Below are 72,089 nucleotides of genomic sequence, written 5' to 3' on the forward strand. Positions count from 1 at the left end.
CTAAGTACAAATCTGAATTATCTTTTCAAAGCGATAGTACTAACAAATTTCTCTTCAAAACAAAAGGAAGATAATGACGACACTTTGCTATTTTGAATTGGAAACTGCTTTTGACACTTGAAAAACTACTAATTCAAATCAAATACAAGAGTAACTTTATAATCGACCATCAAGAACAATAGAATTCTTTTCTTTGACTGAAAATGACTCTTGTGACACTTTCAAATCAGAAGACGACGGTTTGATTATGCTACTTCTTTGTAAAAGAGAATTGAAAATGGCACACAATACATAAAAACATTCACAGTTCTTTGCACAATGAAGGGGGAATGATGGAAAGTAAGGGGGTTTCCACAGTGGTATACTGATCACAGACAATGAAACTCCTGAATAGAGCTGAAGAGAGTGAACACATAAACCAAAAACTGAGAGCAGAAGAGGTATTGTCTAACTGGCGCACCTGTAACACAGGGAAAGTGCGATGTAGCGCACCTACTACACACGGGAAGTGTGATGCATCCAGATTCCCAAGAGTAGAAGGTGTGATGGTCCAGGGACGAGACTTCAACTGTGTTTCGGGTCACAGTTTGTAGCTCTGTTCAGGGATTTAGGCCGAGCAAGTGATGTACAGTAAAGAGAAATCACAGGGGCTGATCTAATGAGGTTATTAGAGCCACCTCTAGGGCAATTAGAAGGTTTGCAAATCGATTGTTTAGTTTATAAAAAAACCCCAGAGATGGACTGAAGCAGCATTGATCTACTTTTCACTTGCATAGCAAATGCAGTTCGAAGGCTAGCTGGCTTGACTTCAGGCTCTGTCTGTAAGTTTATAAAACAAACAAATATAGACAAGCAAACAATCTATTTGCTCCCCAGCGGAGTGGCCATTTTTTTATCGGGAAATCTAGTGTTCACTTGGAGCTGCTAGTCCCACTAAGATTGTTAGCTATCTTAGAAACAAACAAACTAAAACTAATTTTGTTTTCCTTTATGAGAAGTAGATAAGAGTGGAATGAAGGACACCAACCTTAGTCTTGCACTTGGTTCCTTGCTCGGTTCCTCTCCCTTCTGACAGATCCTTGCCGCTTCTCCTTCATCTACCCAGCTTCAAAGAGCACCTGTGGAATCAAAGCAGCATAATACTATCGAAGAACAGAGATCTGCAATCATAAAAAATATAAGACCAGATGTATATTGACCACACAAATGCATATATCATCAAACATACAAGAATGTGGAGGAAAACTTGAATAGATTTATTAATATCAAGAATAGCAAAGAGGATTACAACCAATTGTTCTGACCCAGCGTCATCCTCCAGCATGAAAGCCCTTCTTTCACCTCATGAAAAGCTTAGATCACCCAACACTATGATATTCCAACAAGAAACCAACAACACTTCCTTACAAGATACAAAATTCCAGCCTCTAGATCTCTAGGATGAGGTATCCATATATAGATGATTGCAGGGAGGTGAGTCAGCTTCTTGGATTTTGATTAGTGTCTTCTCTCTAATATTTCTTGATTCCACTTGGAGATTGATGATCTCTTACTCATCCCTGGGCGAATTCAGAGAGACAAGTGTCATAGGAGAAGTTTCTGGAAGATTCTATGATCATCCACCTCGCAAACTGTCTCTGCCATTTGTCCACTCTCGCTCATCGTACCCTACAAAAGGGCTTTTTAGTATGCATCGCACCTTTTACACTAGGCAGGTGGGATGCATCGCACCCTTAGCACGGAGCAACCTATATTGTCTAGTTTTGACCAGTTCTGAGCAGTTTTCTGTGGAGAACTTCTGGGAGATGATGTAATCAGTTGACCTTGTTCCTTTAGGGTATGAAACAACACTTTTAGCGGCTTAGGAGCCCTTGGTTTATGGACATGTTTGATTGGGGTTGCAGTGCCCAAAAATGTCTATAACACCAGGTGGTTTTTTATTTCTTTTGGCCTGGTTTAGAATGGTGATGGTGATGGGAGATGAAATGGTGGGGGCCTAGTCGTCTTTTATCCTCAAACACACATAGGACATCTAGGGTTACTTCTTCACCGGGTGGGGGTATCGGTTCTATGGATTCTTTATTTGAGTCCAGCAGATAAGGATTTTCCTTTACAAAGTTATGAAATTAATTGTTTTGCAAAATTGAGGAAGGTGAGGGCACCTCCTTTTGTGATAGTTCTCCTCACATATAATGCATATATGGTATTGATGCCTAGATTTCCTTCTTTTGTCTTCCTAAGTGGTGGGGTGGACTTGGTAACATTTCCATAATTCTGGGAAGCAATTTACTGGATGGGTAGGGTCACCACATATAACACATGGTAAAGTAGAGGGGTGGAAATATTGCTTATTTTTCCTTCGTGTGTTGTAGGCAGGTGCAAAGCTAGATGATGCCTCTTCCTGTATGTAGAAGATGTTTTGAAATTTATCATCCTATGGAGGTGGGGTTGGAGCTATTAGATCATTGTTGTTGGCTTGGATGAAAAATTTGAGTGTCTCTTTGAGTTCAGGGATATTTGGACAATGTTGAGTGTAGTGTCCATATTTATCGCATATAGCGCACTCATGGTTGGTGCGTACTTCCTTTTTACACAAGGGTACGATTTTCACTCCTTTTGGTGGAGCCAGGATTACTGATGTTTTAGAGGCATATGATTGCTTTTAACTCGTATATTTAGAGGCATATATGTGTTTGATGCCTGAATTCCTCACATAACGCGCAGGGTTGCATGGGCATAGAGGAGTTGGAAGTTTATCCTTTTTTACCATTTTGTTTCACTTTTTTGGCGGTTCCAGTTGTGGTAGGCATAAGACATTTTTGAGTAGGGGTGGTTCTCTAAAGTGGAGGTATAGGGAAGCTCCCTTCCTGCATGTGTCTTGGCTCAGCCGACATAGTCATGGGGATCAAGTACCAAACTATTATTGTGAGAGTCATATTTGGTAATGTGAGGGTTTCCATGGCTTGGTGTGAGACGAACCCGGGTGGGGGGCATAAGAAGGAGGTTTGCGTAATTGTGGGAGGTAAAGTCTTGACTTCTTCAATTGTAGGGGGTGGGGTGTTTGGAATTGATTCTAGGGTTTGGGCGGTGTTTGATGAAGTCATCATGCACATCGGTGCTCTAGTATTTGGGACAAGCTCTTGTCTTATTGGAGGGTCTCCTGGGAATGTTCCTAAGAGGTTTGATGGCTTAAACTGGCCTGGGCTGAGCTCAGTGTAAGTAGTGACCACCTCTTTGGATACTAAGGGAAACACGCCATCTATTGTGGGTGAAGTTTCCTTCTCATAGTATGTGATTTGATCAATGGTAATGACCTTCCTGTCGTGGGGGAACATCATGGTTCTAAACACCAATGAGGCGACTACGATCATTTCGTACATATAGCTTCATCCTAGTAGGATGTTGTAATCCAATTGGGTGTCAAGTACTTCAATGTCTATTAACACAATTTTTCCAGCCAACTTAATTAGCTCACTAGGGTATAAACCGACAAGAGCATAAGGGTGTCCGTCGTATGCTCTAAGTGTTATTTCAAAAGGCTTAAGTTTAGGGGATCCTAATTTTTGGAAAATGGATTTGGACATGATGCATGTGTATGCCCCTTCGTTGACAATGCAATGATGGATGATGATATTCTGGACTAAGACAGGGATTTGGAAAGTGACGGCTGAGGAAAGCTGTCGAGTAGCTTTTTCCAATTCAAATACCATGAGGTGAGAATTGGATGGGTTGATTGTGCCTAAAGTGGAAAGTAGGGATTTCCGCTGGGTTGGGCATGTTTGCAGGACTTCGAGCGCTGACATAGTTGATGGTGATTGAGATAAGTCATTGACTATGTTGTAACTATGGGAAGCTTTTTAATTGGGCCTTGCGCACCATAAAGGTCCTTTGACCATTTTAGGCATGGAATCTATGGAAGGTCGCGTGATGGTCAACAGTCCAGTAGGTATGGTCGTAGTCAAGGTGAACAGATTGGGCTCTGAGAGAATCTCATAAGTTCGATTCCTCATTTGTAAGAGGGTGTCCTCTCTTGTCATGAAGATATCATGGTTATGAGTATTGTTGGGGTTCCCTACAAATGGGTGAGTTTGGGAAGTTTGTTGTTGTTTTTTAACGATTCATTGATGGGGGAAGGGTTCTTGCATGACTGCAGTTAATTGGACGCCTTGCCCCCTAATGTCTTGTATCCTTTTCAAATCAGGAAGTTGAGGAAAGTGATGGGTATAATGGTTGTACTCCCCATAGCTAGCGCATCCATGATTAGTCCGAAGACTAGTGTTCTTGCCCTGTTTCTACGAGTTATTGTTGGTTGTACCCTGGTTTTGGTTTCAGTTGGGGTTTTCTCTTCTCGGTGCCCTTGGGGGTTACTGTTGATTGTTGCCTCCCCACTCAGGTTCTCCCTTTGGATTATTTTTAGGTTTTTTCCTAGTACCGTTAGAAGGATTAACCGAATTCATTTGTTCTTCTTATTGATGCGGTGAAGAGAGAGATGGTTGCACTAGATTCACCAGTGCATTGTTTTTCTTTGGCGGGATATTCTGTTGTAGTGTTGGGAAAGGAGAATATTGGTTCTCTTGTCCCTAGTTAACGTACTAGTTTGGGGGAGTAGATGTCTTATCCATACTCCATGAGGATTATTGATTTCCCTAAGGGGGATGATACGAGCCTCCTTGCAGGGGCTGGTGTTGGTTAACCCTATTGACTATATTCTACATAGGTCCAAGTTAACCATTATAATACCCTGTATTTTTCAATGGTGGTGTAGCATCATATGATGGGATGTTAACTAAATACGCAGGGTATTCACAATTATTGTTTCGATGTCTTTGGGATAGGGCCTCAATTAGTCTTTCAACAGTGTTAGATGCACCTGCGATTTCTCAATAAGACTGCATGCGCGGGGTGTCTTGGAGCACATGATAAATGTACCCAGACTGGTTATAGATCAGCTCTAGTTGTTGGGCTTTACTAATGGCTTCTTCCTCGATTTGTGGGAATGCTTTAGCCACATCTTTAGAGATTTTAGATGTGAGGGATCTCAAGAAAATGTCCAAGAGGAATTTATCTTCAAAGTCAATTTTGCATAGGCTGCGACGTTTCCGCCATTCATGGATATGATTCGAGATGTGCATAGCTTGTGTTTGTTTGAAGTTGGTTAGGAGTTCCAAGCCTAAATCATGGCGGACCAAGAGTTGGAAGAAAGTAAGGAAAGAAGTAGCTAATGAGCTAAAGGTTCCATGAGACGTAGAGGGCTGGTCTATATACCACTTCACAGTGGGACCTGTTAGGGTGCGTTGAAATAGCCGTAATTTAATAGTATCTTTTGTGATACTATTAGATGAACACCACAGGTGAAATTTCATGACATGGTTCCCTGGGTCTTCACCCTAATTTCCCTTAAACTTTGGAATATCGGAAGGGAGCTTTGTGGGAATAGTTGGCCAATTTTGGCCATGTTCGATCCGGTCATTGGTGGGATTGCTTAAATATGGGAGATTTAATTAAGATAAGAATGGGATTTGTGTACTACCTATCATCAAAAAATGATTTTGGATAGTTATATGCAATGGAGTCCTCTATGGGGATGTCATAGGAGGATTACGCTAATGGGTATCTCAGGGACTGTTCAAAGGAGAGGTGTGTGTGCTCCCAAAGGGGGTAGCATGTGGGGATTCTTCAAGAGTGGTGAAGGGTGTAATTTTCCAAGGAGGAATTCCAAGAAAAGTTGCACCAATAAAGGAAGATCCAAAACGGTGGCTAAGTGACATCCTATCCACCTAAATGGTGGGAGTCCTGGCAGACCTCTCGACAATGGGGGAGGTTTAAAAAACACCTAGATCAACAAGGAGCTGTGGGGTCATCCATGGTATCGATTCAGATTATGTGCTACTTTGTGTTTGGTGAGGGAAGGAATAAATATCAATTCAATTGAATCACATACATAAAGAAAAGTGAAAATATAAAAGGTTTATTTTCCTTTAATTTAAACTATGTGACCAAGCAAACAAGAAAAATGGTTTTTGTTTGTTTCGTATGATAAAGAGTCCTATGAAGACCTAATCATCTTGTCCACTCTCAAAGTAACTGGACCTTGTGGAGATAAACTCTGATGGATCCTAGGGTAATGTCCCAAAATAACTAGTGATTCCGAGGAATCAACCAAGGTAATGGTAATGAGGCTCAAGTGATGCCTGCACCATAACCTATAGGGAAAGGATGCCCTAGATATGGTAACTAAGTACTTTCGTCCCACGTGAGAATTTGAGTCTTTATCTTCTTGGTAATTAGTTACCAGTACCGAGCACTAGATGGCTCACATAGCCCTAAAGATTACCGTACGTACTAGACCTAAGCCGAACCCCCTCTGAATCGAGTCTCTGCCATGCTCGGGTTTTCTTTTCCATGGGATGATTGAGGGATTTTTAAGCTCCCTATAAAGTCAACAACTACGTTTCAATGGTGAAACATGACCATGGCAGCTTATGGTCCTAACCTAAACTATAAATTTTTTGGTGGCCCCTATGGGGAAATTTAATTTGTTCAAGTTATGGTTATTTTTAAAGAGGCTTAATTTAGTTATGGAGTGACTTTGTAAGCCAAAATAGACTAAGTAACCAAAGATCCAAAATATGGATGATCCTTGAGTAAAAAGCATATAAAGGCTTAGTGTGTGATGCAAGTGAGCATACAAAGTGTGATAATATTTGGATATGCGATGATCCTTTTCAGTATCCTTCTAATTACACTAAGTGTTGGTTGTTCCTTGCATGGAAAAAAGAAATATGTTTGTGGATTATGGGCCACTTACGTTTTTCCTATTAAATTATGTGGAGTTTCATAAGGGAGATGGAAATTCAAATGTTTTCGAGAAGCTTTTCATATGCAATCCCAAGTTCATCTAAGAGACGCAAGGGAAGCAAAGATTACTTACTTTCTCTAGTAACATTTTCTCCTAGTCCCAAAAAATGCTTTGGTTAGTAGTAAGATTCGTGGATAATGGGCCACTTACTTGCTTCACTAATTAAGCTAATGTGATTTGCAGAAAATTAAGAAAAATAGTTTGAAAACATATGTGGATTTTGGCCACTTACTTTCCTCCCTAATTAAGCTATGTGGGTATTTGTTGCAAATACAAAAAAACTATAATTTCTTGATGAATTAGGGTTCATTCAAGAAATCAGGGTTACTGAACAGAAAACAAAGAATGCAAAGTGCAAAGGTGAAGGAAATTCACTAAAGGTTTCCAATCACCTAATAAAACTAAAAAATACAAGGCTTTTCTTTGCTTTTTGTCTGTCGAGTGTGTTTTGCAAAAAATGATGTGCACTTCGTGGTTTTTGCAGAAACAGACGTGTACTCCACGTCTTTCAAAGAAAAAAGTGTGTGGTGAGAAATATTTGAAAATTTTTCACTTCCACGAGCTCAAAATAGGTCCTGGGGGACTGTAAAAAATCCAGGGAGGTGAGGAGCACCTTTGAAGGATGTTTGTGCAGAGAGGAGGTCCTGTAAACAATCTCTAGATTAATGAAAAAAGATCAGTATGGTCACCATTCTTGTTGTAGTGTTTCTAGATCACGTGTACCAAAAAACACTCCCTTAGCAGTGGATTGTTACCTGCAAAGGATCACATTCAAAATTGGTGTTGTTAGTAGACAGACTTAAATAAACACAACATTGTAAATAGCTGAAACAATGCATACATAAACATAAACTTAAACAAAGAGGTGCATGAACAAAGCAATGCTCAATTGGAGCAAACAAATCAAGAATATATGGGAAAATCTCCCTTTATTGATTGTTGGTGGTAGAGGTTGAATACAATTAGAATCTCAAACACTTGAAGGGAATTCTTCGAGCTAGGGAGCTCAAAAATCCTCGGTAAGGGGGTTTATTTTCCTCAATCTCTTTGCATGTTTCTCGCTCTCTCGAAGAAGTGTGAAGACTCTCCAAAGGGTGGATTCCTCTTCACTCATTAAGATGTTGGGTTGCTTTGAAGCAATTTGGCCAACATGCTAGTTCTCTTCACTTCCTTGGTTTCGACAATGTAATGGTGGTTTGCTCAAACAACAATTTAGCCTGCATAACAATGTCTCTTATTTTGGCTCTCCCATGGCTTGTTTATATAGAGTTTTATTAATCCCTCTTCCCTCTCTTGGTATATGTATGATAAAGACACATGAGTAGGAAAATATGACTCCATTGAGGGTTGCACTTCTCCAAAAAGACTCGAATTTGATTGTACTAGGCCGATCTTTTCTGCAACCATGCAGATTTTTGAGGATATGCCGCACGCGTTTATCGAATAAACATTGGAACTTAGGAGAAATTTTGATTTTTTAATCTTCATAATGTATTCTGCTGGAAAAAAATGTCCACCTGTGCATTTTGTTGGACACATTTAATGTCTCCTAGATTATATTAGCATGTGTATGGTTTTTCATTGTTAACACCCCCTCCCCCCTTTTTCTTCCTCTATTTCTCCTTCTCCCTCCTCTCTTTCTCCTATCCTTTGATTGCTACATGTTATCCTCCCATAATATGTCTTTCTTGTTAATTTGTTAATTAATCTCAATTTTAATTTAATGTAATTTAGTTCTTTTCAATTGCGTGCTCCTTTCCTAATTAATTTTTATTTAGTTTTAAATTTTATAAATTTAAATTATATTTACATTTAATGATTCCTTCCTTAATTCAGCGCTTTTAATTCCTATATTAATCTAATTTGACCTATCTTTTTATGATTTTCTCAATATTTCATAACCCGCTGATTAATATCATTTTGGCCAAATTTAACCTTTTTAATATTTTAATATCCTTTAATCAAAATTGGTTTAATCATTATAAAGAATTTTGACCACCCTCTAAAATAATTTATAAATTTATAAATTAATTTTTAAAAGTATAAATTAAAAATTCTATTTAATGATTCCTAACTTAAATCAATTCTTAGAAGCCTATATATTCACCTCTTCCTTAATCTAATTTCACCAATATTATCGTTTTATGATTATTATATTCTTCATTAATATCATTTTACCATATTTATCATTTTTTATAATCTTTAATAATAAAGAAACTTAAAAAATAATTTGATATCCTCTAAATAGATTTAGTCATTATAATTTAAGTTTGACCAACCTCTTAAATAATTTTATAATAATTATATATTTTTATCTATGAATGTTTTAGAATACACTATATATCTCTATCATTATATGCTCTTCAAAACAGATGTAGAGAGGCGGAGTTATGGGATTGGAAAACGATTAGAGTGCTTTTTGGACTCCTAGTTTGTCCAGTGATGTTATATGGGTGTGAATTGTGGGCTAGCAACACCCCATCTCAAAATGGAAACAAATTGAGAAAATCAAAAAACACTTGATCATGAGCAAGTTCAAAATAAAAAAATCCAGTACCTTATTAGATAATGTTGAGTGAAACAGCAGAAAATCCCATCGAAGAAATTGCTATGGTGTGGCTCATAAGATATCTAAAAAGAATTGAGCAAATGGGAGTAGGTATATGGCCTAATGTTATCTTTATTGAAGGCATGAGTGAAAAAAAAGAAAACATGGATGAAACAAAACTACACATGGATGAAAAAATGGAATATCTACCTCAATGCATGTCCCACAACTAGCAAGGAGCTAAAGAATTTTGTTATGGAGAAGTTTCGTAAAGAGTATGGGGAAAAGAGTTGGGTAGAAATAAGAATTACTACATTAAGGAATTCAACCCTACGTGTGATCTACAACAAAAAGAGATCATTGGAGCTAGCATTCCGTGGAGGGAAAAGGTTCTTATTGCTCAATTAAGAACCAACTCACATCAACTTCGATGTGAAACAGGATGGTCGAAAAGGCCTAAAGAATCTTGGGAAGAATGGGTGTGTACATTTTTCACGTCTGGGGTGGTGGAATCGGAATTTTCTTTTCAGTGAGGGGAACGTTGGAAGGTTGGAAAAGCCCATCATCAATTTGAATAAGAAAAGGATTGAATTGTAAAAGGCGAAAAACAGGGAACTAATGGTCCCATATACTATTTTTAGTCTCTTGGATGTTAAAATATCATTCCATTTCTATGAATATTTTTACATTCCTCCATGAATTGTCCTTTTTAGGTAAATTAAAGTTTTCTCTTTCTTATTACTCAAGTTCAAATTTATTTGATTAACTTTAATCATTTACTTCTTCCTATCTATTATTAGAAGAAAAAAAAAACAAATCCTCCTCTAACGGTTATAATTTTTCCTACTATAATGATTGTATTTTATCACCATTCTCTATTTATAGGGGTCTAGCATTCTTCACATCATCAGTAAACTTCAAGTCCTTGAAGATGGATGAAGGGTTCACCCGAAATGTTGGGAAAACATATGATCGCAACACATAATTCTCCATAAGTATTCATCAACAACAATTTATTGACCATGGAAACATCTGCTAAGATAGTAATGTATCTATGCGAGATGTGGGTATGTAGCCAACATACGCACACCTCTAAAACTTATAATAGTTAATATTGGATTTACGTAAGCTTAATTGATAGATAAGCTTTATTAGTGGTTAATTAAATGATTTACCCTTAATTAATGATTTATGATAATTATTATTATTATTTTAATATTGGAATGATTAGATTTATTATGAATCCATTCGATTCGACTGACCTTAAGAAAATATTATTATTTTCTTACTTATGATTATTATTTTATTATCTTTATGACCTAACAAGATCTAATCCCCTCAAATTAATTTGAGGATAAGAGGATAGTGGGAGTGGCTCCAAGGGATCAATGAGGTTGGTGGCATGTTTTAGCCTCTACAACAACCCCCAAAACAATTTACCATGTACATTAAAAAAAATTGGGTTCCATTTCTTTTTCCCATTTACCCCAAGCTTTTGTGGCCTCTGCATCCACCCAAGCCCTAGCTAGGGCTAACACTTTCTTCTCAACCTCCACTTATGATCAAATTTGATCTAAGGCATATTTATCATTTTTTTCTTCTTTTAAATTTCTAGCTACCATGTCCCTTTCGTTAGGCATTTCTAATTTTTTTTTCCAAAATATTTGTAATTTCTCCTCTAGCTCATTCCTAAGCTTTGAAAGAATTTATCTTTCAAGATCCAATGCAGTCTATTCCTTTAGAAGTTACATTAAGATCATTTTTGACTTGGAATTATAGGGTAGCATGTATTTCAAATGCAGTCACAGCTACTGATTTTGTTTCAATATGATCCAACTCCTCTAAGACAAGCTCTATTGTCTCTCCAATAGCAAGAGTAACAGCAACATGTGCTTTTGTGATTGGTTTATAAGGTTGAACCAACTTAGTATAATCAAAAGCAACAACAATAATTCTATGTTTTCCTAATGATAGGTCTATTAACAGAGCATGCCAAGCATCTCAATGTATTTTGTCAATATCAATGAATCGAGATTTCTTCCATCATATCTTCCTAATTACTTTTGGTAACTCTTTCCTTTCTTAAACAATCTTCCAACTGACAAGATCTTGACATGATAAAGGACTATAAGGAAACACTTTGATGTTGGATTTCTAGCAAGAATGGCACTAGAAGTAATTAACCAATAGGAATGAATCATGTTTGTGTTTATCCTAAATGTATTCATTCTAATGCCAAATCCCATAAATGGGAACTTGGTGCTATTGCAAAGTTGCTTGATAATGCAGTTGATGATATACAAAATGGAACTACTAATTCAAGACGATGGAGGAGGAATGGATCCTAATTATATGTAACAGTGCATGAACTTGGCTTACTCATGGAAGAATATAAACTCTACTATTGGGTAATATAGAAATGGTTTCAAGAAAAACACAATGAGATTAGGAGCTAATATTATAGTTTTTAGCTATTGCAATGTCACCAGTGTTTCAACTCAAAGTATTGGATGATTGTCATATACGTTCTTGAGGGATACTAAAAATGAATATATTATAGTTCCAATGGTGGACTGTGAATTAACATTTTTAGGACAACATAAAATATTGATTCATTCCACTGTAGAGGATTTTTCTCAAAATTTATCAACACCCTTACAATGGTCCCCTTACTAAATTGAACCTGGTTTACTCAAACAATTTGATGATATTGAATCACATGGTAAAAAGGCTATTATTTATAATTTATGGCTAAATGATGATGGTCAAATTTAGCTTAACTTTGAAGCATACAAATAGGGTATTACATTAAGGGGAGGGCCTAAAGTTGATAATTTTATGCAGCAGTATAAGATTCAAAGTCAGCCAAGGTTTGAGGATATGTTATCATTGCATAAGAATACAATCAAGGAAAAACTTGGCCAAGTGACAAAGGACGTAGAAAGTTTCTTCATGGCAACATATAGAGGATTATATAAGATGTTTTATATGTTATATTAGTAGAAGGGCATAGTCATAGAGCAAGGTGAAATTTCACAATACTATTTTGAGAAATATTTGGAGGACAATACCATTTTCAACTTTCTCGCATAACATTGGGTCTTGGGGGTCTACTTATATCATGTTTACACAAACCCTTATTTTCTTAGTCTATGAATCTTGTTGGTAGCATCATTGATGGCTTGTACTACCACACACAACTTCCAATGGTTAAGGTGGCTCACAAATTGTCATTCATAAGGTATTGATCAACCATTATAAAGCATGATGTGGTAGATTCACTTCCCAAAGCTCGCATTCAATATCTTAGTGTTCTCTTGATGGGTGCAGGATATGACGTATTTTCGAGGAATTCAACTTTGTATGGATTCAAAGGGATTGTTGGTAGGCTTGCACCTATTGGTGTCCATGGATCTCTTTTTCTTATAATGGTAGGAGAAACCTTTAATCCTAATAGGGCATATCATGGTTATGTTATAGTTCCTCAAGGCCTGAACTTTAGAATAGGCGATGTGCTTTATCCAAATGGGATTTTATCAAGGCCAATATATGATTTTGTGACTTAAGTCCACATTAATGAATTTTACATTGATTATTATGAAAATAGAGACGTATCCCAATTTCGCTCAAACCTTTCTATATAGAATATGGATGGAAAGGAAGTTTTGAGGGAGACAATCACTTTGAGTCACCCTTAATAATATGGAGGGTTTCATGAACAAAGTTCATATACGCAACACAATATCTGGAATATAAGAATGTCCATCATGGTACGAATAATATATTTATATAAGAATGTTTGAATACAAGTTAGATATGAGATATGTTGATTACAAATGAGGGTCCGTTTATATACCTAGGCAGGTGGCCCTTCATGAATGATCATGTCCTTAGAAACATGCCTCTTCTATATTAATTATTAATTAATCAATAATTATTATGATTATTTGTATTATTATTATTTATAGTTATATTATTTTTATATAAATTGTGTTCATAACATTGCATTCCTCTTCAAAAAACTTTGTCCTCAAAGCTCATTGCTACAAGGCATGTCATTTGTTCTTTGTCTTGTAATATATTTACATCTTTTGGAATTATTCGAGTTGTCATCTTCGATGATACAAGATGATAGGATCCTCTAAGTGATAAACAAAATTCTCAAATTGAGAATGGATCTAACCATCCTAAATCAATCTTTTGTGGAATATTGTGATTAATAGATAATTGAGATTAATTGTTATCGCAAGACTGGATTATGGTGACATCGATATTATTTGGAATATAAGTCACTTGTTTTTGGTCTAAGTGATATGGAATTATAGATTGATTTAGATGTCTACTTTTATGTTTTGGGTGTCAATATAGAGTTATTGTGATTTCATTTTCTCTTATCCTCTTTGTGGCAAATTTTTTATTTACTTAAAGTATTTGATTCCTTCATTTACTGAAGTCGCTTGGTTAAACATTAGATCTTCATTTGAAAATCCCATTGTTTGAACTGCAACATCTAAATATGGTTTTACTTCAACTGGTTTGTCATTTTCTTGAGTTGTGATATTGATTGGATCGTATTCATTCCTTTTTCTTCAACTTGGATTATTATGTCTGAAGACATTGATGCTTCTTTCGTGATAAGTTCTTCTAATTTGTTTTTCAATGATTTCTTATCATTTTTAAGTTTCTTAATTTGAGTGAGTAATTTCTCATTGTGGTCCTTAAGTAACTTCTTCATTTTTGTCTATGGTAATCTTTTCAACTCCCTTCTACATATTTTGCATTCCCTTTTGGTTCTCTTGAAGAATTACTTTTGAGATATCTTTTACGTCCTATGGTGTTACTGAATATGGCTTCAATGTAACATCCTATAGCGTTATTTTTTTCTTTTTCTAGGAAAATTTCAAAAAAATATTTTTTGTATTTAGGATGAAGGACCCTAGTGATTTCATCCAAGGCAAACCCGAAATTATGTCACCTCGATTTCTCCATAGGGATTGAACAGAGAATTGTGATATAAATGTATAATCCCCAATGTTTAATTGTAATTCAGTTATGTCATATTTTTTTTTGTTCCAGAGATCTAATTTTTTAATTATATTTGACTAAGGAATCATCAATTGATTTGAAATTTTAAGGTTTTAGTATAATTTTTATTTTTGGCAGGAGAGATAGAAATAATAACACATTTTATGGCAAGAGTCTCCTTAATTTTAAATAGCATTGAAGCATAGTTATATGAAGTTTCTGAAAATATTCCTTCCTTCATTTCTGAATTAAACTCCATTTTATATTCCTCAATAATTTCATAATTAAGGATTTTATATTCTTCGTATAAGACTCTCTTCTCCAATATATATAACTTGATCTTTCCTCTATATATATATATATATATATATATATATATATATAGATAGATAGATAGATAGATGTTCTAATAATTTAATAACTTATCCTTTTTTTTTAATATTGCTTTTCACTTAAACTTTCCTTTTCCTTGTCCTTTCCTTTTCCTCAAAAGAAAGATTTTATATTTTATAATATTCATAAAAATAAATACCTCAAAAATACATTTATTATCCTTTAACTTACTCAAATCATTTTAATGTATAACCTGATGTTTATTTGAATAAAATAACACCTTGATTTAATATTCACTATATACCTTTTGGGTTGTAAGAAGTATGGTACCACGTAGCCTTCTTATATTATGTTAGTATATATTTTAATAACATGTAGCTTTCAAATTATTTAAATTAGAACCTATTGATGGCGATGGACCCGCCAACATTCAGAGGATCTCCCCAATATGAAGTCCCAACAAGACCTCACATCATTTGGAGTAGGAGTCGCAACAGTGGGTGGTAATTTTATACCTTGACGACAGAAATGCACAAAGTGAAGTATGGTTACATTGGTGAGAGCAAGTGTGTGAGTCTGCCGAAAGTTAAGTGTGATGCATGAAGGTTCCAACACACGAAGGGAAAAGGAAGTGTGCCCCTTGTAAACCTGTAATAGTACACAGCTTAAAAGGAACACACAAGCATAATGACATCACAAGCTAACATGTGGAATAGTCCACAAGTTAAGGTGACGAGTTAATGCAACAACACACATTCATCAAGGTTCATACAAATGCAAACAAAATAGTTAATAAGCATGAGCGTAAGTTAAATAACATACATTGCAAATACAACAAGAATAGTCCTACTATATTCACAACATATGCATGAAAGCATGTTGGCACTGATTTTTATTATAAGTTAAATTTCCATTCATACATACACCATTGATAGACCACTAGCCCCAATAGTGGAACATTAAAGTCAAGAACACCTGCTGCTCCAAAAAAGTATACTCGCTCTACCCTACGAAGAAGCCAAGACTCTTCACAATACTCCCAAGCTCCTTCTAAGCCTAAGCCTAGCCAAAATCTGGGCTCCCAAAAGCCCTTTTACATGAGTTATGAGGATATATTTACAATAAGGGGAGTGAATCTTCACATTCCCATTTGTGACTCTTGGACTCCCCTCACGACTCTTCAACTTCTTTACAAAATGACTCATTACATTACATCATGACTCTTCACATTTCAATATTGAGACTTGGAATTTCACTTTACAAATAATTACAAATAATATTACGTTTTAAACTCATACCCATATAAGACAAAATAGGGTAGAGACAACTTGACATCCTAATAATAAAAAACACTATGATGCTTGAGTTTGGGGAAACTCTAGCTCAACAACATTAATTTGATGCTTCTCAGTCACATATTGGTGCCAAGTTCGGTATTGTGCGATGACATCCCAAAACTACATGATGATGTCTGGCTAGAAGCAGACTCCAGCCTCCATAGCATCCAGGTGCAATGACCTGGAGCTATTTTTAACATCCCTCTTGAGCAAGAGAAACATTGCTCTAGTCTGAACAGGACCACTGATATAATTTTGGATGTTTTGTTTATTCATCTCCAAATCCTCCTTGGTGGCAATATGTATCAATTGCTCCAAGTACTCTTCAATCTCATACCTAACTTGGTGTATTTGTTTTCCTTTGGTAAGTGAGATAGTTGATGGGATCATGTGTTTTTCACCATGAAACCCAAATTTTTGTATAATCGTACAGATGAGGCCTAAATACTTCCAATGAATGAGACGAGCTTCTTGTTGTTCTGAATCAATATTCAAACTCTTTCTTTCTCCATCTCTACCTGTGGCTTCATTTTCTTTCGCAAGTTAAGCAATGCCCCTTTGTATCACATTATCCATTCATGCATGGCAGAAATGGTAGTTTATACATTCTTATGATTTTTGACAGTCTCTGCTCTAATGCTGCAAACCATGCAAGTGAAAAACTGCCTTATGTATGGTTATGAATTCCTCATAGAGGTCCTACATGGTATCTCCAAGTGTTGATACTTCACCAAGTATTGTTGCTCTCATTTCCTCCACGTAGACCTATGCGGAGTTTGTGTCTTGTGTTTATGCGCGGATCTATTCTATCTCTTACCAGGCAACCTATAAGTTATGTGCCACTTTCTTATTCACGGCCATCAAATACTGAGTGTTTGATCTTGTTGCACCTGAAAAGGCCAACTTGGCTTCGGTAATGGTATTTGGATTCTTGTTGGTGTCCACCACTATCACCCTCTCTCTAGTGAATGCAAGTGATGCATGATCATCTGGAAAATGATTTCTCTATTCTTGTACAATTATCTTATGGAATTCATCATAAGACAAATTGTACAATTCCATTACCAGATCATCATCAAGAGGAACAACAATGTCTTCTTCGCTCGAAACTAACTCCGCTGCTAAAGGTGATGGAGACTGAACGGTGACTTGTGGTGCACTCGGCATTAGGTCAACATCCTCATTATGTGGCTCTAATTCCAACTCCATATCTGCAACTTCAATCAATTCTTCAATCTAATGAGAAAGCTCCTGATCCTGCATCTATTCACCCTCCTCCTCTGTTGCTGGCTAGTTATGTTCTTGATTTTCAACCTGTATTGGTGTTGTTTCTTCTGCTATGGCACCTTAACTTTCTTCTCCTTCCTGCTTCTTCTTCTCTTCTTGTTCTTTCCTCCTCATCTCTCGTTCTTCCTTCAGTTCTTGTTCTACTTACTTCAATCTCAGTTTTGCTTCCTACAACCTCTACTTTTCTCTCTTCCTTAACTCTGATCTTTGTATCCTCTACTTCCTTTTTTCTTCTGCTACTAAAGCTACTTTCATAAGGATTAGATTTGATTTCATATTGAATCTTTTTCTCCCTCTAGACTATCAACAACCTTTCTCTTTCCCTTATCCTATACAAGATTGTTTCTTTTTGCTAGTGCTACTTCCAGAGTTGTCCTCTATATCTTCCTCAAGGATATTTGTTGAAAGAGCATCATTAACTTTCTACCATGTTAGTGTTGACTCCTTTTCTATAGACAGTTGAGTGTCCACATAAACTAGCAAGTCTACTATTGTTTGTTCAACTACTTCCCCAATACTTCTTTTAGTGGTCTCTTTTGAAGAAATTCTCTTTAGTGCCATGGTAACAATGATTGATGGAGAGAAGTGCTTCACAAGTGTGGTGCCTTTGGGACAAAAAGGACACTAATGGAAAGCAAACGTTAGCTTTAGAAAATATAACTTCAAAGCATGATAAAGCAACAATTTGGTCAACTGATGAGAGGGATTGTGTAGTTTTCATGAACAAGCAAGGGAAATTGGTTGTGGGAACTGCACATTATGCAGTCCCAGTAGCCAAGGGCATAACCTGAGGCTTGAGACTCTGCAATTCATATTCCAGCTTGAGCAAAGACTGGGAGAGATTGTGCATTGCACAGTCTCAGTGGCCAAGGTGATAGGTTGAGCCTTGGAACTACATAATGCACAGTTGGGTCAGCCTGTACTGCACACTTTATAGTTCCAGAGGCCAAGCTCTCGGCTTGATCCTTAGGATTATGAAGTGCCCAACTGGGAAAGGAAAAATCTGGCCAAGGGAAGTATAGATCTGCCTAGTGGAAGCGTGAAAAATGAGTAGAAGTGTAATGATGTGATCATGGGTGCAGATTTGACTAAGTATGAACAATCAATGTAGATCAAGTGCAGAGATTGAAAAAATAGAAGGAAAATCAAGTATGTGAGGAGATTTGTTGCATCAGTGACCATCGGTGCAAAAACAAGAAAACCAATGCGGCACTTGTGAAAGGAAAATGACAAATTAGAAAAACACTTATACAAGCTAAAATAAGTTGAAATGATAGAACTATGAAGAGAAATAAATAAAACAACAGTCACACAAGAGAAACAATAATAAGTGACAAAAAAAGTGGCAAAAGATGACAAAAGTGAAACTCACCTAGAAAAGCAACGACGACCGCACTGAAGGTTCCTTGATCTCCCCGGGAATGCTAGAGCTCCAAGATCAAAAGTGAAAATGAGTTATAAAGGTGTCGATTAAATATATTTGAGCGAATTAGGGTTTATGACGTGCATGCCTAAAATAAAGGAAAAACCAACACTTGGTAGAAGTTTCTAAAAATAGTGAGTGTGCCTCCTTCAGGATACTAATAATGTATTCCTATATTTTATGGATGTTTTTTACTTTTTAGCCTTTTTTCTTTTCTAGTGAAATTTTCCATGCATGCTACTGGTAAAGATTACACAATTCTAGGGAATTGGGCAACTTTATGGCTTAGTGCACTGGGTAGTTTCTGATCTCAGTGAGGGATTGCATAGTTTCTAGGGCTCAGTGTTGGGTCACACTCCATGATTGTGTAGTTTCTGATCTCAAGATTAACTGCAGTCTGAACTACACAATTCCAATCATCAAGGTTGCTTGCCCTCAAGGATTGTGCAGTTTCTAGAGGCAATCCCATAACTGTTGTGTGACCAAGTTAGGAGGTTAGCTTGTGAGTTACAAAGGTCAGGTAAGTGTGGAAACAAGAAAACATAAGCACAAATGAAAAAGATAAGTCTCAATTGAAACATGAATATCTAAATTACTGCAAGATGAGCTCCTGTGGATAGGAAGGAAGACTCCAAAATCAAAGCATGGGCAAAATTTTGGAGGGTGGTTGTAGCCGCTACAACACTAGTGACACACTAGTAGAACTCCATCTCTCTGTATGGATCTTGTTTCATGCAAAACAAGTCTAACTCTTCTAGAAGTATTGTTCAGTTTATCGATTGTCACAACTTCTTCACTTAGCTTGAGTTAAAGATATAGTCCCTACCATACTCTTCATCAACAACACACATACCAAGCCAAGTCGGAATGAGTTGTTTTGATTAGGTATGTGGAGTATATAAGTGCACAAGTAAAATAAAATGTCAGAGTCTTAATTTTCATCTCTAGTGTTGCTCCGCTACTAGCATGCCTGGACAATACTCCGACGAAGTCACTTCAAGAACACAAACATTACTCTGTTTCCAGCAATCCTAGATAGTACCCCAACAAAGTTTCTTGCTTCATCTCTCTGCACAAGAAGAATTTCTCTTCTTTCACCTTTAATTTCATTTTACATTTTTTTTTCATTTTTTTTGTTCAAAGAACTATGCATGGGCACTTGTTTATTTCATGGGGGAAAAGAGAGATCCCGACTTATTTAGAGCAGAAGAGGTTGTCCATTCAGAGAAGGATATTTGTATACACCTCTGACATACTTGCTAAGGTTTTCCTCCCCTCCTTACTCTACTCAACTTAGTTGACAAGGATTAACCGAAAAATATAAGACCAATTAGAGTAGACAGTACTAGTTAAAAGTGCAAGCATCACGATTTCACTGTGACTTTATTCGAAAGGAACGTATTTTCCATCAAAGTATCCTCGACTAAAAGAAATGAAATATTCACGCAAAGAGAGGGAATAGACAGGTAACCGAGTGTTGATAATAATACAATTTTCTCTTTGACTTCACCCTACTTGTTTAAGAAGCCAAACATGGTCTCATGCAGAAACTATCCTATAACTAGAAAGGAAAAAAAAAACCCAGAGTGGAAAGAAAATTAAAGTGAAGCAATTTAGAGAAAACAACTAAGAAAAGAAAAATTAATCCTACTCTTGACCTAACCTAATCATAGCATAGGCCAGACTTATGTGAAGTGATACTTCCAATGCAACCATTGCCACATTGGCTAGCCCATGTATGCGAGGGAATGCATGTCGAGAAATATATTCAAACATAAAAACAAACAAAAAAGATAAGACAATACAAACCAAAACATTTGAAGTTTGAAAGAACACGTAGAAAAGAAAGAAAGAAATAGACATGGGAGACATTCTGCGAAGGCATGGTGGTGTTTAGACACACTCCAACTCAAATAAATGCAAGCACAAACTTTGGAACTAAGGAAATGGGTGAATATAAAGAAAGAAGAAATTTTTCATTTCGCAACCACGCTCACCACATACAACTCCTCCAATGACTGAGGGATAGTTCCTCAAGGCTTGAACTTTAGAATAGGCGATGTGCTTTATCCAAATGGGATTTTATCAAGGCCAATATATGATTTTGTGACTTAAGTCCACATTAATGAATTTTACATTGATTATTATGAAAATAGAGACGTATCCCAATTTCGCTCAAACCTTTCTATATAGAATATGGATGGAAAGGAAGTTTTGAGGAAGACAATCACTGTGAATCACCCTTAATAATATGGAGGGTTTCATGAACAAAGTTCATATACGCAACACAATATCTGGAATATAAGAATGTCCATCATGGTACGAATAATATATTTATATAAGAATGTTTGAATACAAGTTAGATATGAGATATGTTGATTACAAATGAGGGTCCGCTTATATACCTAGGCAGGTGGCCCTTCATGAATGACCATGTCCTTAGAAACATGCCTCTTCTATATTAATTATTAATTAATCAATAATTATTTGTATTATTGTTATTTATAGTTATATTATTTTTATATAAATTGTGTTCATAACATTGCATTCCTCTTCAAAAAACTTTGTCCTCAAAGCTCATTGCTACAAGGCATGTCATTTGTTCTTTGTCTTGTAATATATTTACATCTTTTGGAATTATTCAAGTTGTCATCTTCGATGATACAAGATGATAGGATCCTCTAAGTGATAAACAAAATTCTCAAATTGAGAATGGATCTAACCATCCTAAATCAATCTTTTGTGGAATATTGTGATTACTAGATAATTGAGATTAATTGTTATCGCAAGACTGGATTATGGTGACATCGATATTATTTGGAATATAAGTCACTTGTTTTTGGTCTAAGTGATATGGAATTATAGATTGATTTAGATGTCTACTTTTATGTTTTGGGTGTCAATATAGAGTTATTGTGATTTCATTTTCTCTTATCCTCTTTGTGGCAAATTTTTTATTTACTTAAAGTATTTGATTCCTTCATTTACTGAAGTCGCTTGGTTAAACATTAGATCTTCATTTGAAAATTCCATTGTTTGAACTGCAACATCTAAATATGGTTTTACTTCAATTGGTTTGTCATTTTCTTGAGTTGTGATATTGATTGGATCGTATTCATTCCTTTTTCTTCAACTTGGATTATTATGTCTGAAGACATTGATGCTTCTTTCGTGATAAGTTCTTCTAATTTGTTTTTCAATGATTTCTTATCATTTTTAAGTTTCTTAATTTGAGTGAGTAATTTCTCATTGTGGTCCTTAAGTAACTTCTTCATTTTTGTCTATGGTAATCTTTTCAACTCCCTTCTACATATTTTTCATTCCCTTTTGGTTCTCTTGAAGAATTACTTTTGAGATATCTTTTACGTCCTATGGTGTTACTGAATATGGCTTCAATGTAACATCCTATAGCATTATTTTTTTCTTTTTCTAGGAAAATTTCAAAAAAATATTTTTTGTATTTAGGATGAAGGACCCTAGTGATTTCATCCAAGGCAAACCCGAAATTATGTCACCTCGATTTCTCCATAGGGATTGAATAGAGAATTGTGATATAAATGTATAATCCCCAATGTTTAATTGTAATTCAGTTATGTCATATTTTTTTTTGTTCCAGAGATCTAATTTTTTAATTATATTTGACTAAGGAATCATCAATTGATTTGAAATTTTAAGGTTTTAGTATGATTTTTATTTTTGGCAGGAGAGATAGAAATAATAACACATTTTATGGCAAGAGTCTCCTTAATTCTAAATAGCATTGAAGCATAGTTATATGAAGTTTCTGAAAATATTCCTTCCTTCATTTCTGAATTAAACTCCATTTTATATTCCTCAATAATTTCATAATTAAGGATTTTATATTCTTCGTATAAGACTCTCTTCTCCAATATATATAACTTGATCTTTCCTCTTATATATATATATATATATATATATATATATATATATATATATATATATATATATATATATATATATATATATATATATATATATATATAGATAGATAGATGTTCTAATAATTTAATAACTTATCCTTTTTTTTTAATATTGCTTTTCACTTAGACTTTCCTTTTCCTTGTCCTTTCCTTTTCCTCAAAAGAAAGATTTTATATTTTATAATATTCATAAAAATAAATACCTCAAAAATACATTTATTATCCTTTAACTTACTCAAATCACTTTAATGTATAACCTGATGTTTATTTGAATAAAATAACACCTTGATTTAATATTCACTATATACCTTTTGGGTTGTAAGAAGTATGGTACCACGTAGCCTTCTTATATTATGTTAGTATATATTTTAATAACATGTAGCTTTCAAATTATTTAAATTAGAACCTGTTGATGGCGATTTTCCCGCCAACTTTCAGAGGATCTCCCCAATATGAAGTCCCAACAAGACCTCACATCATTTGGAGTAGGAGTCGCAACAGTGGGTGGTAATTTTATACCTTGACGACAGAAATGCACAAAGTGAAGTATGGTTACATTGGTGAGAGCAAGTGTGTGAGTCTGTCGAAAGTTAAGTGTGATGCATGAAGGTTCCAACACACGAAGGGAAAAGGAAGTGTGCCCCTTGTAAACCTGTAATAGTACACAGCTTAAAAGGAACACACAAGCATAATGACATCACAAGCTAACATGTGGAATAGTCCACAAGTTAAGGTGACGAGTTAATGCAACAACACACAATCATCAAGGTTCATACAAATGCAAACAAAATAGTTAATAAGCATGAGCGTAAGTTAAATAACATACATTGCAAATACAACAAGAATAGTCCTACTATATTCACAACATATGCATGAAAGCATGTTGGCACTGATTTTTATTATAAGTTAAATTTCCATTCATACATACACCATTGATAGACCACTAGCCCCAATAGTGGAACATTAAAGTCAAGAACACCTGCTGCTCCAAAAAAGTATACTCGCTCTACCCTACGAAGAAGCCAAGACTCTTCACAATACTCCCAAGCTCCTTCTAAGCCTAAGCCTAGCCAAAATCTGGGCTCCCAAAAGCCCTTTTACATGAGTTATGAGGATATATTTATAATAAGGGGAGTGACTCTTCAAATTCCCATTTGTGACTCTTGGACTCCCCTCACGACTCTTCAACTTCTTTACAAAATGACTCATTACATTACATCATGACTCTTCACATTTCAATATTGAGACTTGGAATTTCACTTTACAAATAATTACAAATAATATTACGTTTTAAACTCATAACCATATAAGACAAAATAGGGTAGAGACAACTTGACATCCTAATAATAAAAAACACTATGATGCTTGAGTTTGGGGAAACTCTAGCTCAACAACATTCATTTGATGCTTCTCAGTCACATATTGGTGCCAAGTTCAGTATTGTGCGATGACATCCCAAAACTACATGATGATGTCTGGCTAGAAGCAAACTCCAGCCTCCATAGCATCCAGGTACAATGACCTGGAGCTATTTTTAACATCCCTCTTGAGCAAGAGAAACATTGTTCTAGTCTGAACAGGACCACTGATATAATTTTGGATGTTTTGTTTATTCATCTCCAAATCCTCCTTGGTGGAAATATGTATCAATTGCTCCAAGTAATCTTCAATCTCATACCTAACTTGGTGTATTTGTTTTCCTTTGGTAAGTGAGATAGTTGATGGGATCATGTGTTTTTCACCATGAAACCCAAATTTTTGTATAATCGTACAGATGAGGCCTAAATACTTCCAATGAATGAGATGAGCTTCTTGTTGTTCTGAATCAATATTCAAACTCTTTCTTTCTCCATCTCTACCTGTGGCTTCATTTTCTTTCGCAAGTTAAGCAATGCCCCTTTGTATCACATTATCCATTCATGCATGGCAGAAATGGTAGTTTATACATTCTTATGATTTTTGACAGTCTCTGCTCTAATGCTGCAAACCATGCAAGTGAAAAATTGCCTTATGTATGGTTATGAATTCCTCATAGAGGTCCTACATGGTATCTCCAAGTGTTGATACTTCACCAAGTATTGTTGCTCTCATTTCCTCCACGTAGACCTATGCGGAGTTTGTGTCTTGTGTTTATGCGCGGATCTATTCTATCTCTTACCAGGCAACCTATAAGTTATGTGCCACTTTCTTATTCACGGCCATCAAATACTGAGTGTTTGATCTTGTTGCACCTGAAAAGGCCAACTTGGCTTCGGTAATGGCATTTGGATTCTTGTTGGTGTCCACCACTATCACCCTCTCTCTAGTGAATGCAAGTGATGCATGATCATCTGGAAAATGATTTCTCTATTCTTGTACAATTATCTTATGGAATTCATCATAAGACAAATTGTACAATTCCATTACCAGATCATCATCAAGAGGAACAACATTGTCTTCTTCACTCGAAACTAACTCTGCTGCTAAAGGTGATGGAGACTGAACGGTGACTTGTGGTGCACTCGGCATTAGGTCAACATCCTCATTATGTGGCTCTAATTCCAACTCCATATCTGCAACTTCAATCAATTCTTCAATCTAATGAGAAAGCTCCTGATCCTGCATCTATTCACCCTCCTCCTCTGTTGCTGGCTAGTTATGTTCTTGATTTTCAACCTGTATTGGTGTTGTTTCTTCTGCTATGGCACCTTACCTTTCTTCTCCTTCATGCTTCTTCTTCTCTTCTTGTTCTTTCCTCCTCATCTCTCGTTCTTCCTTCAGTTCTTGTTCTACTTACTTCAATCTCAGTTTTGCTTCCTGCAACCTCTACTTTTCTCTCTTCCTTCACTCTGATCTTTGTATCCTCTGCTTCCTTTTTTCTTCTGATACTAAAGCTACTTTCATAAGGATTAGATTTGATTTCATATTGCATCTTTTTCTCCCTCTAGACTATCAACAACCTTTCTCTTTCCCTTATCCTATACAAGATTGTTTCTTTTTGCTAGTGCTACTTCCAGAGTTGTCCTCTATATCTTCCTCAAGGATATTTGTTGAAAGAGCATAATTAACTTTCTACCATGTTAGTGTTGACTCCTTTTCTATAGACAGTTGAGTGTCCACATAAACTAGCAAGTCTACTATTGTTTGCTCAACTACTTCCCCAATACTTCTTTTAGTGGTCTCTTTTGAAGAAATTCTCTTTAGTGCCATGGTAACAATGATTGATGGAGAGAAGTGCTTCACAAGTGTGGTGCCTTTGGGACAAAAAGGACACTCATGGAAAGCAAACGTTAGCTTTAGAAAATATAACTTCAAAGCATGATCAAGCAACAATTTGGTCAACTGATGAGAGGGATTGTGTAGTTTTCATGAACAAGCAAGGGAAATTGGTTGTGGGAACTGCACATTGTGCAGTCCCAGTAGCCAAGGGCATAACTTGAGGCTTGAGACTCTGCAATTCATATTCCAGCTTGAGCAAAGACTGGGAGAGATTGTGCATTGCACAGTCTCAGTGGCCAAGGTGATAGGTTGAGCCTTGGAACTACATAATGCACAGTTGGGTCAGCCTGTACTGCACACTTTATAGTTCCATAGGCCAATCTCTCGGCTTGATCCTTAGGATTATGAAGTGCCCAACTGGGAAAGGAAAAATCTGGCCAAGGGATGTATAGATCTGCCTAGTGGAAGCGTGAAAAATGAGTAGAAGTGTAATGATGTGATCTTGGGTGCAGATTTGACTAAGTATGAACAATCAATGTAGATCAAGTGTAGAGATTGAAAAAATAGAAGGAAAATCAAATATGTGAGGAGATTTGTTGCATCATTGACCATCGGTGCAAAAACAAGAAAACCAATGCGGCACTTGTGAAAGGAAAATGACAAATTAGAAAAACACTTATACAGGCTAAAATAAGTTGAAATGATAGAACTATGAAGAGAAATAAATAAAACAACAGTCACACAAGAGAAACAATAATAAGTGACAAAAAAAGTGGCAAAAGATGACAAAAGTGAAACTCACCTAGAAAATCAACGACGACTGCACTGAAGGTTCCTTGATCTCCCCGGGAATGCTAGAGCTCCAAGATCAAAAGTGAAAATGAGTTATAAAGGTGTCGATTAAATATATTTGATCGAATTAGGGTTTATGACGTGCATGCCTAAAATAAAGGAAAAACCAACACTTGGTAGAAGTTTCTAAAAATAGTGAGTGTGCCTCCTTCAGGATACTAATAATGTATTCCTATATTTTATGGATGTTTTTTACTTTTTAGCCTTTTTTCTTTTCTAGTGAAATTTTCCATGCATGCTACTGGTAAAGATTGCACAATTCTGGGGAATTGGGCAACTTTATGGCTTAGTGCACTGGGTAGTTTCTGATCTCAGTGAGGGATTGCATAGTTTCTAGGGCTCAGTGTTGGGTCACACTCCATGATTGTGTAGTTTCTGATCTCAAGATTAACTGCAGTCTGAACTACACAATTCCAATCATCAAGGTTGCTTGCCCTCAAGGATTGTGCAGTTTCTAGAGGCAATCCCATAACTGTTGTGTGACCAAGTTAGGAGGTTAGCTTGTGAGTTACAAAGGTCAGGTAAGTGTGGAAACAAGAAAACATAAGCACAAATGAAAAAGATAAGTCTCAATTGAAACATGAATATCTAAATTACTGCAAGATGAGCTCCTGTGGATAGGAAGGAAGGCTCCAAAATCAAAGCATGGGCAAAATTTTGGAGGGTGGTTGTAGCCACTACAACACTAGTGACACACTAGTAGAACTCCATCTCTCTGTATGGATCTTGTTTCATGCAAAACAAGTCTAACTCTTCTAGAAGTATTGTTCAGTTTATCGATTGTCACAACTTCTTCACTTAGCTTGAGTTAAAGATATAGTCCCTACCATACTCTTCATCAACAACACACATACCAAGCCAAGTTGGAATGAGTTGTTTTGATTAGGTATGTGGAGTATATAAGTGCACAAGTAAAATAAAATGTCAGAGTCTTAATTTTCATCTCTAGTGGTTCTCCGCTACTAGCATGCCTGGACAATACTCCGACGGAGTCACTTCAGGAACACAAACATTACTCTGTTTCCAGCAATCCTAGATAGTACCCCAACAAATTTTCTTGCTTCATCTCTCTGCACAAGAAGAATTTCTCTTCTTTCACCTTTAATTTCATTTTACATTTTTTTTTCATTTTTTTTGTTCAAAGAACTATGCATGGGCACTTGTTTATTTCATGGGGGAAAAGAGAGATCCCGACTTATTTAGAGCAGAAGAGGTTGTCCATTCAGAGAAGGATATTTGTATACACCTCTGACATACTTGCTAAGATTTTCCTCCCCTCCTTACTCTACTCAACTTAGTTGACAAGGATTAACCGAAAAATATAAGACCAATTAGAGTAGGCAGTACTAGTTAAAAGTGCAAGCATCACGATTTCACTCTGACTTTATTCGAAAGGAACGTATTTTCCATCAAAGTATCCTTGACTAAAAGAAATGAAATATTCACGCAAAGAGAGGGAATAGACAGGTAACCGAGTGTTGATAATAATACAATTTTCTCTTTGACTTCACCCTGCTTGTTTAAGAAGCCAAACATGGTCTCATGCAGAAACTATCCTATAACTAGAAAGGAAAAAAAAAACCCAGTGGAAAGAAAATTAAGGTGAAGCAATTTAGAGAAAACAACTAAGAAAAGAAAAATTAATCCTACTCTTGACCTAACCTAATCATAGCATAGGCCAGACTTACGTGAAGTGATACTTCCAATGCAACCATTGCTACATTGGCTAGCCCATGTATGCGAGGGAATGCATGTCGAGAAATATATTCAAACATAAAAACAAACAAAAAAGATAAGACAATACAAACCAAAACATTTGAAGTTTGAAAGAACACGTAGAAAAGAAAGAAAGAAACGGACATGGGAGACATTCTGCGAAGGCATGGTGGTGTTTAGACACACTACAACTCAAATAAATGCAAGCACAAACTTTGGAACTAAGGAAATGGGTGAATATAAAGAAAGAAGAAATTTTTCATTTCGCAACCACGCTCACCACATACAACTCGTCCAATGACTGAGGGATAGGATCGTGTGATACATATGGAAGATGCGAAAATCGTAGAACAAAATTATTTTCAATGTGTGCGATAGAGCGATGAGTAGCCTGGAAAGATTCAACACATTTATGATCGGAAGTGGAATCAATGAGAAGGTCACGACAACCATGATCAGAAAGTTCAAGATCGAAAATAGAGGCATCCTCATGATCTAACGAATCACAAAGAGGGGAAGATGGAAAACGAGAAATTTCACCCTTTATATTTCTAGAAATATAAGATCAGAGGTTGGGAGGATCAGGAAGAAAATATTTGTCATCTCCACATTCAGATGAAAAACTGACATTCCATGTGTTTTGAGAATGATCGGAAGTAGTAACATCAGCATAAATTAAATTTTCACAAGATTCAACGAAAATGACAAAATCATGGAAACTGTTAGGATTATGAGGGAGAGGTGCAGAAGGAAGAAAATCCTCCTTCATCACTAATTCTTGTTCATCTATGGGCTCCCACACATGATCATCATAAATGATATCGCAGTTTGGCTCCTCAACACCAACTCCATCCAAAACTTGATCCTCATGAACATCAAAAGAGAGATTTTAAATAGGTGAACACAACAAATCACAATGCGGAGGATCAGAGAGGCCAAAAGGTGGAGGACAAGGAGATAACACTTCATCGTAACCATCAGACTCACAGTCCAAAGCTGCGCTAAAATTCTGAGTATGTGGGATGGGAGAAGATGGTGGTAGATTAGTAGATGAATTCTCAATTTCTCCTGCCTCAACCTATGGAACTAGAGTTGTTTGATTTGAAGGGGACGAGGGTCACTTGGAACAACAACTTCATTCATTGCATATTTAGAAGCTCTAATACTGAGGTATGTTGGCAGAGGTTTGAAAGATTTAATGTCGTGTGGATTTTCTGAAATGTGAACAAGGTATAGGAATTTGTCTAACAACAAATAACAATCAACATCATCTTCTGTAAATTCAAAGAATAAATGAATAAAACAATAGTGAAAATCCTGGACAGATTCATCAGGAGCCTTTCGCAAATTCAATTTTTTTTGCACAACATTTTATGATCATACATATCAAAGGCACAGAACAACTCTGTGACAAGGTTTTTGAAAGAGTGTAGGAGTCATTAGGAAATGTGATACACCATTAGTGTACACACCCTTCGAACGTGAGAATGCACAACCTACATCCAACATTATCACAGTGGGTATTGTGCTTCATGCAGAAATCAAGAAAATGGACGGTGTGCTCAAATAAGGTTGTTTCATCCTCGCCATTGAATTTAGAATTTGGTAAGTCATCAATAATTCTCACCGACACTTTTAGATTTGTGTCTCTAGAAAAACATGTCGGGGTTATGATTTGGGGAGAGGTCATTAAATGAATGCAGAAATTCAAAACAAACTTCAAGGGATCAACTTGTCATTTGGCCCTCCTTCTAGCACCAGAAATGTTGACTATGTTGGACCCACCAACATTTGGGGGATCTCCCCGATATGAAGTCCCAACTAGACCTCACACCCTTTGGAGTAGGATTTCTAGAAGTGAGTGGTAATTTTATGCCTTGACTGCTAAAACGTGCAGAGTGAAGTACGTTAATTTTGGTGAGAGAAAGTATATGATCTTGTGGAAAGTCAAGTGTGATCCATGAAGGTTCCAACACATGAAGGAAAAGGAAGTGCACCCCTTGGAAGCTTGTAGTAGTACGCAACTTAAAATAAATGAATGAGCATATTGACATCACGAGCTAACATTCGAAATAGTCCACAAGCTAAGGTGACAAATTAATACAACAACACACATTCAACAAGATTCATACAAATGCAAACGAAATAGTTCATAAGCATGAGTGTAAGTTAAATAACATACATTGTAAATGAAAAAAGAATAGTCCTACTATATTCACAACATATGCATAAAAGTGTGTCGGCTCTAAGTTTTATTATAAGTGAGAGTTTCATTCATATATATGCCACAATAGTGGAGCATTAAATTCAAGAACACATGCTACTCCAAAGAAGTATACTCTCTCTATGCTACAAAGAAGCCAAGGCTCTTCATAATACTCACAAGCTCCTTCTAAGCCTAAGCATAGCCAAAATCTTGGCTCCCAAAATCCCTTTTACATGAGCTATGTGGATATATTTATAGCAAAGGGAGTGACTCATCACATTCCCCTTTGTGACTCTTGGACTCCCCTCATGACTCTTCAACTTCTTTACAAAATGACTCATTATATTACAACATGACTCTTCACATTTCAATGTTGAGACTTAGAAATTTCATACCCATATAATACAAAATAGGGTAGAGACAACTTGAAAGCCTAATAAGGCAAACACTATGATGCTTGAGTTTGGGGAAACTCTAGCTCAACAACTTTCACTCGATGCTTCTCGTCAACACATATTGGTGTCAAGCTCGGTATTGCGTGATGACATCCACAAAATGTGTGATGGTGTCTGGTTGGAAGAAGAATCTAGCCTCCATAGAATCTAGGTACAATGACTTGGAGCCAATTTTAACATCCCTCTCGATCAATAGCAACATTGTTCTAATCTGGATAGGACCATCGATGAAATTCTACACATTCAGTTTGTTCATCTCCAAATCCTCCTTGGTGGAAATTTGTCTCAGCTGCTCCAAGTACTCTTCGATCTCCTGCTTGACCTGGTGTCTGTGTTTTCCTTTAATGAGTGAGCCAACTAATGGGATCTTGTGTGTTTTCACCATGAAATCCAAATTGTTGTATAGCCATACATATGAGGCTTGAATACTTCCAATGAATGAAACGAGTTGCTTGTTGTTTTGAATCAATATTCAAACTCTTTCTTTCTCCAGCTCTGCCTATGGCTTCATTTTCTTTGGCAAGTTAAGCGGTGCCCCTTTGTATCGCATTGTCCATTCCTACATGACGACAATGGAAGCTTGTACATTCTTAAGAGTTTTGACAAAGTCTTTGCTCTGCTGCTACAAACCATGCAAGTGAAAAACTGCCTTATGTATGGTTATGAGCTCCTCATAGAGGTCTTGCATGGTCTCTCCAAGTGTTGATACTTCACCAAGTATCATTGTTCTCATTTCCTCCAAGTAGACCTGTGCAAACACTGTGTTATGTGATGCTATGTGGATTTGTTCTATCTCTTGCCAAGAAGCCTATAAGATATGTGCCACTTGCTTATTCTCAACCGTCAAATATTGAGTGTTTGATCTTGCTACACCTGCAAAGGCCAAGTTGGCTTCGGTAATGGCATTTGGATTCTTGCTAGTGTCTGCCACTATCACACTCTCTCTAGTGAATGAGGGTGATGCATTATCATCTGGAAAATTATTTCTTTGTGCTTATACAGTTCTCTTAGGGAATTCATCATAAGACAGATTGTACAAGTCCATTACTGGATCATCATCAAGAGGAACAACATTTCCTTCTTCGCTCGGAGCTAACTCCGTTGCTGGAAATGATGGAGACTGAAGTGTGACTTGTGGTGCACTCGACATCAAGTCAACATCCTCATTATGTGGCTCTAATTCCAACTCCATATCTACAACTTCAATCAAGTCTTCAATCTGATGAGCAAGCTTCTAATCGAGAATTTGTTCACCCTACTCCTCTAGTGCTGGCTAGTTTTGTTCTTGCTCTTCAACCTATATTGGCGTTGTTTCTTCTACTATGGTGCCTTTCCCTTCTTATTCTTCCTGATTCTGCTTCTCTTCTTGTTCTTTCCTCCTCAACTCTCGTTCTTCCTTTAGTTCTTGTTCTGCTTGTTTTAATCTTAGTTCTGCTTCCTGTAAGCTCTACTTATATCTCTTCCTCTGCTCTTCTCTTTGTATCCTCTTCTTTCTTTTCACTTCTACTACTAAATATGCTTTCATAAGGATTGGATCCACTTTCATATTACAGCTTTTTTCTCCCCCTAGACTATCAACAACTTTCTCTTTCCTTTATCCTATACAAGATTGTTTTTTTCTATTGGTGATGCTTCCGAAGTTGTCCTCTAGATCTGCCTCAAGGATCTTTGTTGAAAGAGCTTCTAACTTGATTACACGTTAGTGTTGACTCTTTTTCTACAAACAGTTCAGTGTAAACATATTTTGGAAAGTATACTAGTTTTTTCTCAATTACTTCACCAGTACTGCTTTCAGTGGTCTCTTTTGAATCAATTATCTTTGGTGCCATGGTAACAATGACTGCTAGAGAGAAGTGCTTCACAAGTGCGATACCTGTGGAACAAAAATGACACTCATGGAAAGAAACCATTAGATTTAGAAAATATAACTTCAAAGCATGAGCAAATAGAAATCATGTCAACTGATGAGAGGCATTATGTAGTTCTCATCAACAAGCAAGGGAGACTAGTTGTGGGACTGCGCAAGGGTGCAACCTGAGACTTGAGATTTTGCAATGTGTAGTCCAACCTAGGCAAAGACTAGGAGAGACTACACATTACACAAGCTCAATGGCCAAGGTGATAGGTTGAGCCCTGAAAATTCACAATGCGCAGTTGGACTAGCATGTATTGCGCACTACATAGTTACAAATTCCAAGCTCTCAGATTGAGCCTTATGATTGCACAGTGCCCAGCTGGGCAAGGAAAAATATGGCCAAGGGAAGTACAGATATTCCCGGTGGAAGTGTGAAAAACAAGCATAAGTGAGTAATTATGTGAGCTTGGGTTCAGATATGACTAAGTATGAACGAATCAATGTAGATAAAGTGCAAAGACTAAACAAACATAAGGAAAATCAAGGATGTGAGGAAATTCACTGCAATGGTGACCATCGGTGCAAAAACAAGAAAACCAATGTGACACTTGTAAAAGGAAAATGACAACTTAGAACAACACTTCTTCAGGCTAAAATAAGTTGAAACACTGGCAACTATGAATAAAAATAAGTATAACAACAATCACACAAGTGAAACATTAAAAAGCGACAGAAAAAGTGGCAAAAGACGACAAAAGCGAAACTCGCCCAAAAAAATGATGACGACCACACCGAAGGTTCCTTGATCTCCTCAGGAATGCTAGAGCTCCAAGGTCAAATGTCAAAATGAGCTCTAGAGGCATCGATTAAATAGATTTGAGCGAATTAGGGTTTATGACGCGCATGCCTAAAATCAAGGAAAAAGCTAAACTTGGTGGAAGTTTGTAAAAGTAACGAGTGTGCATTCCTTCGAGATACTGATAATGGATCCCTATTTTTTAGGGATGTTTTTTTATTTTTAGCCTTTTTTCTTTTTGGCTTTTCCAGGGAAACTTTCCATGCATGCTGCTAGGAAATATTCTACAATTCTTGGGAACTGGGCAACTTTCCGGCTTAGTGCACTACGCAGTTTTTGAGCTTAGTGAGGGATTGTGCAATTTCTGGGCTCAATGTTGGGTTTCCTTCCATGACTATGTAGTTTATGAGCTCAAGGTTGACTACCAATTTGAAATACGCAATTCCAATCATCAAGGTTCCTTTCCCTCAAGGATTGCACAGTTTCTGGAGGCAAGCCCAAAACTGTTGTGTGACCAAGTCAGGAGGTTAGCTTGTGAGTTATAAAGGTTAGGTAAGTGAGGAACAAGAAAACACAAGCACAAATGAAAAATATAAGTCTCAATTGAAGCATGAATACTTGAATAAGTGCAAGATAAACTCCAATGGATAGGAAGGAAGGCTCCATAATCAAAGCATGGGCAAAATTTTGGAGGTTGGTTGTAGCCGCTACAACAGAACCCTTAGAAATAACCTTTTTATGCATATGGACATTACTATACGGAATAGCCTCCAAATTGTGATGTGGATATACCTGTACAGACACAATTTTTCAACAAGGAGGGGCAACGAACAGTGGAAAAACAAGGCAAAAGAACATGATAGCTACCCAGGATGAGAGTTAGACACAGGGCGATCTCGTATGTAGGAGGAAATGCAGGGATCAGGGAGGAAGAGGAAGATGGGGAGACTTGGGGTGAAACAAATATGAAACACAATGATGAATGGGGATGAAAATAGTAGCTAGGAATCTGATGGGCATGCATACTGGAAATCAGGTGGACTAGTCGTTGTGGTGGCTGGAATATGCATCATGCACTCGATGATGGCAACGACGACTAATTCAACGGTCAGATAGGAGATGGTTTATGGTAGCGCTGCAAGGGTCTATGACGACTAGCAGTGGATATGTGGTTGTCTATCGGCAACTTGTGGCAACTATGTTGGTAAGTTAGGGCGCAAATGTAGTTAATAAATTATTTGTTTTTTCCTTATATATATATTTGTTTTCTTCCTATTTTTTTGAACTTTTTTTTATTTTTATTTTTAATCTAATTTAAAAATATTTTTTTTCAATAATCCCTCTTCTTCTATAATATTCTTTTTCTCTTTTTCCTTTATTTGTTTTATATCGCTTTAAAAAAAAAATCCTATAATTTTATTTATTTTTCTTTTCTTTTAATGGCCAAAAGCCCTATTGCATAATAGGGAATCTCCAAAATTTTGTAGCAAAATGCTTTGATCACAATGGAAATATCATTGGCAAATATTTGATGGCTAAAGTCCTGGATCAGACTGATTCTATGCAGTGGTTGAGTGACTAGAGGATCGAACAACTCTCGTACCAATGTAACGAACAAAGTTCATATACGCAACAGAATATCTAGAATATAAGAATGTCCATCATCAGATGAATAATATATTTATATAATAATGTTTTAGTACAAGTAAGATATGAGATATGTTGATTACAAATGAGGGCCCGCTTATGTACCTAGGCATGTGCCCCTTCATGAACGGTCATGCCCTTAGAGACATGCCTCTTTTGTATTGATAATTAATGAATTAATAATTATTATTATTATTATTTATATTTATATTATTTTTATATAAATTATGTTTATAACAAAGGGGTAACTATAATTGGAGTATTCTAGCTCTCCATGTACGTAAGGATTGTGCAGGGCCATTCAATATTGCAATGGCTACAATACAGAGTGGAGATAAAAATATTTTTGGTACATTCTTGACACTAAAAGATGACAGTAGTTCTACCAAGACTAAAGGAATATCAATTCTGGGTTGTGATTTGCAATCAATGGTGTTGTATGATCAAGAAGGAAATTTTGTAGGAGTTTGGTGGCCTGGATCAAATCATCCAATAACTATTTATGGCATGAACATAGTTGTGGATGATGCAATTGGTAGTCACTGGGAACTCTCAGCCTCATTTGTGTGTTGTACTGATAACCAACTATTTATTGAAATTTGTGGACATGTACATTTTAGCTTCATAAGTTCCAATTATTGTTATGTATATGGAGAGATATAGGTATGGTAGGTGTGATTGCAAGACATAATTGGTGCCATAATCATGTTTATTTGAAAAGGGAGGGAATAGAAGCATTTCATTATAGAATGGAATTATGTTTGGGAGTGATGGAGCTTCAGAAATAAAATACTCATGTGAACATGTTAACAAGAAACTAAGGATTATGATGCATACGTCTGACATACATGGAGAAAATGGAGACACGTTGAATTATGATGGAGATTGCTTTGAAATGTTACATTCCAGTAAGGAGGCCGAAAATGATCCATTTTTTTTCCTTCTACACTAATTATGCATTAATAATTTCCCCAAACAAGAAAATGGAAGCTAATATTCACCAAGTTGAAGATGAAAGAAACAACATAAGCTCATCTTAGGAGTTCTGTATCAAACATAGTCATTACAGTGTCATCCTATTTCAAAGATGTTAAATGTCAATCAACTAAATATGCTAGAAAATTTGTTGGTTTAGATGTGGAAAGAATTCTCAACGAACCAACCACAACTTCCCTTTCATATGGTATTTTGATCTTGAGAGTGGAATTTTTGATGTTTCATTGCTTGCAATATTTAATGGTGTTTTTGAGATGAAAGCCACTAATGGTGATACCTTCTTGGGTGGTGAGTATTTTGATAACATTGTACTTTATTATCTTGTTTCCAAGTTTAAAATATCATAAGGCATCAAATTTCTACATATAGATTAGCCTTGCAAAGGTGGAGACTAGGAAGCATAGGCTGAATTTTAAGAGGAGATGTGAGCTATAAAATTAGGATGTGTCGCAGTGCAAGAAGATAGGTATAAATATCCTGCAGTAGTAATGCAAGGGATTGTAATATTCCCCTTGCAAACTACTATAAATCATGGTGTCACCCTACTCATAATATTTGTGCCACATCATTGGAAAATATCATCTTTGCGCTAAGCTATTCAATATCTTTGCATTGGGTGACCAAATTATTGGAAAGGCATAGGAGGAAAGCACAAAACATATACACAAAAAATTTGAACTGCTACTCAAATACTTTATTAATCATAAAACTTAATTCACTCATATACATCCACCAAGCTATAGCTCGTCTCTTCTCTTGCTTTCATACTACAATGACCCAACCACAAATATATAAACACCAAATTTACTAAATATGGAATCACGCAAACTCTAAATAGACTTTACTCTTCTTCGACTAACTAATTCATGCAAACTCACACTCAACGCAAATCAACTCTTCATATATTGCATGCATACGGGAGTTATTACTATTTCTAACACTCCCCCTTGATTATGACTGTATGACTCAACATTACTTAAACATGCATGTTGGTCTAAGTCTCAGGTAGGCTTACAATGACTCAAAAAAAAAATTATAATTTTGGATTTTATTTTTCGTTTCTTCCAAATTCTATACCCTCGAAACTACTTCATTATTAGTTGCAATTTCTTGTTCTAAGCTCCATACTTCTTCACTTGTTTTTGCTACAATTTTTCTTTGACTTCTCTTATATTTGGTTTCAAAAATAATTTAAGATTTTTGAGTCTTTCTTTTACACCTTCCTCTTCAAAGATTCATTCACTCATGGATTGTTGCCACAACTCTTCATCTTCAAACTGTGAACTTTGCTCCACTTCTTGCCCTTCATATTCCTAATCTTTCTACCATATTTCTTGATAGAAAAATTTACATGTTCTTAACTCCATTGCTAAAAGGTTGTTTCAATGCTTTCTTCTTCATCTTCAAAAACTTCCATGTCCTTTCTTACATATTTTTCTTCATCTTCAATTTCATCTATAACTACAACTGGTTTGTTGTCTTGTTTACCTACACACTGAAAATTAATGTTAAAAACATCTTCATTATGCTATGCAATGAGAGCTTTCGTTGCTTCTTCTTTCTTCTCTGCCTCTACTTTCTCTTCCTCTGTCATTGCATAATAATCTTCATTTTCCACTTATTTACCAATCTCTATTGTTGCAAATAGGTTGTCTTCGACTTGGCTTCTAGACATAGGTGGGATTCTCTCACCAAATAACAACATATCAATGAGATATTTTTGTTGCATCATGTGCAACCACTCATCACTAGTTAATTATTCTTCATCAAAGTTAACATCAACAATTTCAATTGTTGGATCCACCAAACCACTTGTTGCTCCATTGGTAGCTCGATCTATGTCAAACTCAGTTGGTGCTAGTTCACAGACTACTTCATGAGCAGTTCCAATTTGTTCTTCATAACATGTTTCTATAGCAACAAATTCAACCTTTAATTATTCTTCAAACATGGCACTTTTCATATTTCCACAATCAATCCATGTTTCCAAAAAGAGACCACAATGTCATCAACATAATTTTCATCCACTCTATGGTGGAATATATGAGTATGTATGTGCTCATTAACAATTTCAACTTCACCAAAGTCATCAGTTGTCATTGAATTCACGAGAGATGAACTCTCGACTCCAAAAACCATTACTTCATATGAAAAAATCTCTTTCTGTTAGACAATATTTTGTCATGTCTCCTACACTACCCTATGAAATACACTGAAGTTCCTGAAACATGACCATTATGCAGTGTACCCATTCATGTATACAGCTCAGATCCCTCTTAAGACATTGATTGGAAAACGCCTTGAGCTTTCCCTGAAGAAATAACTCTAAAACCCTAAATTGAGAATCATCACTCTTATAAGGCTTAAAACAGCGATGGTCGCGTGTTGCACTGTGCTTGACCAACGATGGAATCCCTTTGTTCCCTTTCATACTTGTGATGATCCCAAAGAGGTAATTTTCCCAAAGAGGATGAGAAACTTCATGATCTAGAAGCTTCTAGAGCGACGAGCTAAAGATTGTTTGGCATAGATGAGGTCAAATCCTCCCAACTTGGCCTCTTGCTCTTATCCCTATGAGCAACCTCCTTGAGATGAGGGCCTAATATTATCTTTGGAGAGGTCCTAACTCCCTTTACCAACCTATAAATTCATCCTCTCCCATTCCCAAATGGTTGGTCTATGTCTATTTGCACCCTTACGCTAAGATTGTGGCTAGAGGCTATTCATTTGACTTGGAGAAGAAGTGCTTGGAAAGTTCTTGGCTTGGACTTGGATTACCACTCAAGTAGAGCCTATCAACATCAAGGATTTGGTTGTAAGCTTCCCTTTATTTTCTAATAATACATAACTGATGGTTCATCTTCCCAAAATGCATATGTTCATGTATCACTTAGCTTGACATTCCTTGATCAGTTAAGTAGGTTGCTATTGGATTTTATATTTTTTTTGGAATGCCTTATTGTGTCTTGATCACTTGTGCAAATGCATAAACATTGAGAGAAGTAGGTACAAGCTCGGGATACAGGCAGTTCAAGGTCTTCAAGAAAGGAGATCAAAATAGCATCAAAACGAGGTATGTCATCTCCTTCGTTCTTCTTTTCAATTGTAATCTAGGAACATGTCTAGTTGATTGTCACTTCAGTTGCTAGACCCACTCATTGGGCTAAAGGGATCGTCTCTGTCCGAAGAGAAGATTTACCTTCACAACAAAATGGTGACTCCGTTGGGGAGCCTATGATCCATTCCATCAAATCCTTCACCTTGTTTTTGTGATGAGTTTGACCAACCGTCCAATCCCAAACTTGTTTTTTTGTCTGTAACTATTTTCACTTCATGGTAATTGCTTGAAGGTTCTTGATTTGTGCTACTCTTGAAGATTTTTTGTTTTTTCTTTATCTTTCTCGACCATCATGATTTTGGCCCTCACATTTGTGATGACGTTGCGGATATGTTGATTACAATAGCGATAATTGTTGCTTTTCTTTTAACAGGTGCGATGATAACAAAGGTTAAAGAAAATTAGGGTTTGTCTTCTTATTTTCAGTTTTTGTCCCCTGTCAGTGGCTTAACAATGTGATTTTAGTGTCCTTGTCTTTCTTGACATGTTTGTCTGATCACAATTGCCTCTTTATTTGGTTTTAAGTGTGTTTGGAGCTTGATCAACCTTCTAGGGTTTTAGGTCTTCTAGGTCATCCTTCATTCACTTATTGATCTTCTCTTCAAAGATCAATTACCTGCGTTAAAGAGTCTTTTGTGTGTTTAGGTTTCAATTGCAAATCAGTTTTGGTTCTTGAATCTTAAGTTATTTTCATTAGTGTTGGCTTGAGTAGATATTGTGAAATTCTCTTAAGTTCCATTTGAGAAACAATAGATTACAAATTGATTGTCTCATTTGAACTAAAAGGAAATGTTTTCTTTGAGTTTTGTGTTTCGAAAAGAGAAAGTGAAAGTGTTTATCTTTTAAGTAGTTTTCAAAGCATTTTTTGCACTCAAATCATTAATGTGAAAGAGATTTTCATGTTTTTTGGCTTGCTTGCATTCTCTTTCGCTTTTTTGCACTAGATTACATTGATTTCACTAAAGTAAAAAAAGAAAAAATCATTGCATTTTAAGGTAGATTACTTTAAGATCACTTTTTAGCATTGCATTTGTTGTGAAATGAAAAGATTAGATTTCATTTTTTGGATTTAGCATTGGAAATTCTCGTTGATGCATGGATCATTAGTTTCATGCATGATTTGGGTGATTTTCTTCCTTACATAGATATCTTTCATTGAGATGAAGGATTCAATTTCATCATCTAGTTGCATTCTAGGAACAAGTAACATCGTTAAGGCCTTGAAATCGAAACATAATTTTAAGATTAACTTTAAAAATCTATCAATCAATCTAAGGAGCATTTGAAACATTAACACTTCATACTTAGTGGTCTAGGCTAGAGACGCATTCCGACATCTTTAAAACTTAGCAGCTATCTTTCGCTCTTGCATTAGACAGTGCTATCACGGACTTGTGATACTTGTACTATTGATTATATAAAGGGAGACCCTCATAGGTTTCAAACCTTTATCCATAGGAAGTCGAGTTTGCCACCCTGTAAATGTGATACACCAAACACAGCATTCAAGTAGATTGCCTACACGTACGTCAAGTCCTTGGTAAATTTATTTGTTGAGGTGTATATTGCAGTTCACGGCTACCTGGTACTCCTTTTGCCTAGAGTCACCTAAGTAGTCATTTCGATATTTTTTGACTCTTTAAATTTGAAAATAGCATCGAGCACTTGTCCTTTCAAGCTCGCTAAACCAACGAAAGTAGCTAGAGTTACCTTTTAGTCCTTTTATCGACTCTAAAAGATGAAAAGGAAAATTTTTTGTTTCTAAAAATAACTACCCCCGATAAACATGTTGAATCCAAGTAGTTGTTTCTTGGACCAATATTGATTAATTCCCTATTAATTTCAAGATTGTTAATAAGTCCTCAACGAATCTCGTTTCCTTTTCTGCTCTTGAGAGGAAGTCATCGTGGCTGAACCATTGAGTTCATCCCACATTTCCCCTTCATTGTCTAATACTGAAGGGTCCTCCCAAGGATTTCATTTGAAGCTTCCTAAGTCACTTGAAGATCAAGGTTTTGAACTTGGGATTATTCCAATTATTCAACCTATGTCTTCTCATCCACCTCCATTGGATTCCTGGTCACCTCAAGAATATGGTCCTGAGACCCCAGACAATCCTGTTCAGACTCCTGAAAGTCGGCAGACCCCTAAGAGTCCACAGGGGCTTGTTATTCATCCCTCGAATCCGTTATTCAATTCTATTGTGATATCTCCTTAGCATCCGTACAGCCCTTACATTGGCCTGGTATTCCTTTGGAGTTATCTCCTCGCACATTTCAGATTCCTCATCACCAGTTGTTTCCATCTATGGATTCATAAGGTGAAATCCAAACCTCTTCTTCAGGTCATTCAAAAGTTTCCGCTACTCATACTCCTCATGTCAACGATGAAAAAGGGTATGAATTTCCTCCATAAGGCTTTCCTTTTACAAGAAGAGTCCCATCTCTCACTTTTCCTAAAACTAGTGGACCCATGCTTCCACTTGGTTATACAACCTTAGCTCAGTTAGTTTCGGGTACTCCTAGTGCTTCATCTTTGTATTGAAATCCCATTTGGTCTTCAAATGATATGCCTACATCAGGTTCGTTCATTCCAAACACAACATCTCGAACTTTTGTACAAATTGTTGTCATGTCAAGTCATGTTCAACCTACGATTCCATTGCAACCTATATCTTCGTTTCAACCGACCCTTCCGGTACAACTGATTGTTTCAGGTCAGGTTTCAGTTAGTTCTTCTACCCCTCAATCAAGTGGATAGAATGTGCCACTACCTGGGGGGCAGGATCTGAATATTCCTCTTGTGTCAGGTGAAGCCCATGTGAGTGGATTACAAACTCACATGGTTGGGCTTAATCAACCTTATTATTGTGGTATTCCCAACCGTGTTGGTCCATATGGGTCAGGTAACATCCAATATCAACAACCTTATATGGCTCAGATTCCACTCGAACAGGCTTATGTCCCATATGGTTCGCAAGCCTTAGTTAATTCATCTTACATTCCTCAAGAAGGAGCTTATTTCCAGCCTATTCAATCTGCTATTCATAGTGGATATGGCCAGATTCAATTCAAAAATTACCAATACCCACAGGGTATATCCCAAGGAATTGTCCAACAACCTTTGCAACAGCAAGGACAACCTTTGCAACAGCAAGGACAACCTTTGCAGTAGCAAGGAAAACCTTTGCAGCAGTAAGGGAAACCATTACAGCAGCAAGGGCAACCATTGCAGCAGAAAGGGAAAACATTGCAGTAGTAAGGACAACTGTTACAGTAGCAGGGGCAACCTTTTCCACAGTCTCAGCAGCCTTTGCAGCAGAAAACTCATTTTTTCAATAGTCTACTCAACCTTTGTACTCGCAAGGACAACCTTTGCAGCAACAAGGTCAACCTTTACAACAGCAAAGTCAACCTTTGCAGCAACAAGGTCAACCTTTGCAACATCAAGAATCATATGTGTATCAGCAAGGCCAAGCCTTGCAAACACAAGGTCAAACCCTGCCGTAGCAGCAGCAGCAAGGCCAATCTCTTTTTGTTCAAGGTCAATACATGCAACATCCTTACAATCCTTCTGTTGCCTATAATGTTTATCCTCCTTATGGTTATCAGTAACCTTTGGTAGGTTAATGACACCCCTATCCTGGACAGAATCTTCCCTATGGTCAAGGTAACCCTCAGTGGGGACAAAGTCAAATCCCATATGGTCAAAATCCTCCACTGTGGTGGAAGAATCCTTACCAATAGGGTTGGAATCCATAGTTTGGGTCTCCTCAAAGACCCTACATTCCTTTCAATACGCAATTTCCCTTTTTGGCTACGTTGGAGCTGCCTGATGTCTCACAGCTCACAAATGATCCTATTCTTCATTTGTCTTATTGGCCTCTAGTTCCGACTACCAAGCGATTGCCTAAAGTTTGAAGGAAAGTCTAAAGAGGACCCGCAAGCCCATGTGATGACATATCACTTATGGTGTTCCTATAATTACTATGTTGACGATTCTATTTGTCTTCGTCTCTTTTAGAGAACCTTAACAGGTGTTGCTGCAAAATGGTATATTAATTTGCCTCAAGCTACTTATGGAAACTTTAATTCTTTAGCTATGGCCTTTCTAACACACTTCCAATTGTCAGTTTGGTATGAAACTGGCACTCATTTTCTCACATCCCTTAAGCAAGATACCGCGACCCACATTTCTGATCATATCCATGAATGGAGACATCAGCGTCGCGTCATAAATTTTGATATTGCTGATGAGTTTTTGACGGAATGGTTCACAAAATCATTCGTGAACAATATTGCTAAGGATAACGCTATGGGTGGATGTGTCACTAAGGAACAAGCTATTGCACGTTCTCATTATCTAGACCTAGTCTATTCACAATATGGCATGGTGTATGAAATGTTGTCTGACGCTCCAAGACCATATTCAGATCCAGCAGCCTCCAAGTCTCCTGATGTACCACCATGTTGATGTTGTAATTGGTTATGTGTCTCAGACTTCCATGAAAGCTTCCTCGAAGCAGAAATTTGTTTCAAACACTAGTTCCAATCATCCTTCGAAACATTCATCAAGTCCTGGTAAAACCTCTAAGGTACATGTTGTTCAATATACTATAGCAAATAAGGCCTCTAAAGGTAAAAAAAATGGAAAAGGTCAAGTGAAAGTCGATGCCCCAAAACAGGATCCACCCAAATCATCGGTTGATGATGCTTCTAAGAGGAAGCCGAAATATCCTTGCCTCATAAGTGAGGAAGATCATTACACCAAGGATTGTCCCAGACATTTTGAAGTTAATCGCTTATTGAAAAGGACTCTGATTGTTTTAAAAGAACCTTTTCCATCTCAGCAGATGCAGTTGGTAGTTCACTCATTTTCCTAGGACATGTTGATAGGTAGGGTCAAAGAAACCCACGTTTCCAACATACAACGAGAAGAACAAACCCTAGAATGGAAGGCCCAGTTACCCGCATTCCCCAATCCTCAAGCCCCCACATTCCCACATTACACTTTCAGTACCCAATCCTACATTACGCGTTATGTATACCTTTCTGTACCCACCCCATCTTTTAGGAACCAATCCTCCACCACAGTCCTCTGGCTCTTCTGGTTCCCAAGTTTTCATGATGCAAGGTTCATCGCCTATTTCGATTGCTACTTGAAAAAAGGACTATCAAAACCTATATAAGTAGACGGTGGAGAAATAAGTCACTAATATACCTTCTACTTCCACTTTGTCTAGTTCTGGTCTACTCCATATTGAGTGCCCTAACAATGAGTATGTAATCCGACCACCTCCCAAAGGTGTACTTTGGAAATCATCTTATAATCCAAATGCTAGAGATGCACAGCATTATAATCTTGTTGAGGATTTATCTCAAGAACCTTCGGCAATGTCTGCTTTTGAGGTTCTCCAAAATTGTCCAACGCAGTAGAAATCACTGTTGTCTACTCTAGGCACTATTGATCCTGTCGATTCAAGTCTGATTACCTTTGATCTTGAAAACCACGTTCCTCATCTTCCTCATTAGATTGCTTTTCTGATATAGGTTCTCATCAAAGGAAGATGATCCATCAGACTATTATTGATGAAAGTGCTTCCACCTGCATCATGTCTGTTTCGTTTTGGAAGGCCATTGGCTCTCCTTCTCTTAACTAGTCCTCGAACACTTTGGAGGCCTTTGATGGCGGAGGCTCCTGTCCATATAGTATTCTCCCGAACTTGTCAATTACATTGGAAGGAAAGACCATTGAGCTAGAAGTAGAAGTTGTAGATGAAAATCTCAACTACAACCTTCTTCTCAGGCGAAGCTGGACCCACGCTACATTTTGTGTAGTTTTTTCTTTGTTCTGGGTGCTTTGTTTTCCTCATGAAGGAAAAACTGTCACTGTCGACCAACTGTCTTTTTCTATTGCGGTTCATCGAACAACAATTTCCTTATGTGGGAAATATCGAGATTCCTTATGAGAGTGTGGGGGCAGGTCTCTTCAAAGACTCTGCTTTAATGGGTTCTTTTACTCTCCCACCTCTGAATGTTGCTTCGTTCAATATGATATTGGTTTCTATGGATCCTTAGATTATTCCTACTCCAGATCACACTGATTCATTTTTCGATTATATGCCATTAATTCCATTGGAGAAAAATTATCAAGAAATTGTCTTGACTTCGATGGCCACTTCAGAAAGTCATTTTATTTTCAGTATGAACCTGGATACTTTTGTGCCATCTCCTTGGCTTGCTTCTTGGGATTCTGTGGATCCTTTGAATGATACACTCCCCACCGATGAGAGTATCATTGAGGTCATGTCTCTGGATGAAACTCCTTAGAATGGTCTCCATCATCATTCTTCATTTCTTCCCAACCTCAGTAAGATGCCTTCGTGTCTTGAAGAATTTGTTTCTCATTTTCCAACACCTCCACTTCAAACACCTATCCTGGTGCATGAAGTCCTGTTAGAGGGTAACATGGGAAACATTACTGCTACTATGCCTCTTGACATTTCCATTAAACCTATAATTCTCGAGAACATTCATATTGGGGTTTCCTACTCTCCCGATTAGATCAAGGTTTACACTCAACTTTTCAAAGAATTTCAAGACGTCTACGCATGGTCATATGAGGAAATTCCTGGTCTTGATTTAGCAATATTGGTGCATGAAATACCGACTTATCCTAGTGAAAAGCCTAATCGCCAACGACTTTGCTCCATGCATCCTCGAAAGGCTGTTGTTATTAAAGCAGAAGTGGAAAAAATTTTAAAAGTTGGCTTTATTTATCCCTTCCCATTGACAGATTGGGTATCTAATATTGTTCCTGTTGCCAAAAAACAAGGCACAATTCATGTTTGTGTTGATTACCGATATATTAATCGTGTTTTTCCAAAAGATAATTATCCCACTCCTTTTATCGATCAGATCATTGACGAGTGTGCTGGGAGTGAAATTTTCTTGTTTATGGATGGTTTTTCTGGCTACAACCAAATCAACATTTCACCAACTGATCAACTTTAAAAAGCCCTTATATGTCCCTAGGGCACTTTTTCTTATAAAAACCTTCCTTTCGGTTTAAAAAATGTTGGCGCTACCTTCCAGAGAGAAATGTCTTTGCGCTTCACAATATTCGACACATTGTTCAGCCTTACCTTGACGACTTACCAGCCCATTTTTCTAAGCTTCATGACCATCCGGATCACTTAAGATCCATATTTCTACAATGTTGGAATTATAACATCCATCTCAATCCGCACAAGTGCGTTTTTTGCATTGAATCCAGTCGACTCTTGGGTTTTGTGGTGTCCTGCGAAGGTATCTGAATTGATCCTTCAAAAGTTGAGGCCATTTTCAACTTAACCCCCCTACCTCATTGCTACAATTACAAAGCCTACAAGGAAAGGCTGAATTTCTTCGTCGATTCATTCCTAATTACGTTGAACTTGCCAAGGGTTTTACTCGCTTACTTAAGAAGGGGATCACTTTCGTTTGGGATGAAGTTTCCCAAAAATTCTTCAATGCTTTGAAAGACATGCTTATCAGTGCTCCTTTACTGCATCCCTCTGATTATCGACGCAATTATTTCCTATACTTGGTTGCAACTGAGACTACTATTCCTATGGTGTTAGTTCAGGATGACGACGATGGAAATGAGCACGTGGTTTATTATTTAAGTAGAAATCTTCTTGACATCGAATCTCGATATGCCCATGTTGAGAAGCTTGCTTTGGCAGCAACCCATGTTGTTCAAATATTTCGTCATTATATCATTTTACGAAAAACCACAGTGATTTCTGATTGCAACCGCATGACCTATATACTGACTCGTCAGTTACTGGGGGGAATACTCCAAATGGATTGTTATCCTGCAGGAGTTCGATTTAGAGTTTACTACCCCCAAATCAAAGAAATCGACCTTTTTTGCTAAGTTGATATGTTCCCTTCCATCTGCAAGCACTACACTGATTTCACTAAGCAAATTCCTGATGAAACTTTGTTTCTGATCAAAACTCTCGACCCGTGGTATGGAGATATCATCATTTATCTTCAAATCCAAACCTTCTTATCTAAGTTGTCTTGATCTGATGATGTCGCATCCGGCATTAGTCCCAACCCTATTGTATCCTTGGTGATACATTGTATCAGGTCGATGTGGACTCTGTTATTTGCAGGTGTCTCGCCCTAGAAGAGGTTGAACGGGTCTTAAATGATTGCCACTTTGGTGGCTATGGTGGTCATATGTCAGGCTACGCCACTGCTCAGATCCTCCGTACTAGTTATTTATGGCCTTCTACCTTTAAATATTGTATTCTAGCTATTTAGAAATGCCATGAATGCTATATTTTTAACCACAAGCAGTGCGCCCCGCCAGCACCCTTACACCCAATAGTTACTGTTGGCCCATTCGCTAAATGGGGCATTGATTTCATGACATGTAACGCTCGCTCAGCCGGGGGGCATGGTTATATAATCGTCGTTGTCGACTATTTTTACTAAATGGGCCGAGGTAATGCCCAGATACAATGCTGACGGTATCACTACTGCTCAGTTCCTTTTTAACCACGTCATAACATGTTTTGGTGTTGCTTAATCCATTGTAACTAACCATGGATCACATTTTCGTCAATACATGATGGTAGAGCTAACTACTCAGTTGGGCCTTCATCATGATAGCTCAACTCATTATCCATAGGCCAATGGCAAAATCAAACCAGTTAATAAAGTTTTGATTACTATGCTTCAACATGCCGTTGGGAAGCACAAAAAGGACTGGCATTTGATGCTATTCTCAGCTCTCTGGGCTTACAGAACTTCTGCTAAGGCGGCCACTAGATTCACTCAATTCTAGCTGGTGTATGGTTTAGAAGCAACTCTTCCAATCAAATGTGAAATCCCATCTCTCAAATTAGCTGTCGAACTTATTCCTAACACCTCGCCTGAAGAAGAGCGATTACTCTACCTTGAGAGGCTTGACGAGACCTGTCACATTTCCGCGATGGTAATCGAAGCCCAAAAGAAATGCGTCAAAGATCATTTTGACCAAACCGTTTCTCCCCGCACTTTTGAAGAAAGTGACTTGGTCCTTCTTTATGATCAAGCCAAAGATAAATTTGGAGCAAGAAAGTTCGAACCCATGTGGCATAGACCCTACATGTTAAGTGTGTCTTACAAAAGGGTGCCTACGAGCTATGTGATTACAAGGGAAATGCATTGTCACAGCCAAGCAATGGGTTGTATATTAAGAAGTATTATGTGTGAAATTCGTGTACTTACTTTTGTACATTAGTGTGTCAATTCATTAGTGTGCGTTCCGAGTTTTGGTGTGTTTGTTTTCTTTGCAGACATGTGTTATTCTGCTTACCCTGTGTTCCATTGGATTTGCATATGTCGTCAAGCGATTACGTTGGTTTTGTTGATGGTGCTTGTCATAGCACACTGAACCTATCTTCCAAAGCATGGGTACTCTATGCCTCTAATGAATATTTGATTACCTTACAAGGTATATGCCCTGGTCGAACAACTAACAATATTGCTAAATACAATGCAGTCATTGAACTCTCGTCAGAAGCGGTTGTTCTTGGCATTAGGGATTTCGTTGTCAAGTTAGATTCACATCTCTTTGTGTTACAGTTAAAAAATCATTACTCAGTGAGAAATCCACAAATATTGTGTATGTATCTAAGTGTTAGATTACTAGAAAGAAATTTTTATTTCATCACATATCAACATATTCCACGTAATTTAAATACAATAACAGATGCACTATCAAATTTTGTTCTTGATAGGCATTTGCGTCATTTATAAAATTGATCATATTATGGACACGTAAGTAGAAAATAAAACATGCATATGTGTGTGTGTGTGTGTGTGTATGTAGATATGTCATGTTTTTCAGAGTGTTTAAATCAAGATATCAAAAAATAAAGTGTTCTGGGACACTTGGCTTTCAAAAATCCTACAAATGTGTAAAAGAGATAGAAAGGCTATGAGCTTGCATGGTGCTCATGATAGCACGAGTCTGCTTTGATCACTCGACCTAATAGCCGACACATTCTCACGAATACTCCCACTATGTGTTTTCCAATGCAGTGGCACCTCATCAATAGTGACATACCCTTGTACTCCTCGACTAATCGCCTCCAGGTTGCGCTCCATCTCAACTAAGGGGTCTACCCCTTCTTCATAGTTTGCGCCCACTATCTAATGAGCAACTCGTCGTGCTATTGGTGACATGCCAGGTGGTCTCTCTGGTCCCACATCTGCACATTTATCACAATTTGAGTCTCAATTTACACTTTTACAAAAAATCATAAAACTTGAAAAAATCCAAAAAACAAGTTTTTACCTGCATCGATCGATTGTTCTCCTGGTGGCAGAGGTAGATCTGGATCCCAATTGAAATCTGTGCCGGCATAAGCATAGCGTCTACCATGAGTAGTTGGCATTCTAGCCAACCAAAAAATTGTGTTGGGTAATGCATATGCTGACCCGTTCCTCCTCGAGGCATGAGTTGACTCCATCTCACTAGTCTTGGATCTCGAGGGGCAAGATTTGGTAACTTTGCCCACTGATACCAGAATGAGGGCACTCGCTCTAAAAGCAAGGTCGCCAGTATAAAACTAAACCCGAATTGCTTCAGGTGTCCATGCTTCCCCTTGGTTAGTTGTCTTTTCATATTTTCCAAAAGGTCTCCACACTAGTTAAATATGGTGGGGGTCAAACACATAATAGAATACTGGAACTGGGATTTCGAAGCCTTAGGCTTGCATGCCAGATACTTGCACCATAGTGAACAAGATCGTTCTCAAGGGAAGGTTGTTGGTGATTGTCGCTATCTTCACCTTCTCAAGTTCTAGTTCCTGGCCTTTCATGATGAATATCTCTCGATCTACATCCCAAATACCGATCAGATAGGGCAGCAATTTCATCTGGCCTCTTAACCCTGTGGTCCTGAAGAATTTTAGCAACCCACAATTCCTTAGAGCATTGATGCATTGATCCAAAATGGATCCTAAAACCCTCTAAGTCTTTCAATACTTAAACACCATCACAAAGGGTAAACCTTCAAGAATGGCGGAAAAAACTATCAGACAAGAAAAACACGCAGAAATGGTGAAAAAAAAAGCCTATCGGAGGCTAAAACAATAATGCACAGGAGCTGTCAGATTTGGCCAATCAACAGTCCAAATCTAATCGGCATATCGCAATTGAAGGCAGCAGGCAGAGTCTATCGGAGGTGGCCTTATGGAAATTGCGATGGCGATCAACGTGATTAAATGAGGACCGTCGATCAAGCACACAAATCAATGATCTAGATTTACCCGTGCTATCGCATCGCTCATATGTAGAAGGACTTAGCCCAGGGTTAGAAGGATTGGCGATATGTGATTGCGATATATCGCATCGCAATATTGCATCACAGCTTTGTAAGGGGTGATGCCAAGGAGGCCAGCGACCATGCGATGTGCCGATAGCCGATAAGGCCGATCGGCGCAATCGGCGATCAGAAGCCAAAAGGGATATGCGATAGCAATATATAGCCGGACCCGAAAGGGTTATGAATGTGATATTATAATATTTGAGGTCTGATATGGAGCATTTTTGTCGGGTTTTCTTTTTTATTTTGGGTTTTTCGCTATAAACCCAAATACGAAGGAAACCACGACTAAGTGATTTGTGATAACGATTTAAAGGCGGACCCAATGGAGTTTAGGGCAGATTCCATAATGTTTCAAGTCCGATAAAAGGCATTTTTGTGGATTTTATAGCGTTTTATGTCTATTTCTCTGTGTAAATAGAGGAATGATATTTTTTGGTTTTTAACGCGCCAATGGTCCCTTCCATTACAAAACAGGTGGCCACCATCCCTGAAGACGTTTAACAATGATTTTTTAATGCTCATAGAGGATTTGAATGGAAAAAGGCTAGGAGCCAGAGAGCCTGAAAGGGAAAATGAACAGACAAGCGTCGATTGGCTTAAAAAGCCACTGAATGACAGAGACAGGAGCAGGCAGTGCTGAGACAGAGAAAAAACAGAGATAGAGAGCGAGAGGGAGAATTTGTGTACTCAGAAAGACTTGAGGGATTCAAACAAAACCCTGTTGTTTGTTCCTGTTGTGTTGAGACTGAATTTGAGCTCATATTTGTAAAAACTTTTCTCTTGAAGACATAATAGAGAGGTCACCACTGAAAGTTGGACCAGGAGATGTAGCCCAAGAGTTTTGGGTGAACTCCTTGATTATTTGTTGTGTTATGTGTGTGTGTCTATTATGTTTCTCTAACTGCTCATTGTCTATATTATTCGCAATCTTTTCGATCTATTGCTCTAAGTAATATAGGCAAATCTAGTATAAGAGTTTGTAATACCTTAGTATTAATCTAAGATCTCATTTTCAGATCAAGGGGTATCAGAGCTTTTGGTTTTTGGTTTTGTTAAGGTTAGACAAGTTTGTGCTGGATTTTTGAATGCTAACTAGGTCAAAGCTCAAACTAGGAGAAGGAAAACTTGTTGAGGCTAATCCCGAGATTGGAAAAGTCTATCCTCGGAGGAGAATAGCAGAAGAAACTCCACTGGAATCAGAATCTCAGTTCATGGATAGTTTTATGGCCATGCAAGCCATGGTGGAAGAGATGTACATGGAATTTAAGAAGGGTCGAGGTGAAAGCACTTCAACACCCAAACAAGGTAATGGAGCAGAGGAACCTTCTCTAGTTATCCCTCCAGGGGGCAACAGGAAAGGGGAATAGCCTCCTCCATCATCTGCTCCACCATCACCTTCATCACCCTCATCTCCTAGCCCTAAAAAGAAAAAGAAGAAAACTTCTTTGATTAAATTAGATGTAAAGTTTGATTTGCCAATTTATGATGGAGAATTAAATGCAGAAAAGCTAGATAACTAGATTAGACAGATTGATGTATATTGCAGGGTGCAGAACATTGATTCAGAAAGGAGAAAGATTCAACTGGCTAGCCTTCGCCTTGGAGGAATTGCGCTAGTGTGGTGGGAAGGCAAGACATAAGTTGATCTGAAGAGACATGGTAAAATCCTTTCTACCTGGAACGAATTTATTTCTGCCATCAAAAAACAATTTTATCCTCTAGCTTATATGTAGCAAGCAATGATGAGTTGGCAAACTCTTCGCCAATTAAAGGGCCAAAGTGTACAAAGTTATACCTAGGAATTTAGAAAAAGAGCTTTAACTCTAGGCATATCTCTAGACTCACCTGAAACTTTGTTGAAGTATATAGGTGGTCTACATAGCTATTTGAAGCACACCATTCTCATGTTTAATCCCACTAGCCTAGATGATGTATCATTTCAGGCTACACATCTAGAAGCTAGAGGCAAGAATGTGAACCCGGAGATTGGGGGATCATCAAAACCCTCTGCAAGCAAGAACAAGGAAAAGAAGCTAAAATGGAAGGAGAGGAAGACAAACGCTGTACAAAAGACAAACCTTCATGCACTTATTGCAAGAAGGATGGACACGATGATGCACACTGCGGGTCTTTGCATCCGGAGCTGAACCTAAGAAGTTTGGTGGTAAGAAGAAGAAGATTGTTGCTGCTATTCAGAAAGACTTGGGGTCAGACTCAGGGGATGAAACAACAGTCGCTGCCATAGGTATAAAAGGTAAAAATTCTGAAGCATCTACAAGTAATTCTGCACAATCTATTGATAATGAAGATAATGAGAGGAAAAGACATGAGCTTTTTCATATTAGAGTTATTTCCAAGCACCAAAAGATTGATACTTTATCTGATAGTGGATCACAAGTAAACTTGATTTCTGAAACAATTGTAAAGAAGTTGGGATTACTAACAAAACCTCACAAGAAGCCATATCCATTAGGTTGGGTATGTGATAAAGCAAAGCTACAAGTGACAAGAAATTGTAAACTTAAATTTACTAATGGGTCAACATTTGTATATGAGGTTGAGTTAGATATAGTTCCCTTGGATATAAGTAGTATTGTTTTAGGAAGTCCTTACTTGTATGATAGAAAAGTCATTTTCTATAGAGCTAAAAATAAGTACCAACTCACTAAAGATGGAATAGAATATATTGTAAGAGCTCATAAACTCAAAAATAACTATTCTCTCATAAACTCAGGGCAGATGAAAAGAATTGTAAATTCATGCAAGCAATTTTTACTAATGGTTGTAAAGGAAAAGAACCCTGGTAAAATCAATGTATTTGAAGGCTGTGATGCTAAATAGAAAGTTGATTTAGTTAAAGTTGTTTCAGAATATGATATCCTATTTCAAGAACCTAAAGGTCTGCCACCCAAAAGGGAAATAGTACATGATATTCATTTGTAGCAAGATGCTCCATTACCTAACATCGGAATGTACAGGTTATCTACTTTAGAGAATGCAGAGATCAAGAAGCAGGTATAGGAGATGCTCGATAAAGGGTTCATAATACCAAGCACATCACCATGTGGATCTCCAATCGTACCAGTGAGAAAGAAAGATGGTTCGTGGAGGATGTGCATTGATTATATAGCACTAAATAAAATAATGATCAAGAATCGTTATCCTCTTCCTTGCATTAATGATCTATTAGATCAGCTAAAAGGAGCAGTTTACTTCCAAGTTAGACTTGCATAGTGGCTATCATCAAGTTAGAGTAGCAGAACAAGATGCATGGAAGACTACTTTCAAGACAAAGCAAGGGTTGTATGAATGGTTGGTTATGCCTTTTAGCTTAACTAATGCTCATGCCACTTTCATGAGAGTTATGAATGATGTACTCAAACCTTTTATTGATGATTTTGTAATTTTATATTTAGATGACATTCTTGTTTTCAATAAAACATGGGAAGAACATTTGAAGCATGTAAAGTAGACTTTAGATGTTTTGAGAAGAGAAAATCTCTATGTGAAGTTATCAAAATTTGAATTTGGCAAAACATCTTTAAATTATTTGGGTCATATTGTAGGGGGTGGTGAATTGAAGATAGATCCCTCTAAGGTTGAAGTCATTGTGAACTGGCCTAAACCCAAATTTGCTATAGAAGTTAGGAGTTTCCTAGGAGCAGCACAATATTGGAGAAAGTTTATTGCTAACTTTTCCTTGATTGCAGCTCCCTTACATGCTTTAACGGGATTGAACAAGGTGTTTCAGCAGAAAGCCTTCGACACCTTAAAAGAAAAAATTAGTACAACACCAGTACTAGCACTGCCAGATCTTCAATGTCCATTTGAGATTGAAACAGATTCCAATGACTATGCCATGGGAGCAGTGTTGATGCAACACGGTAAAACCTTATGCTATCATTCTGAGACATTTAATTCTGTAGTAGTTAATTATCCCACATATGATAAATAATTGTATGCATTAGTGCAGAGTGAGAAAAAGTGGAAACATTACCTAACGGGAAAAGAAACAATTATACATACAGATCATCAACCACTTCAATATTTTCACTCACAAACTAAATTGTAGCAATCAATACATTGTCGATGGATGGGTTTCCTACAACAATTTCATCTTGTCATCAAATATAAGAAAGGCATACACAATAAGGTTGTAGATATGCTATCAATACTAATCATAAATGCATCTAATATACTTAAGAATAACTCAGTAATGCATGAAAGTTACATTGAACAATATGCTCAAGATGTAGATTTTAAATATGTATATGCAACTTTAAGTCATGCAAGCAAGTAGAAGAATTTGATTATTATGTTAAGGACCAACTCTTATGTCATTTGGGAAAGTTATGCATTCCACAAACTAAAAGAGTTAACATAATCCGAGAAGCACATACTTCTCTTATATCATGTCATTTTTGTGTAAGTAAAATAGTTGCACAGATACAAAGGTTATGTTATTGGCCAAGAATGCATGAAACAGTTTCTAGATATATTAAAGGGTGTGCCATGTGTGCTAAAAGCGAGCCCAGCAATAGAAAATTAGGCTTGTACACCCCACTTCCAGTTCCTTCTCATCCTTGGGAAAGTGTTTCCATGGACTTTGTTGGGGACTTTGTTATGTGCAACATGCTTACAATAGTGCCAAGCACTCTTCTACTCAGAGATATCCTTTTGAGACTTGTTTTGGTTTTATACCAAAGTCTCCCTTGGATTTTGTCTTTGGTAAAGACATAGCAGTTGATGGACACAGTGATGTGGACAAAGAAACCAAGTTCATTGAAAAGATCCAAGAAATTCACAAAGCAATGCAGGAACCGCTGGAAAGAAGCCAGGCCAAGTACAAGGCAAGGCATGACAAGTATCGAATTGAGCATAGTTTCCAAGTTGGTGATCAAGTCTAGTTGTACATCAGCAAAGACAGAATGCAAGGTGAAGGTAAGAAGTTGAAACCAATAAGGTATGGGCCTTTCAAGATACTTGAAAAAATTGGTGAAAACGCTTTTCGCCTTGATTTTCCAACTTATATGCATATCTATTCAGTCGTTAATGCAGAGAACTTGAGACTGTATGAACCTTCATTAATTGAAGATCGCGAAGAGCAAAGTCAGTTGCCTTCTATTGATGATCTGTTGCATGAATATCTCAATGAGTTGCAGGAAGACACATTTCTGGATAGGAAGGTGAGAACTACACGCAGGGGGGATGTTGAGTACCTGATAATTAGACTCAAAGGTTCAAAACCAAGCAGTGCACGATGGATAGAAATTGGGCAAGTGAGGACGCTGTATCCTCACTTGATTGATGCTTAAAACCCAACTTTTGGTGGTCCAAAATCTTTTCAGTGGGAAGGCGTGATCCAAAATGGATCTTAAAACCCTCTAAGTCTTTCAATACTTAAATACCATCGCAAAGGGTAAACCTTCAAGAATGGTGAAAAACACAATCGGACAGGAAAAACACACAGAAATGGTGAAAACAAAGCCTAAAACAACAATGCACAAGAGCCGTCAGATTTGGCCGATCAATGGTCCAAATATAAATGGCATATCGCAATTGAAGGCAGCAGGCAGAGTCTATCGGAGGCAGCCTTATGGAAATTGTGATGGCGATCAGTGCGATTAAATGAGGACTGTCGATAAAGCATGCAGATCAATGGTCCAGATTTACCCGCGCTATCGCATCACTCATATGTAAAAGGACTTAGCCCGCGGTTGGAAGGATTGGCGATATGCGATTGCAATATATTGCATCGCAATATCGCATCGCAACTTTCGAAGGGGTGATGCCAAGGAGGCCAGCGACCATGCGATGCACCAATAGCCAAAAAGGCCAATCAGCGCAATTGGCGATCGAAAGCCAAAAGGGATATGCGATAGCAATATATAGCCGGACCCAAAAGGGTTATGAATGCGATATTATAATATATGAAGTCCGATATGGAGCATTTTTGTCGGGTTTTCTTTTGTATTTGGGTTTTTTCGCTATAAACCCAAATATGAAGGAAACCACGACTAAGCGATTTGCGATAACGATTTAAAGGCAGACCCGATGGAGTTTAGGGCGGATTCAATAATATTTCAAGTCTGATAAAAGGAATTTTTGCATATTTTACAGTGTTTTATGTGTATAAACAGAGGAACAATATTTTTGGGTTTTTAATGCACCAATGGTCCCTTCCATTACAAAACAGGTGGCCACCATCCCTAAAGACATTTAACAATGATTGTTTAACGCTCAGAGGGGATTTGAACGAACAAAGGCCGGGAGCCAGAGAGCCCGAAAGGGAAAATGAACAGACAGGCATTGATTGGCTTTAAAAAGTCACTGAATGATAGAGACAGGAGCAGGCAATGCTGAGACAGAGAGAAAACAGAGACAAAGAGTGAGAGGGAGAGTCTGTGTACTCAAAAATACTTGAGGGATTTAAGCAAAACCCTATTGTTTGTTCCTGTTGTGTTGAGACTAAATTTGAGCTCACATTTGTGAAAACTCTACACTTGAAGACATAATAGAGAGGTCACTACTGAAAGTTGGACCAGGAGACGTAGCCCAAGAGTTTTGGGTGAACTCCTTGATTATTTGTTGAGTTATGTGTGTGTGTCTGTTATGTTTCTCTAACTGCTCATTGTCTATATTATTCGCAATCTTTTCGATCCGTTGCACTAAGTAATATAGGCAAATCCAATACATGAGTCTGTAACACCTTAATATTAATCTAAGATCTCATTTTCAGATCATGCATTCAGGATCCTGAGCTGCTTGGTGGTATTCAGCATCATGGCCTCTTTCATTCCATTCCAAAACTAGGATCTCCTGCAAAACATCATTTAACTCCAATTAATTCTTTTTTCATGGATTAAAATCAAATATTTTTTCTTGAAAAGAAGGTTTTTCTTCCAATAATTCCACCTCGGCACCATGGTGCCTGTTTTATAAACAGAGCGATATCATCGTATGGGCCTTTTGGCTCAAGTGCGATCATCGCGGGTCCGATGAACATACCGACGATGATCGTCGACACCCTAAAAATTGAAAATCCTCCCTTACAGCACATAAATTACCATTAAAAATGCATAAAAAGGTGATAAAATGCAAGAGCAAGGATGGGCCTCTTACCTGTTGCAGAAGGTTTGTGAAACGACACCCTGGATCTCCCGTAATGGCCACTTGAAAATCGAGAAAATTAGGGCACAAATGCACTTTCAAAGCTTACTTTAGTAAAATGGTAAAAGTAAAATTACTTTTGGTTTATTATAAGTTTTGAAAGTCATTTTTGTCAATATTTTAATAATATTTTATTATTATTTCTCGATATCGGTGATGGGTGCATTTCTTTGTGCAGTTACAGGTACCTTTAGGCGAACAGTGATCATTATTAACTGATTCTTGCGAGTTTTTGTTTTATCTCTTTTCCAGACTCATTAAATAAATGAAAAAGGAACCCCCTTGGAGTCATCTTTGAGCTCTTTTCTGACTCTCGAAAAATGAAAAGATTGTTGAGTACTTGTCATTTTGAACTCATTAAATTAAATGAATCGACGTCACCTCAATATAAATTTACCCTTTTTTGGGGCTAAGATTGACTATTTATGAAAAAGGTACACCTCGACTGACATGGTCAAGAGGTTCTCTCGGATATTGTTTTCTACCTTTTCGGATTCGAGAGATAAATTACGAAAAGGGACATGATGGAGTTTCCTTTTTCGTTTCTTTTTTAAACTCTGTAAACATGAAGAAGATGTTGAGTTTGTCTTACGTCGGACTCGTTAAAATTTTACGATGAAAGACTCATCACCATGATGAGACCGAGTTTCTCCTTCCTAGGACTCGTAAAACTTATTAGGATGGATTCATTCAAGGAATGAACTTACATGACAAGCATATGCTATCCCCTTAAAGATTTTGATCAAAATAATTGGGGTACTCGCTAGAAATAGCGGGGAAAATTGAAGATGAAACATCCTTTGTATAGGCAGCATGTCGCTCTTGAACATGACACTCTTCTGCTCTCGTGTCGGGTTTGGGATATCCTCACTTAGTTATTTGTCCTCTCTGGTTTGGGTGATCCATTTTTGCCTCTCATTTGACTATTCCATTTTGTCATCATGATCTTTAGTCCTATGTTGAGTCAGATGCTACCACACTCTGAAGTCGTGTCACTAGTGTTCAAGAGAAGTCCAATCTACAGTTATTTACCTATACACTGTTTGAGTCATTGTTACAGTCTTGTAAATTATTCCACTTTATTCCTTGTTTCGTGTTGATGATGAGGGATTCATCATTGCCCTCCTTTGACGGGTTTCTTCCTGTCGACTTTAGCTCATTATCCAGGAATATGACTTAGAAACTCCCTTTCAATACCTTAGAGCTTGCATGCCTTAATGGAAAGTTCTTCGCATCCGATGACAAGTCTTCATCATTGGCTTTCGATCGGGTGATTCCATGAGTGTTCAACTTCAACTTCATTAATCAAATTCACGGATTGTATTGTTGTACCTTGAGAGCCATTGACATTATTGGTGGTTTCTCTCGTACCTGTTAACGATCCACATCATTGGTCGGTAATTAGGTGGTTTTCTAGCATGCTCGACTTCAACACATTCATTCGCATGTTAGAATTTGTACTTTTATCAAGTCAGGATGGAGCGCAAGACCCTAATTCTTGTCTAATATGACTCAGGTTGCGTGGAGTTATATGTTGTTCATGATTGTACACATGTTTCTACTATACGGATGGTTGTGACCATACCATGGGACTTTATATGTATGATGATCCTCGTTACCTAGATGGCTACGCCCATACCATGGATCTTTTCGTATAGTCTTCATCACCCGGATGGTTGCGCCCATGTCGTAGATTCATGTCTTGATTTCAGATATGTAAATTTACATGCGTCCTTGATTTGCAAGTCTCCTGACATTTTTTGCCCTCGTCCTTGCAAAAACTCGTAAAGCATCTCAGCCATCACTCCTCGTTATGCCTTCATGCTTTAGGGGGCATATGTTACACAGTATTTTGTCACACCTCCTAAACTTTCCTGTGACATACCCTGAAGTGCCTAAAACATGACCATTATGAAGTGTACCCATTCATGTATACAACTCAGATCCCTCCTAAGACATTGATTGGAAAATTCCTTGAGATTTCCCTGAAGAAATAACTCTAAAACCCTAAATTGAGAATCATCACCCTTATAAGGCTTAAAACAACGATGGTCGTGTGTTGCACTATACTTAACCAATGATGGCATCGCTTTGTTCCCTTTCATGCCCGTGATGGTCCCAAAGAGGATGAGAAGCTTCGTGATCTAGAAGCTTCCAGAGTAATGAGCTGGAGGTTGTTTGGCATAGATGAGGTTGAATCCTCCCAACTTGGCCTCTTTTTCTTATCCCTATGAGCTACCTCCTTGAGATGAGGGCATAATCCTATATTTGGAGAGGTCCTAACTCCCTTTCCCAGCCTATAAATTCATCCTCTCCCATTCCCAAATTGTTGATCTATGTCTATTTTCACCCTTATGCTAAGATTGTGCCTAGAGGCTATTCATTTGACTTGGCGAAGGAGTGCTTGGAGATTTATTGGCTTCGACTTGGATTAACACTCAAGGAGAGCCTATCAACATCAAGGCTTTGGTTGTAAGCTTCCCTTTATTTTCTAATAATACACAACTGCTGGTTCATCTTCCCAAAATGCATATGTTCATGTATCATTTAGCTTGACATTCCTTGATCAGTTAAGTAGGTTTCTATTGGATTTTCTATTTGTTTTGGCATGCCTTGTTGTGTCTTGATCACTTGTGTAGGTGCATAAACACTGAGAGAAGCAGGAACAAGCCCGTGATACAAGCGGTTCAAGGTCTTCAACAAAGGAGATCGAAATAGCATCAGAACAAGGTAGGCCATCTCCTTCATTCTTATTTTCAATTGTAATCTAGGAAGATGTCTAGTTGATTTTCACTTCAGTTGATAGACCCACTCATTGGGAAAGAGGGATCGTCTCTGTCCGCAGAGAGGATTTACCTTCACAACTCTTTTTCATTCTCAAACTTAAATGTCTCAACCTCTTATGCAAAGAGGTCAACATCAACTGCAATCTTACCAACTTGATCACACATGGTATTCAGTGATTTATTGGAAGCTTCACCATCATCAGCAAGGTCTATTGTTGGATTCACCAATTCAAAACTCACTTTGTAGTCATCAACCCATTTGTATCGTCATAATGGGATTCCATCATTTTTTTGCTCTGCTTCACACACAAAGGCTTCAACTTCTCTCTCTGTAATATTTTCGATGCCTTCTTCATCCATATGTACATCTACATAGTAGGTATCACTTTTACAGTCTTCATGATCATCATCCACATTTGAATGGGACTTTCAAAGCTTTTTTTTCCTCCCAAAGTCTTTCTCATTTACTCTCACACCTACTACTAAAGTCTATTAATGTCACTTTCCTTTGTACCAAATTATGTTTCTAGGAACTTCCATTTTTCTTGGGAAGATGTAGTTTTTTTTACCTTGCATGAAAACTTCTCATTAAAATCCTATAAAAGATCCAATATTAAAGCATCACATACTTCATCATATGGGTTATTAGACCGATACTCAATCAACACCTTACATCAAAGAAAAAATTTCATTTGACAATCCAAAAATCAAATTTTTTATCAGTAAATTTTGGAATTGTTACTTGATCAATCCCAATCTATTCATCCTTGAATTTTTCTGCTTCATGTGCTTGTCTTTTATATGCCTTGACTACGATGAGAACCTCTATGAGCTCTTTGAAATACTCTAGCTCTTCCTTTCAAATTTTTTTCTTGGTCTGCTTCAGTCTCACTTTTTGACCCATGGCTATCATCTTTCTTCTGTCATATTCCTTTTTTCCTTATTGCATCAAGCTTGTTTCCATATCGCCTTTAAAAAACTATGGATTTCAATATGCGCCCCCGTAAGGAAAAATCTTCACTGAATTCATGTATCCTTATCATACAGAGGGATTTTTCTGAACTCAAAACACTGTCGTGCCTGAGAAAACAGAAACAATTTTACAAACCGACACATTGTTATGTTCTTAATATCACGGTGGCACTTTAGACCACTCACAACCACTGGTGACTATTTCCAGCGATGACACTCCTCTTATGGATCACAACACTCCAAACAATATGGCTCTTTTTTTTTAATTCGCTTTTAACAATCACTTTATAAAATATCCCAAAAACATATATTTTAAAACACCATTTTCAATATTAAAAAAATTAATAATAATAATAATAATAATTAATTAATTAATATATCCAACCTCTAATAAAAACACTCCCATGATTATTTTTTAATATCTCTAATAATCTTTAACAAAAACCTTTTAAATAACATTTTTGAAACCTTTAAATTTCCCTCTTTTAATAAACTCAATTTCAAAAAAACTTTCTTTAAATCCCTTTTTTTAAATTGCATATGCCCCTTCAAAAAATGTCCTAAGCCATAAGCCCTTTTAAAATACTCATAAGCCCTTTCCAGCAAGGCCCTTTTCAAAATTTACATAAGACCTTTTAGAACAATACCATTTCAATATAGGACTATGAAAGCCCTTTTCAAACAACGTTTGAATATTTGAAGAGCTTAATACCATCGTGCCCTCGAAAGTTGTGGCCCATTAAAAAAACAGTATCACATGCATAAATACCTTAAGGACTTGTTGCAACCCTTTTAAAACTCCTTCAAACATTTAAGTAAATGCCTTAAAGATTTGTTGAAACCTCCCCGCGGAAGGCTGACTTCTCGTGCACCTTATTTTTTTTAGTTAAAGGCTGATACGGTGACAGATCTAAGGCTGCTCGCCTCTTTCAATAAACCTTTTTGGATCCTTTAACTCAACTCATCTCTAATACCAATTTTTTTGGTATACAAAATGTGAGTTGCTGCTAAAATATTCTATTAATTATAAAAATTGATTTACTCGTATACATCTATAGAGTAATTGACTTACTTCTTTTCTGGCTTACACATTATAATTACTTAACTGTGAATATATAAACAATAAACTTACTAAATATGGAATCATGCACTCTAACTAAACTTACTCTTCTTTGGCTAACTAATTTATATAAACTCACGCTCGACTTAACTTAACTCAACTCTTCATGCATTACATGCATACTGGTGTAATTACTATATCTAACACAAATATTATTGCACTGCACATTTTTTAATTGCACATTCATGGTCATAATCACACAAGCGGTTCACATTCCCATTCAATCATTAGAGTCCATTCGATCGGCTTAACAAGAATCCAAACCATTCAGTTGCACGAAAAAGGTATATTCTATTGGAGAAACTTCCGAAGCCAACTTGCTAGTTGAGCCGAGAGGCTCATTCTACAGCCCAATATGATGTGAAACCATGTTCGTCCGTCATCAAAGTTGAAATTTTGCTCATGTCAACCCAAATAAAAATAAAATAAAAAAACAAAAAAAAAATGAAATTAATAAACTATACAAAATGTTTAAATAATGTCCATTCATAAAAAAAATTGCAAGTGAAGATTGGATCCCTCTCGCCTCATGTTAGATATGTATTTAAGATGGATCTATGATGGTTAAACTTGGAGCCCATGTAGATCCTAAAATAAGATTTGAATTGATTTCTAAGGTCTAACAATAACTGCTTATCAAGGTTCAATCATGAGAAATACATGATAGAAATGAGCTCTTTGCAGGTGGTTTGCAAAACAACAATTGGGAATGAATGTGTAACAAATAGAAGTTGTGACATTGAAGACTTAGAATCAAGTGATCCCACAGCAAGAGCTCAAGTTGAAGATTGAAGATCTGAAAATCATTAAAAGGGTTATCCAAATGAATTTCCAAGAGATTGTTTGGAAAAGGATTGTAAACAAAACATCAATCTCTCCATACGTCGTAATATGTCATTATGCCTTCTATGATAATGGTGTTATATCTGCAGTTTTGGAATATAGCAAGTGTCTCTCTCTTGTAGATGTCATTAAGAAAGTCAAAACTATTCTTGAACCATGTCTTGTTATTGTCTGCATAGAGGTTCTTGAAGGTTTGGTGTATTTGCACCATGAACAACTTATAATCGATCATAAAGGTGTAGTAAAGATTAGAGATTTGGGTGTTAGTGAAATTTTGGCAAACTCCATGGGGTAACATGACAAAAAGTAACATTCAACTTCTTGTTGCACAACCCTATAAAGTATGAGGTTTTGGTGAACTGAGAAAATCAACCAGTAGTAGGTCCCAAATAGTTGGAATAATGTCACATCTCTATTTGGACTATATTGTATCGTTTACGCCGTGCTTCAAACCATGTATTGGCATGTAGGGGTTCCTTTTTCTTTCTTGGAGATATGATGCCAAAAAAAATTATTTTATTTAAATCGATGTATACACATGATTACAATAAGCAGCAAAAAAGAAGGTAGTCCTTCTCTAGCAAGGGAATCGAGGTTTACAGTAAAGGGTCAAGGAAAGGATATAACAAAGTAACTATGGATGGTAGATTCAATAGGTCATCTTCTCACATCAGGAAATAATAAATATTGCACCCACGATTGACACAGAAGTACAAGTTCTTTTTCTAGAATGGAAACCAGTAGTATCTTTGTGGATATTGCTAAAAGTGAAATGTATATTGATTATAATAGCTATATAATTGAGAATGATACTTCGGAGATGTTCAGTGATAACGATAGGTTTGATGGTGCTTTTTCTTAAAGTCACAAATGCTAGTCTGGGCGTCAGGGTCTTTAACTACAAATTGCTTTTCGGTTAATGCTTGGTTTGATGAGGAATGCAAAAAGGCAAGGAGAATGTGGAAAGAGTCAAACAAAGATAACATAAAGCTCAAAGCTTACAAGCAATTATTAAGCAAGAAAAGGGTTGATTTCATGGTTTCAAGGAGAGAAGAACTAATCTTCCTTGGGAAAAATAATCCCAAATTATTTTGGGAGCTCCAACCGAGGAATATACAAACTAGAAATAGTATCACAACTTCTAAATGGTTTGACTATGCAAGACAACTCTATGAACAGGATCCCAAGGTTGACCCTCCCCCCTTGGTCAACACTGATACTGAACTCTCCACAATGCAAGAGGTAGAGATGGGTATCAAGAAGTTGGGTGTTGGAAAAGAAAAAGACTTAGCTGAACTCTAAGCAAAATATCTAAAGTGGGGCTCAAAGATTCTTGCACCTCACATTACAAAAATTTTCAACAACATCATACAATAGATGCTCACCACAGATTGGACAACTATTCTGGCAATACCTCTTTTCAAGAGCGGTGATGTCAATAATCACTCCAATTATAGGACCATAATGATAAACCCTTTGTTTTCAAAGTTATTTGGAAGCATGCTAGAAAATAAAATTAGAAAGTGGGTAGAAGAAAGAGATAAGCTTGCTAAAGAGAGACCAGGTTTTATACCTAAACATTCCACAGTTGGTCATTGTATAACTTTAAGGCACATCATTGAAAAAGATTGGGAGAAAAAGGAAGAAGGCTTTTGTTGCTTTGTTGATTTCAAAAAAGTGTTTGACATAGTTCCTAGGAATAAGATTTGGCATAGAATGGAGGAACTTGGGGTTCCTAAACATTTGAGAGAAGTTGTGCATAAGCTGTATGAAGAGGTGAAAGTCAAAATTAGAACTTCAACAGGCATTTCTGAAAGTTTTAGAAGCAATATCGGGGTCAAGCAAGGTTGTCCATTGTCTCCTAACCTTTTTGGTTTATATATCGACAAGCTTTAGGAGTAGTTAGATTGCAAGGGGGTGATGGTATCTATTTGGACAAGTTTGTTCTAAGGCTTATTTTGTATGCAGATGACCTTATTCTGATTGCTAAATTGGCTCTTGGTTTGCAAGAGCACTTACTATCCCTTGATAATTTTTGTAGAAGTGTGGGGATGCAAGTCAATATCATCAAAAAAAAAGTAGTGGTTTTCTCTAAAAAAAGAAAACATAACCAGTGTAAGTTCTACTTTGAAGGATACATTCTCGAAAAAGTTGTGGATTACAAATGCCTCGAAATTGAATTTAACAAATATAAGCTGGGATGGTTGTAGAAAGAAAAGAACTTTGGGGGGTTGGAAAGCATTTTATGCTTTTCAAAATAGGTGTACAGAGGCAGAGTTATGGAACTGGAAAACCACTCAAACTCTTTTTGGGCTTCTGGTGATTCTGGTGATTCTATATGGTTGTGAACTATGGGCCAGTAGTACATCCGACATGCAATGGAAACAAATTGAGAAAATTCAGAAGTGTTTGATTACAAACAAATTCAAGATTAAAATTGCAATTCCTTATGCTATCTTGTTAAGTGAAATAGGGGTTTCTCCTATTGAAGCAATTGCTATGGTGTGAGTCACAAGGTATTTAAAAAAAATGAGCAAATGGAAGAGGGTAGATGGCTTAAGGTTGTATTTAATGACATATTATGCAACAGAAAAAAAGAATTGGATGTAGCAAAATAACAAATGGTTTAGTAAATGGGATATTTTCTTGAACACGTGTCCCATAAACAACAAATAGATAAAAGCTTTTGTTATGGATAAGTTCTACATGCTTACCTGGGATAAGGAGCTAGGAAGAAAGAAGAAGTACTATATTGAAGTGTTTAATCCCACTCATAGTCATCAACCAAAAGCATACATAGAGGCCAATATCTCTTGGAGAGCCAAAATTCTTATTTCTTAGTTAAAGACTAATTCTCATCAACTACGTTGTGAAACATGGAAAAATGCCAAAAGAAGTGTGGGAGGAAAGAGTATGCATTTTTTGTTCTTCTAGAAAAGTGGAAACAGAAAAGAATTTCGTTTTAGAATGTGAGGCCTTCAAAAACAACAGGGAAAGTTATGCAGATATGTTGGTAGCTAGCTCTTGGGATAATCTATTTAGTGAGGGGTTTGTCGAGAAGTTGGAAACATTTATTGTGAGGCTTCACAGGAAAAGGGCCGAATACAAAATGCAGATGAAGAAGCAACATGTCCCATAGGCTATCTTTAGCCTCGCGGACGTTAAAACAATTTTCTTTCTTTCTTTCTTTCTTTCTTTTATAAAACTACTTCTTCCAAAATAGAACTAAAGAAGAACGATCTACCCAAATACAAGCACCATTCCAGCACCTTTACGCTTAAACTTAAAAAGGGAAGTATGTTGGCTTGTTCTCTCGAAGAATATCATGTAAGACCTAATCAACAAATGGTAGACCTTTCCTCACATACTCAGCATATACATCATCAAGATGGCAAGTTCTGGGTTATTTTAAATTTGTATGCAAGCATGGAGAAACTGGAAAATGGGTTCATGTATGAAAATAAATAATAAGTTTTGGGAAGCACTGAAATACAATTGAATACTCCATTTGTAATACAAATCAATATCATTTTAAGTTTTTGTGCTTCGTAATCACCACCATTGTCAAAATCAGGGAGACAGACACAGTCACTCACATCTACAGATGTGCCTACTTCTCTTGGACCAACATATAACAACATGAAAACCTTGTATCGTTGGAGCAACATAGGGAGAACTAGCAAGTGAAACTAATGAACTCATCCATCATCCACAAAGACAAGTGATAAAAGTTAACTTCGTGTATTTCTTTTATCATATTGTAAATAACATTTTGTCATATTTAAGAAGATAATAAATGCTAAAATTCATGTAAGAGTCATAAGAATATGAAAGTTACTAGTGGTTGAATAGGTCATGAGGTAGTTGAATAGTCATGGGGAAGGTGAAGAGTCACCTACCCATGTGTATAAATATATCTTCATGCATATAGAGAGGGGGATTTTACACTTAGGTAATTGTGAGCATTCTTATTCCTTACGACTTTGGACTAAGTTTTGGTGAGGCTAGGGATTTATTTTGGAGATGATATGAGTATTCTGCCTTCTATTATTGGATTTTGATGGACCTACAGTACATGTACCGAATATTTCATCATTATCAATAAGAATATCTTCACTCTTGGCATCGATTATTGTGTGCCTCATGATGATTGTAATGGCTATCTAATACTTATATTATGTGTCCATGTTTGCATTCACATGAGTTATATGTTGATAAACTAATTCATAGCTTATGGCTCATATGTTTTCTTATGGATATCTGCTCTTTTATTCTATGCATTACACTAGTTATTAGTTGTGAACCACTTTGTAATTAGTTTCTAGTGCTCTTATATTATTGTATGTCTTAGCTGGTTTTAGCTAAATGATTCCTCTTGGGATGTGTTATGAAACCAGATCACAAAAAGATAGAAAATATAGATCAACGCATTAGAAATAAGCCTCTTTTAGGGGGCAACCTCCTTTACATTACACAAATGAACAATTCTTAGATGATTCAAATGAAAAAACCTCATTTCTATATATAGGAGTCTAAGGGGTCACAATATAACCAAGCCTACCTAACAATAATGGTATAAAGGCACAAAATAATAATAGTGGGATTCTATGGGGCACAATAATAACAATATGGGGACAATAGGGGTACAACAATAACAATAAGGGATACAATGATAATAGTAATGGGGGAATCACTAGTATTATAGGGACCTAACATGCCCCTCTCCTTCAAAAAAGTGTTGTCCTGAATGCTTGAGTAGTTCTGGATGCTTTTGTATAAAATTCTCATCCTCCCATGTGGAATCTTGAACGGGTAAGTTCTTCCACTTGATGAGATACTCTGAAATTGATCGATTTCGTAGTTGTCGAGTTCTTGTTTCTTTGATTGCTTCAGGTTCCAATATGATTTTTCCTTCTTCATCAAGTTCTGGCAATATTGTTTGAATTGGAAGCTTGTCACCTATAACCTTCTTTAAGCATGAGACATGGAAAACTGGGTGCACTTGGGAAGCTGCAGGAAGCTCCAATTTGTATGCCATAATACCTATATTTTGCAACACCTTGTACAGACCATAATACTTTGGTGATAATTTATTATCCTTCTTAGTGTGCTTGAGGAACATTTGTTTATATGGTTGTAACCGTAGGAATACCCAATCACCTACATCAAAACTTCTTTCGATGCAACGTTGATATGCATGTTGTTTCATTATATTCTGCGCCAAGGTGAGCTTATCCTTTAAGAGTTGGAGAACTTGTTGTTGATGCTCGATGTGATCTTCCACTGCTTGAACCTTAAAGTTTTCTCTTAAATATGATGTGATGGATGGTGGATGATATCCATAAAGTGCCATAAATGGGGTCATTTTTGTTGCAAAATGGAAGGAAGTGTTATAGCACCATTCAGCCAGAGGCAACCATTTGACCCATTGTGTTTGTTTATCAGATACAAAGCAACGAAGATATCCTTCCAAACATTTGTTTGCTATCTCAGTTTGCCCATCAGATTGAGGATGATAAGATGAGCTATGAGCTAACTGAGTACCAAGACAAGAAAATAATTATGTCCAAAAATTTCCAGTGAAAATGGGATCTCTATCACTTACAATAATCTTTGGGTTTCCATGTAGCTTTTGAATTGTTTCCATAAATGCAGTAGAAATTGTACTCTCTTTAAATGGATGAGATAATGCACAAAAGTGTCCATACTTGGTAAGTCTGTCAACTACCACCATGATAACACTCTTTGCTTTGGACTTGGGTAAACCTGTTATAAAATCCATTGAAACCTCCTCCCAACATTGGCTTGGAATGGATAAAGGTTGTAATAGTCCTGGGGTCTTAATTGTTTCAACTTTATTTTGTTGGCAAAACAAAAATTCCGCCACAAACTTTTGAATATCTGATTTAAGGCCATCCCAAAAAAAATCCTTCTTAACCCTATGGTAGGTTTTTAGAATTCCTGAGTGCCCTCCTAAGGGAGAGGTGTGCAATTCCCTAAGAATATTTTGTTTGAGTTGTGAATTCTTACATAGGTATACCCAATCCTTGTACCATAATGAATCATTTTTCCAGCTAAAGGTATTAGATGTACTGGGATCTTGTTGTATATTTTGAATGAGTGCCCACACTTCCTCGTCATTCTTCCATTCATCCCTTGCTTCGTTTATCCAATCTGGTTGGATAATAGAAATGGCACAAAAAAATGCTTCCACATCCTCATCCTTTCTTGAGAGTGCATCTGCCACAACATTTTGTTTCCCTTTTTTGTAGATGATTTCAGAGTCATAACCCAACATCTTTGTGACCCATTTTTGTTGCTCTTCTGAAGATAATCTTTGTTCTAAAAAGTATTTAAGACTATCATGATCTGTTTTTACCTTGAAGTGTCTTTCCATTAGGTAGGGTCGCCATTTCTTAAGTGCATGTAGTATTGCCAACATTTCCTTCTCGTAAATAGCTTTGTGTAAATAATTTCCTTTGATTGGACGACTTTCGAAAGCAATGGATCTTTCTTCTTGCATTAAAACGGCACCAATTCCATTTCCTAAGGCATCACATTCCACAATAAAGGTTTTTGTGAAGTCCGGTGTAGCTAAGACTAGTGCTTGACACATTGCCTCTTTAAGATATTCAAAGGCCTTCGTTGCTTTTGGAGTCCATGAAAATGCATCTTTCTTCAATAATGTTGTTAGAGGTGCTGCTATTCTCCCATAATTCTTAACAATATTGTGATAATACCCTAGCAACCCGAGAAATCCTCGTAGATGCTTTATGGATGTGGGGATTTTCCATTCCTTAATGGTTTTAATTTTGTTAGGGTCTACCTTAACACCTTCATGAGATACAATATGACCAAGATATTCCACCTCTTTTACTCCAAAGAAACATTTGGAGATTTTTGCATATAATTGTTTCTCCTCCAATAGTTTGAGCACCATGTCAACATGTTGGACATGATCCTTCCAATACTTGATGTAGATATGTATATCATCAAAAAATACTAACACAAATTTTCTGAGGAAGGGTTTGAAAATGGAATTCATCAATCCTTGAAATGTAGAAGGTGCATTAGTAAGGCCAAAAGGCATGACCAAAAATTCATAATGACCCTCATGAGTTCTAAATTGTTTTTTTGGAATGTCTATAGTCTTCATTTTAATTTGATGATATCCTAAACGAAGATCCAACTCGGTGAAGTAAATTGATCCATGCAATTCATCCAATAATTCATCAATGACAAGAATGAGAAATTTATCTTTAATAGTGAGCTTGTTGAGCTCCCTATAATTTGGACACATGCGCCATGATCCACCCTTCTTGCAAACCAATACTATTGGAGCAGAGAAATAACTTTAACTAGGTTGAATTATACCAGCCTCTAACATTTCTGCAACCATACGTTCAATTTCACTCTTTTGGACATAGGGATATCTGTAAGGCCTGATGTTTGGAGGAACACTTCCTGGAATCAAATTAATAGCATGATCATGATCATGAATAGGTGGGAAGCTATTGGGAGTCTCAAATAACTTGGAATGATTGTCCAAGACTTTTTGGAGATCTGGAGAAATGGATGATTTCGATGTGGGAACCTCTAGTGAACATAATTGTGCAATTATGCCTAGTTGTTATTTTTTTAGAAGATTTGTCATTCCGTTAGAGTTGATTATCTTTCCTAATTTCCCTGCGATACCCCTTAATTCAACTTCCTTTCCTTCTGAAGAGAATTTTATGAAAAGTTCTTGAAAATTAAAAGTTATTGTACCCAAGGATTGTAGCCATTGGACTCCTAGTACAACATCAGCACCACCCATTGGAATGGAAAGCATTGGGCTATTCAATACATATTCTCCCATGGATAGCTTGATATTATGGCACTTTCCTGAGCAATTTATGGTTCCTCCACTTGCAACCATCGCTTGACACTCTGGTGCAGGATATAGGAAGCTATTCAATTCCTTGGCTATCTTACAATGAATAAAATAATGTGCACTTCCCGAATCAATCAACATTATTACCTTTTTCTTCTCGAAATTCCCTTCTATCTTGATAGTTTGAGGAATGGTAATTCCAGCCAATGCATTAAAAGATATGGTCGAATTCATTTATTCTTTTTCTAGGGTTTTTTCCTGGTGTATATCCTCTTCTTTTGATGTTTCTTGTTCCTTTTCTTCCTCCTCTTCACAATATATGTACAATAATTTCTTCTCAGCACACTTATGACCTTTAGT

At 37.0% G+C, this 72,089-nt stretch overlaps 1 pseudogene; it reads left to right on the plus strand.

The window, feature by feature from the left end:
• Positions 1-2,898: 2,898 nt before the first annotated feature.
• On the plus strand, positions 2,899-36,141 carry LOC149252459 (cytochrome c biogenesis protein CCS1, chloroplastic-like; annotated as a pseudogene).
• Positions 36,142-72,089: the final 35,948 nt, after the last annotated feature.

This window comes from Pinus tabuliformis, chromosome 7 (assembly GCF_031772625.1).
Source record: "Pinus tabuliformis cultivar Carrire ecotype Pingquan chromosome 7, CPIR1, whole genome shotgun sequence".
NCBI classification, from domain to species: domain Eukaryota; kingdom Viridiplantae; phylum Streptophyta; class Pinopsida; order Pinales; family Pinaceae; genus Pinus; species Pinus tabuliformis.